The sequence below is a fragment of the Camellia sinensis genome, chromosome 5, assembly GCF_055761805.1.
Source record: "Camellia sinensis isolate YWXY chromosome 5, ASM5576180v1, whole genome shotgun sequence".
Lineage (NCBI taxonomy): Eukaryota > Viridiplantae > Streptophyta > Magnoliopsida > Ericales > Theaceae > Camellia > Camellia sinensis.
Genome location: NC_138965.1, coordinates 9,701,365 through 9,752,956, shown reverse-complemented (window position 1 = coordinate 9,752,956; position 51,592 = coordinate 9,701,365). Strand labels below are relative to the sequence as shown.

The window sequence follows — 51,592 nt, the reverse complement described above, 5'->3', positions numbered from 1 at the left end:
CACACTCTAGAGAGAGAGAAGGCCGGTTCTAGAGAGAGGAAGAGGAAGAATCATGTATTTTGGCTTAAAGTTTGCAAGTTTGGAAGCTACACTCAAGAATTAACTATAATTTGTGAAGATTGGAGCTCCTAGGTGAGTAGATTCATGAGTTTGAGGTTGTGAATTTGTGATCCCAAGTTAGATGGTAATCAAGAACATAAATTGAATTGGTTTTGATGAATTTGAGGTCTATATACACATGCATGTAAGAATTACCATGAATTTGTATGTTTGAGCATGAAATACATTATCCATGTTGAATTTTGATTGAAGTTCATGCTTTTGATCATCTCTTCAACATTTAATTGAGAATGGAAGTTATGTCTCACATGCATGTACAATTCATAGGAGTATGAGTTTTGAATACATGAATTTGTTATGTTGGAAGTATGTTTGGTGTAATTTGGGGCATGCATGTAATTAATTCATGAGATTTAAGCTTCATAATGCGATAAATTTGGTGTTGTATCATGTTAGTAAATGTATATGAGAACTATGGGTCATAAAATGCAAGATGCATTAGTTTGAATGCAAGTTTGAAGCTCAAAATAGTTGCTGGAAAACCCAGAATTTGGCATGTCCGCTCGAGCTGGGAAAACGCCGCTCAAGCGTAAAATGCGAGCTCCCAGAACTTTTGCAGACATTGATGTCCGCTCAAGCAGGGATATTCACGCTCGAGCGTGGAGCCATGTAGTGTGACTTTCAGCTCGAGCGCCCGAATTCACGCTCGAGCGTAAAAATAAGGCAACCAGTATTTTTGCAGACCAAAAAGGGTCAGCTCGAGCGGCCAAAGCCACGCTCGAGCGGGGAGCCTTGTCTCTGAAATTTTGAAAATATGCTTTGTGTTTCATTTTCCGTTTTCTTTCATTTCTGAGCACTCTAAGGCATGCATTGGGCATTGTGAATGGATTAAGAAGATATGAAAGAGGCCTAAGAAGAATATATGAATTTAGAACGGATTGAATTGCTCGTGACCCACTATGTTTATGAAATATGTAAGGTCAAGCACAAGGGCAAATCATCCAGCGGATCACTGTGAGTAATATCTTAGTAAAGATATTTTCAAGTATGTTACTTTCCAAATGCTACTTCTGTATAAGCTTCATGGATTTGTTGATTTGAAATATGAATGAGTATTCTATATGCCTAATTTTATATAAGGTCGTTTGCCATTTTTCGTTTGCCGTTGATATGTTTGATATGTTTGAATTGGGCCTAAGGCCGTTGGACATGAATGATTGGGCCAAAGGCCGTCGGATATGAATGATTGGGCCAAAGGCCGTCGGATATGAATGATTGGGCCAAAGGCCGTTGGATGTGAATGATTGGGCCAAAGGCCGTCGGATGTGAATGATTGGACCAGAGGCCGTCAGACATGAATGATTGGGCCAGAGGCCGTCGGATATGAATGATTGGGCCAGAGGCCGTCAGACATGAATGATTGGGCCAGAGGCCGTTAGACATGAATGTAAAGATGGGCTAAAGGCCGTTTGAATATGTCATTTGATATGTTCGAATACTGTGATGGGCCAAAGGCCGTTTGAATGAAAGGGATTATGATCATGAATATGAAATACGCATGGATATAAATATAAAGAGAATGGGCCCGATGCTGTTTGATACGCCTGATATGTTTGAATTGGGCCCGAGGCTATTTGATATGTTTGAATCGGACCAAAGGTCGTTTTGAATAAAGAGTTGGTTAGACCAAATGTTGTTTTGTATAGATGGACCCAAGATCGTTTGTTTTATATAAGAATTGGACCCGAGGTCGTTTACATATGGATATGATGTATTGGACCCGAGGTCGTTTGCATATGGATATGATGTGTTGGACCCGAGGTCGTTTTGTCTTGTTGAGATTTGTAAATCTGATGTGAATGAGAATAGTGGTTCAAATGTGTACATTATAAGTATAACTCATTTATGAGTGAATTTCATTCATTAACCTCTTTATTTTCATATTATTCACTGGGCGTTAGCTCACTCTTATTTATATGTATATAGGTGAGCAAAGGGACGTTGAACCCCAGCCTTAGTGGAATTTAAGAAAGGAACCCGAGTTTTGTGAAGTCAACCCAAGTGCCTCGTGCAAGAGGCTTTGTTCATGATCTTTTGTATTTCTTTTGCTACTTCTATTGGTCATAATAGACTGTTTATGTGTATAAGCTTTTGGTTTAGTTGACTATGTGTTTGAATGATCCTGGGTATGCAAGATGTTAACTACCGATATGTGGTGTGGGTTATTATAATTGCTATACGTGAAATGTTTTGGTATGCCATGTAAGCATAGCTCATTGGACAAAATTTTTAAGTTTGCTTCCACATCTGGCCCCATATTATTAATTATTAATTGATATCAGGTTTGAGGCCGTAGGTAATCTCATGATTACTGGCCGGTTATGACCTTAATCTATAAGGGCGGGTTCGGGTCATGACATTCCCTGCTCGAGCGGAGAAAGAAAAGTCTTAAAAGTTTTGCAGCGCTACAGTGGAATTACTAGGAGCTAACATTTCACGCTCAAGCGGGACTTTCCACGCTCGAGTGGACCTGCCTGTAATGTAACAAAATACTGAAAGCAACAATTCTATGCTCGAGCAACAGTTTCCCCGCTCGAGTGGACTTGGAAACAAAATGTCATAAAATCTCATCATCAAAGGTTGGCAATATTATGAATCGACCCCAAAAAATCTTAAAAAATTACAAAAAACATAAATAGTTATTAAAAAATGATAAAAAAAATTACATTTTCGTATAAACTTAGAATTAGTATTTTTATGCATTTAATTACAACACTTAGAGCTAAAAAAAAGATAGTTTAGATTATTTTTCTGAATTAAAAAGTGAGTTAGATAGAATTTTATTTTGACTATTATCTCGGGACAATCTATAATAAATTATAACTGAAGGATTGTTAGTATTAAAAATAAAAAATCAGTAGAAAAGGCAAGTGTAGATCATCAACGAAAACTTTTATAAGAGTTAATATTAAATTAGATCTACCGCAATTCACCGCAAACCCATAATAGAAATTGGTATCATAGCCCGGTTTCACGGCCTTGCCAAAAATGTTTTGCATGAGTATTAAATATAGTGAAGAAATAGGGTCTGATAACTTAAATAATAATACTTTTTTTACAAATAATAATAGAACAAAATAATATCTTAATTAGGCTATTAAAAGAAATTAACGAAAAACTTAAAACTAATCAATTAGAAATAATAAATGAAATTAGACATTTTGTATAAGATCCAAAAAAATAAGTAGTAATTTTTGAAGAAAAATAAAAAGAATTAGATCTATATCCCTATCTATATAGAGGAAATAATCCGAAGAAATTCTTTGAATTAGTTTCACCTACAAAATAAAAAGATAATCGTGTTAAGTAACTACATCTTAAAACAGTTAGAAGAAATTGTTGAAAAATAAAATGATAATAAAATAAAATACAAAATAATATTACAAATAGCTAAACAATTCGATATGATAGATGAAGAAACAAATAATGAGATAATAGAATTAGAAGAAGATATTTATAAACAAATAGGATTAATCAGCTTGGAAGAAATGGAATAATTCACCTTGAAGACTTGGAACACATGATGGAAAAAGCTAATGCAAAAAAAGAAAAAGAAAATAATATCCTGAAAAATTTCGAAGATAGAGAAAAAGAAAATACAATGCCTTAGAAGAAGAGACTAATAACGTTAATGATATTGATATGTCAGTAACAAAACAAGAAGAAAGTAGCTCGTCTGCCCCACCTAATCTAAATCATCCAGATTTTAAGAATTTTACCAGACAACAACTGAAAACGATACTAGAAATTATGACTATAGAAGAAGAATGGGACACTATAGTTATCTAAATAGATGATGTTTTGCTAGAGGAACATCTAATTATGCAGACTTTACCCCAAGGAAGGAAGTATTTTTAAGGGAGGTACCATTGAAAGCAATAAGTAATACATAGTATTTATTAGACATTAATTGTGCTACAAATACAAGTGAAGTAATAAAACAATGGATGGAAGTCATGCACCGTGTCTTAAATATCTATTAGTACACAAAATTTTCTAAATTATATTGAACATACTTTACGGGTATAGTAACAAGATGGAATGACAACCTGAAAGAAAATGACAGAAAAAAATTAACAACAGAAACTGCCTCGAAAGATATGTTAAACCTATTTGTAAAATATATGGAATAAGAATTCAAAGGAAAATAGAGAAAATTTTGTTGCAAAAGACATTTAGGGACCAACTTCTGTCATCGTGAGGATAGTCGCTAAAAGGTCGTTCCGAAAAGTCAAAAATAAGATTTATAATGACAAAATTTTGATAATGTCACTAATAAATACACTTTTAGGGACAAAATAATTTGGTCTTAAAAAGATAATAATTCATTACTAATGTTCAATTTCGTTGCTAAAAATATAATAACTACACTTTTCGTAACAAAAATATTTGATCCATAAAAATTAATTTTGTCCCTAAATTTTGGTCTCTAAAACCTTAATTTTTTGTAGTGAGAATGGGTAGAGCAAGAATGCATGAAAATGAAACAAAGAAGCAGAATGAAAAAAATAATATTTACATTGCTGACAAATATCTAATTCATGATGATGTGAGCATTCAAGAAGAAAAACACACAATAAGAAAAAGAAAACATTTTATAAAAGAAAAAAATTTAATAAATAAAGAGAAGAAAAATATAGAAGAAAATATTATTAAAAAAATCCTATTATTTCAACAAAAGAAGAAGATTTTTTTTTTTTAAAAAAAAAATTATTGTCTAGAAGGGAAAAAGACTTGTAAATGCTGGACATGTGGAGAAATAAGCCACTTTGCTAATCAATGCAAAAACAAGAAAAATAATAAAATAATAAAAGCCTTAGGAAGTTTAGATTATGTAGAATTAGAGGAAGAATAAGTTTTAGAATTGGCTTTAGAAAATAATAAAGGAATAATATAATTAATTGAAAAACAAATAGAAATAGAAGATGAAGATTATAGCAATACAAAGGAAGAGCTAAATTTGATGATGACAAAAGAAATAAGTATAGAAAATTTAAGAAGAGAACAATTTGTCATAGAAAATTCTCAAGAAAAAGAAATAGAAAAAGATTGGATATTACCAATAATATGAAAAGATGAAATATATCAAAAATCTAGGGCTGGGCAACAAACCCACCCGCCCGCACAAACCGCCCGACCCTACCCTACCCGCAGTGCTTTGGGCGGTTTCGATGTAGGTAGGCGGGCGGGTGCGGGTGAAGAAATTGGCAAAAGATCGGGTTCGGGTCGAACCCGACCCGCCCGCAACCCGCATCTTTTTTTTTTTTTTTTTTTTTTTTTTAAAGAAAGAAAGAATAACTAGTTATTATTATTATTTTTTGCATTTTGGATGGATGGAGATAACTAATTATTTTTATTTTTACATTTTGGATGAAAGTAAAATTTATTATATGGGCACTTATATACATTATCATGATCTAATGATATTTAAATTAGTGTTGCTAGTTTGACTTTTATTTATATATATATAAAAAAAAATCATTATATTCCATTAGTCTAGTAGACATAGTTAAATATGATATTTTGAATTGTCATTCTATTATCACATTATTGCATATTAAAAACTAAACAGTGAAGATTAATTCACTATTAAAATTAGTGTTACTAGTTTGACTTTTAAGGGTTTGTTTTTGCATATTTAAATTAGTGTTACTAGTTTGACTTTAAGGGTTTGTTTTTGCAAGCTAAAGAGGAAGATTAATTACTATCCTCAAGCATAGTTCCATATCATCTTATCTAACATGTTTGTATATCTTGTAAATTAATTTATAACTCTTCTAAAAAAAAAAAAAATGTTTAGAAAGTAACAAAAAATGTCAAATTTGCTTAAGTAAAAAAAAAAAAAAAAAAAAAAAAAAAAAAAAAAAACTAAACCGCAAACCGAACCGCACCCGCCCGCACAAACCGCGAACCGCATCGCGGGCGGTTGCGGGTCCATTTTTCCCCAACCGCATAAGTGCGGGTCGGGTCGGGTCGGGTTTGACCCGCACCCGGCCAAAACCGACCCGTGAGCAGCCCTACAAAAATCAATATTCAAATTAAAAAGCAAATATATGTGTGAAAGAATGGAAAGAGATATTGAAATTAAAGATTGTAAATACAATGTAAGATAAATAAATTTAATAAATTACAAAAATATATGAAAAAATAATAAATATAATAAGTATAAATATATGCATATAGGGAGTATACAAATACAAATTACAACGTTATTTGATAAAGGACAACATATATATGCATTTTTGTGAGATATTAGACAATGAAATTTTAGAAGATCCATAAATAATGGAATAAAAAATAATCTATGTGATAGACCGTTAGGTTTTAATTGTAGACCAGAACATTACATTAGGTTGAGAGATGGATTCATAAATAGATTCTTAATATTAAAAACAAAAACTGTAGGAATCGATATGCATGAGACAACCTATCTATTAAGGATATTTTGAAAAATAATATATAAGGTAGATAATACCATAGATCCTAAGATACAACATAAAATTATAGAAGTAGATAAATTTGAACCTACTAATTGTATATCAATAGATAGAATTACTCTAAAAAGAATAAATCCTAATGAGATTAAGTTAGATAATCGATAGATAGCAAGTTTCGATAACCCTAAAAATATTACAAAAAGAAAAAATATAATTAAAATCGATAATACCAAAAATATTAAAATAGAAACTCCTAGCACAATAGAAAATAATAATGAAGTAGATAATGTAAGCATATCATCAAGAAGACACTATATATATAATTATAGTATACAGTCCGGTAGGAGTTAAGCTAGTAAAAGAATAATAGGATATAAAATTACAAGTGTGCTAGTATATGAAGATGAGAAAAATCTTATGGCTTGGATAAAAGACGATGAAGAAAAGGCACAAAAGGAATACAACACATTTGTAAAAAAATACAGCAAAAAGAATGAAGAAAATAAAATGTCATTATCATATATTAATGTTAAGCTTGATTTGAGAATATACTATTTCAGTAATTTTTTGACTTTTTACGAAAAAATGTGCAAAAAAATAGAGACAGAGATGTGACAACTTATAGTGATTTTTTGATTTTTTTGGCTAAAATTTCAAGTTGTCAAATTGTATACCCATAAGAATACACATAGAAGGATTTAATACTTACGAACTATGTGCTTACATAGACAGTGGATGCTCGGTGTGTTTTGGGAAAATGAAACTCTTTCCCAAATATATGTAAAAAAAGCAAAATCTACCATTAATAGTTCGAATAACTAATAATAATACGATTATACATAATGACGCTATAGAAAATTTAGTTATAAAGTTTAAGTCCATCACCTTTACCATTCCTAAACTTTGGGCAACTGATCAACCATCACATGATGTAATTATAGGCAATAATTTGCAGAGATTATACAGCCCTTGTGCTCAAACGTTATACTCTGTTATATTTACAAATAATAATAAACCAATTGAAGTCTTAAAACTAAAGCAGCTGTTATCTATCACAACATTGACTTCGTTCGCAACAAGTGTAGTGAGGAGGTAATCTCTCTAACCGAGCGCGAAACTGCACGAAGTATTAAAGAAATTAGTATTCAGGAAGAAACTAAAAAAGATCAACACGAAAGATTTAAAAATTTATATAGCAAAGACCCCTTAAAATTTTGGCACAAAGATAAAAGTGTACGCCTTCCATCTCTAAATATTAGTCGCTTATTCCATTTTTCATTGTCCCTAAATATTAGTCATTTTTCAAAAAATCAAGGAATAAAATAATATGAATTCACTATTTTGCTCTTCTTTTAAATTCATTAATAACACAAAAAGTACAATTATGACAATTGATATTCCTAAAAAATGGTACCATCAAAGGGTAATTTTGAAAAATTAATATTTTTAAAATATAATAATACTATATAAAAAAGTTGGATTCTCCAAAAAAGACCATTATTTAAGGACGGTGGATTAGTTAAATTAGACCTAATCGGCCCTAATAAAATAATTAGAATAAAACAAATAGTATATACTTATAATGATATAGAAAAATTCAGAAAGGAAATAGAAGGTCTCAAAAGGAAATGTCTAATTAGAGATAGTAATAGTCCAAATAGTAGTCCAACCTTTATGGTTAGAAATCATGCTGACATTAAAAGAGGAAAAGTTAGAATGATAATGTAGACGTCCCCGAACGTCCCGGGAGGGAATCCCATTTTGTTCATTGGGCTTACTACAATTCGGATTCAATGTCACGATCTTGTATCTAATCTCGCAGAGTGCAATGCAAGACCGATGAATCATCAAAGAGTCCAAATCCGGCAAATCGTTTTAAAAAACTGATTTTTAGAAAGAAGTGCCAAACATGGACTGCTTTGCCAGATACAGAGTCGCCACCTAAATATTTTATTTTGGGGGAATTTAGGAAACCCTGACTCGTGCCTAAGGCCACGTGTCCGTTATCACCAAAGTTGCCTCGTCTCGGGAACTTGGGTACGATTAGGGAAGGTCACTTTGTGAGCACCCCCGCTCGCCCGATCAAAGATCGGTCTCTACTAACCATGATATCGAGTTTTGAAAACATTATGTGCTCTTATTCCGGTTATTAGGCTAGAATTACTATGTGATACGCACAGTATACAAGTATAGACTAGATTGCCCAAGTTGGAACAAAGCATCGCATATCCGTTTGTTTTTGAAACTGGTTTGAAATTTTACTACTCGCAAGTAGGCTAAAACACGGGTTTCGATGAATTATTTTAATTCAAGCAACCCAACCTTCACCCACAGGCATTCAGGTAGTTATATCACGTAAACAGATAGCCTCATGGCAAGCATGCTATCATGGCAACACTCACACTCATGCAAGATGCTAAAGCATAAAAAGCTTACCTAGTACTCCAAGCCAAAACAATAAAATAGTTAGGAATCATGCATGATCCTAGTTCATATTAAGATGGCTAATGCAACACATGTAAAATGCAACTAAAATAGGCTCGGTTATTCTAAGAATGGTATGTGAAATGTGGCAACTCGATACACGTATTCAAGTTGGAATTGAAACACAATGCAGTTAGCATGATGCGCCGAGCCCAGTGCATGCAAAACAGATGAATGATGCAAACATGCGAGCATAAGTATGCTAATTAAAACATGCCCTAAACTAACCATCATAAGCTAGTAAATAAAAGGGAGAAAGACGTGGGGTTGGAAGACATACATCACACGCACACACACTTATTACAACATTGCCCTCTCACAGAGGGTCTGAATAAATAATACAAAACAAATAAATAATTAACTACTCTAGGTAATTAAATATTACAAAACCCTAAATTAATTAACAAATTAGTTACATAGGGAGGTCGCTGCAGCCTCGCCTCGAAATGCTTGGATAATGTATGCTCGATTCGCCTCGCTCGGAAACCCGTTGCCATGCCTCTGTTGCCTCTACTTGCACTGTTCTGCACCTCTGATAATTGTGAAAATTCTTGGGATGCTTCTGAATTACTCCCTGATCATTGTGGGATATCACCGGCCAGGATACCGGACCACCGGTTATGGGAATATGGTCACCGACCAGAAGTTGGTCCATTGGCTGGACTTTTGTGGTCGGCCAGCACTAAAAGTTGACGACCGGCCATTTTTTCCTGCAGAATACTGGTTTTGTTGCAACAGAGGACAGACAGTGCATGGCAAAGAATTTACAAGACAATACATGCACGACCACCCTCCCTATCATGCTATGAACTCAAGGGGGTTTGGTTCTCGACCCTCGGGCCACCAATCACGCATTTCAATGCATGATGGCCAAAGGCGCCAAGTGTGCAATTTGAAATCAAATGAAATGCACAAAAACACATAAGGGCCCCAACCTCTATCATGATTGATTCAAGAGGCAAGGGATGCGCACATAATGCTATAAAACCTAAGCATGCAAGCAAACTAATGCAACATGAGCATGCAAGCAACAATGCTATACAAGGCAACTAGCATATAACAATATGCAAAGACAAGCATGCAAACAAGTATGTAACTTAACAAGTATGCAAGATGGATGAACATGCAACAACATGTCAATAGGCTAACATTTAATAACATGCAAAGGCAAGTATACTTAGACCAATGTAATACATGCATGATGAACTTAACAAAGCAACACAAGCACGCAATAGGCAATAGGCAATAGGCATACAACCTAGACATGTGAACATGTATAGCATGCAACAACATGCAAAATGAAACAAGCATGCAACAACATGGTGAGATGGACTTACACTAACATGGGTAGCTCTCAAGCATGCCAAAATCAGTGGCCAAATGGACTAAAATGATGGCTTGACATGCACCAAAATGAAGCTCATGCAATGACTCACAAATGGGGTATAAAGGCACAACTCTCAAACACATTGAAGCCATGATAAATATGAGAATATGGCACACCTATAAACTCTGAAATATCATATTCAATGATGCCAAAACACTAAAATGCCTCAAGCAACACATGCAAAGGACCCCAAAACTCAAAGGTAAGCAAGGCTATTACACTACAACCATGCATGGCAAGCACCAATCGGCCAAGAGGCCTAAAAACAGAGCTAAGACAGCCCAAAATATGAACAAAATATGTTTGGAGTGTGGCCAAAAGGTGCAAGAATAGGGGGCCAAAACAACATGCAATGTGAGCTAGTAAGCATGATTTACACTACAAGCCTATGAAGCATGTGAGAGGCCACCAAACCAGCCAAAAATAGAATCATGGCATGCCAAAATATGACCAAAAACCCACTGAAACATGGTCAATACATGCAAGAATGATGTGCTACTTTGATAAGCTATGAAATGGATTACTCCACACATGCAAGAGGCAAACAAAAGGGGACCAAACCAGCCATGGACAGAGGCTAGGCAGGTCCCAAAAGTCACCAAAAAGTGCCTGAAATAGGCCTCCAAATGATATAAACATATGCTCCTTTGATAGGCCAAATATGCTAGTAAACAAGACAACAAAGGAGAGGGGATGGCCCTCTCCTTCTTAGGACCTCAAAACACCATCCCCACCACTGAAATCCAGAGAATCCCTCTGGATTTCAGTGGTGAGAAGGCCAATACAAGGTGGTCCCGAAGCTCACAAAAAAGGCACAAAAATGAGGCCAAACAAGGCGTAAGAGGGGGTAAACAAATCCAAATACAAAAGTGATCTTAAACAAAGATTAAAAGCATGAAAAAACAGAACTTTTATCAGTTATACACTAAGCTCAAAACAGCATGCAAGATAGGCTAAAATCTTGTGCAAAAATGGGGAATAAAGAAGGAAAATGAGTTACCCTTGCAGCTCAGCAAAACCAACAAGTTCTTGGACCAAAAACCAGCTCTTTAATCTCTGAAAATACCCTCCAAGAACCTTAGATGAATGGTGGAGGTGTGTGGCTGTGAGGTGGTGTGCAAAGGGGCCAAGAATCTTACTCTTTTGAACCCACAATATGGAGATATAGAGAGAGATATATCTCTTGTACCTTAGACAAATTTTTCAACCTCTCTAAAGGAGAGGGAGACCCTCTCTTATGAAAAAACAAGAGGGTTCAAGCTTCTTGGAAAAGCTAGAGCAAAAGGGTCAAGCTTCTTGGAGGAGCTGGAGCAAAGGTTCAAGTTTCTTGGAGAAGCTACAGCAAAGGTTCAAGAGGTTCAAGCTTCCTCAAGAAGCTAAAATAAAGGTTCAAAAGGTTCAAGCTTCCTCAAGAAGCTAAAACAAAGGTTCAAACTTCCTCAAGAAGCTAAAACAAGGGTTCAAAAGGTTCAAGCTTCCTCAAGAACCTTAAAACAAGGGTGCAAATCCTCCATACACGTGTATGAAGGGCAGGGTCTGTGCTTACCAGCTGGCACAGCTGGTATGCATAATGCTTGAAAAAGGCAAAGAAAAGGTCTCGGCCAGAAAAAGTAGCTGATTGACCAAAACAATGGTCGGCCGACCAAAAACAGTGTCGATCGGCCAATACCTTTGGCCGGTAACAAGAAAACAGGGCCGGTGGCCTCAAGCCATGGCCGGTGAGGTGTGGGAATGGCCAACAAGCCATTCCCTGCCCTTAGAAGCAAAAACACAAGTGTTTGGTCCATAAGCAAGCACAAAACAAATAAGTTGAGAGATCTTGAGGCGAGGCGCGTAACCGAGACCTCCGAGAACTCAAAACGAACACGATCATAGATGATCAACGAGTGTTCAAACGATGACATCCAAGTCTTGAGGACGATAAAAAATGGGGTGTCTACAAATAATAGATTACAAAAAATTAAATGACAATACTAAAAGAGATGGTTATTTTATTCTAAATAAACAAGTTATTTTTAACAGAATACAGGGTGCCTCCTAATTCTTCAAAATAGACTATAAAAGTTGATACTAGTAAATAAAAATGGATAAATACAGTATCCCACTAACAGTCTTTAGTGCACCACAAGGACATTGTAAATGACTTGTAATGCCATTTGGGTGAAAAAAATGCATCTCAAAAATATTTCAAAGAAGAATAGATAACATCTTTAAAGAATTGAATAATATTTGTGTAGTATATATAGATGATATTTTAATTTTTTCTGGATACATAGAGCAACATAGATTAGATATATCAAAATAATAACAGAAAAATGTGAAGAACATGAAATAGTATTGCATGAAAAGAAATACGTGTATGCACAAAAGGAAATAGAATTTTTAGGACTTGAAATCAAAGTAGGATCAATAAAAATGCAATGTCACATTCTCGAAAAAAAATTAATAAATTTCTTGATGAAATCACGGATAGAAAATAATTAGAAATTTTTTTAGGATGTTTAACTTATACCTCAGATTTTATAAAAAACCTAGCCAAAATAAGAAAACATTTACAAAAGAAACTAAAAAAGAATAAGAGTTGGATTTGGAACTTAACCAACTCCACTTTATGTTGTGTTTAGTTGGAGAATTTGGGAAAGGATTTAGAAAAGAAAAGATAAAAAGTAGGTGAAATGTAAATTAAATGTACCTATATTTTACCTAGTTTCACACACCTTTTCTCCTTCCCTTTCCAGATTCCTTCCCAAATCCCTCCAACTAAACACAACGTTAATAAAATTCTTAAAAGAAAAATGTAAAGATTTACCTAGCCTAACTCTTCCTAGTGAAAAATGATGAGCTAGTACTAGAAACCGATACAAGTAACAATCACTGGAGTGCAGTGTTAAAAATAAAAGAAAATAACCAACTATGTAGGTAATGTAGTGGAAGTTTTAATAAAGCTGAATGTCATTATCCATGGAAAGAGAATTATTAGCCATAATAAAAGGAATAAATTTTTTAAAATATTTTTGGCGCCAAAATCGTTTTTAAAAACTATCCCTAAACCAAGTCTGGAAATCAAATACACAATCTTGACTACATCCGTGATTCAACCTGTATAGGACAATGAAACTATCAACCAACCAAAAAATAAAAATAAGAAACAAAAACCCTTAATGAACTTTGTTCCAATAGTAAACAGCAGAAATTTGAGAATCTTTTCATTTGAAGTTGTGTTGAAGTTAAATTTGGAGTTCCCACCACAAAGCAAAAGAGCCTGGGCTTATTGTGTTTACATTAAGAAATGGACTTTCTATTTACATAGTCAAAAGAAAATAAAGAAAAAGAGAAATGAAGAGAGAGCCACATGATATGTACTGAAATAAAATGGTCATTTTCAGATTTGGCACATAATCTCAATCTCAACTCAACTAGAGAGGTGGTGAAGATGATGACCGTGATGACACTGCTGAAGCCTTGCAGATTGGGCACCAATTCTTCAACTACAGCCACTGCGCTATACATACCATATGATACCCGTGCTTGCACTTCAACCTTCCCACCTCATCTCTGATGCCATACTCTTCCTGCAATAACATACAACATGTCTCATAAATCTCAATAATTAAATCCAGTGTTAACAAGACCCACAAATTAATAAAATAAAAAGAATCTCAGAGAGAGAGAGAGAGAGAGAGAGAGAGAGAGAGAGAAGAAAAAATTGAGTTTGCCTAAAGGATTCACGTAAATGGAACTTGATGATTCAAACTGAGTTTTGCTAGGACATTGCATTCGCTGTGTGATGACAAATAATGAATAGAGATAAGATTGTATTGCCTTATGAGAAGACTAGGCAAATAACACAACTTTCCTAACGGTTAATACGCTGAAATTGCAAAAGCTATTTGGGAAGATTGTGTTTGATTATGAGAACAGTAGCCAAATTACCCAACTTTTCTAACATTCGATACAATCCACTTGGACAAAATTATTTGGAAAGAAACTAGAACTTGCTGTGTTTACAGACCTGACACAAACACGAGCTAAACACAAACCTAATTGCAAATTCTAGTGAAAATTGCAGATAAATTAGGGACAGAATCAATTGAGAATGAGAAAGCATAGTAGTCTATATTCATAGGAACAAAACCTGACAAATACTTCATTTGATATCTTCATGCCCACTGCATCTCATGGCTCCTTCCTCACAGTACCCATCTTCTCTTCTAGAGCTAATAATTCCTGTTAAAAAATAAAACCATAAGCACAAAAATAAAACCATAAGCACAAAGACAACTTCAACAATTCCAAAAAGCATCAACTTAACAAACCTCATATGACATGTTATCAATGTCCAGTCTCATATCTCTATGTTGATCATAGAAACCAAGGCCACCAAGGAATAAATTTGTCTTAAGGGCAAGTAATTGCTGCAGGACAAGAAGCAGAGTTAATAAGCAAATGATCAATATTAGAAATTCACTCAGGCCTAGAACTATTTGGTAAAAACCATGTATTATTCTTTATAAAATTCCCCAAAACAAATTACAATAAGGAAACAAGAAAAACATTTCCAAACATATATTTTTTTCTTTCCATTATCTTCTCCTTTCTTTCCATTACCTTCTCCTGGGCATCCAAAGTTCAATGTTTCTAGTGGGCAATACAAAAACATAATTCATTACAGTCATCCAAAGTTAAAGTTGACAATCATCCAAAGTTTAAAAAAAGAAAAAATAATACAGTCATCCAAACAATAATACAGTCATCCAAAAAGAAGCAAAAAGTCATTAATTTCCTTGAGCCAAACCATGAACCATCTAAACCTGCATAACAAAAAAAATGAAATTATTTAATAAGGAAAACACTAAAAAGTCTTAAACTTAAAACAAATAAACATATGTTAACAACATTTAGCAAGGGGGAGGGGTATTTTACCATGATATTAAACTTCAATAAAATTAGGTTCCGGACTTGGGCTTGAACAAGAACTTGATTCTGAAACAACTACACATAAAGCATAACACAAGAAAAACATGTAAAGTGAAAATAATGAATTTTGAATAATACAAAATAAATGAAATTTAAAACAAAATAAATCATTGAATGTATTACCCGAATCATATTGTTGTTCAAATTCTTCAATATCATTCATTGCTTGTCGAAGGGATATTGGAATGTTACTTCGGAGCCAATTTTGTGCACAAACAAGAACCTCCACCATCTTTGGAGCAAGTGAACTCCGAAATGGATCAAGTATACGACCTCCTGTACTAAAAGCCGACTCAGAAGCAACAGTGGAAACAGGCATTGCCAACACATCTCGTGCTATGAGTGATAATACTCTATACTTTGTTGCATTAACCTTCCACCACTCCAAGATGTCAAATTGAGCATTCTTCCCACCTTTCTCAATATCACCCAAGTACTTGTCCAATTCCGACATACTCCCACTACTAGAAAATTACCCCTCCAAAAATGTGTTAAATTGAGAGTTAACAAGAGAATGTGGATCATTTTCATCTATCACCATATCTATTGTTTCATTTATATTGGAGGCATGCACATTTGTTGAATCAAGCGCGGCATAATGATCATACAATTTACTCAAACAATTTTTCACCTTATCCAACATTTCTTTCACTTTCACAACATCTCCACCAAAAATTGTTGAAAAACAAAATTGCAAGTATGTCATTTTTCTTCGAGGGTCAAGAACAACTGCAATGTACAAAAGGAGATTGATTTTATCCCCATTTTCCCAATACTTGTCAAACTTCTCTTTCATTTTTTTTGCCATTGAAGACAAAATAGGATCATTGTCTTTGATTAATTGTCCAATCATATTTTCAATGACAAAAATTTCAGTGTAGAATGTATTTGAAGTAACAAATAATGAGCCAGAAAACCTCTTTGTTGCATTATAAAACATTCTAAGAAATTTCAAAAACACCCTACAATTATCCCAATCCTCGGCGGTAGGCATCTCTCTCCTCTCACCCCCTTCATTATCCAAAAAGTAGTGTTTATAATTGTAGTCCTCCTCACCCATTCTTTGAAAAGCACTTTCAAATTTTTCTGCTGCCTCCAACATAAGATATGTAGAATTCCACCGTGTTGGCACATCTAGGCACAAGAGACTCTTACTCTCAATTTTCAAACTTTCCACATACTTCTTAAAAGAGTCAAGGTGGTTTGGAGAAGACCTCACATACCTCACTGCATGCCTCACATTCGCTATACAAGACTCGAGATCCTTCAATCCATCACTAACAATGAGATTCAGAATATGCGCACAACAACGCATATGCAAAAATTCATGGCCCAAGACAGTTCCCTTCCATAATTTTGTGGTTCGTTTCAAGAATCTAATGGTTAGATTATTGGAACTCGCATTATCAACAGTTAAGGTGAAAAGGCCATCAATGTCCCACTCTTTTAAGAGTGCCTTAATTTTTTTACCAAGTGTTTCTCCTTTGTGGTCTTCGACTTGACAAAAATTTATAATTCTCTTTTGTAACTTCCAATCATCATCAATGAAATGTGCAGTTAGACACATATAACACAAATTTTGTATGGAAGTCCATGTGTCTGTGGTAAAGCAAATTCTACGCCCCTTCACAATTTTCTTCAACCTCTCTCTTTCATTAGTGCATATATCTACAATGTCCCTAGCAACAGTATATCGAGATGGGATCTTGAACTTAGGTTGCATGACATTACAAAACCTCTTAAAACCAACCCCATCCACAAATCTAAAGGGCAATTCATCAATTACTATCATCTCGGCAAGATGCCTCCTAGCAACTTCTACGGAAAATGGCGTAACCACAACATCAACAACACCCTCACCATCACTGCCAACTTCTCTAGGTTGAAATCCCAATGTTTGTTGCCCATGAGTGTCCCTATATGGATACTTTGTACAATTTTTCAAATGACTTAACAAATTACTTGTTCCGTGACTCTTAGAGCCTGCCATATATTCTTTCTTACAATACTTGCGCATAGCCCTATCTTTCCCATCAATACCCTTAATCTTTTCAAAATGATCCCAAGCCTTTGATGTTGTTCTCCCACTACTACTAGTTTTGGCCAAGGGTGGTCTATGAGGGGGAGCATTAGATTGGGTAGAGGGGTCAATAGCAGATGATTCGGGCTCAACATTAGGACTCACAAAAAAAGTTTCTTCACTTGGAGGATCCATGACCAAAAGATTATCAAATAAACTGCCAACAACCAATAAAAAATCATTCAAAATATGCTTCTCAAATCCATGCTCTTTTTGAAAAACAACCATCAGACTCTTTGTCTATGTTTGAACATGTTAAATGGCATATGAAGATAAAAGAATGGACAGTGTTTAATGTTCACTGATTAATGAGATAAGTTTAAACTAAGTAAGATGAATCAGTAAGTTTAAAGTTTAAACTGACTAATGTTCACTAAGTAAGATTAGTTCATTGACTAATGTATTATGAATCAAAGTTTAATCTTTAAACAAATTTAGTTCACTGACTGAATTACAGAACAGAACTAATAATATATTATCATAATTTGATTCATAATAATAATAGATTAAAGTTTAATCTTTAAACAAACTAAGTAATATATGATCATAATTTGATTCATAATATAAAAACAAATTTAGTTCACTGACTAAATTACAAATTAAGGAACATATGTCATAGTACCATTAGTTTTCCAACGTATGTTCTCACATCACTTGTTAAATGGACTCCAGGAATGGACTCCATACTCATGTCATGTGTATTGGGTTTGGAATATCTGTTTGACCCAAGTACTTGGCATATCCATATTCTACAAGCCAATTCATTATGTATGTATGATAATGGAAGAAGAAAAAACTCAAATTTAATAACGGCTAATGCTTTAGCTTATATTCTAAGTTATAAGTTATAATATAAGTTATACTTGGCAAATCTATATTCTATAATGTTTTCTTGGCATATCCATATTTATAAGTTATAAGCCAACCATATTCTCCATCTAATGTTTTCTGGTCTCACATCACATGTGAAGATGAATGGCAAGTGAAGATGAATGACAGATTTGCTGCACATCATAATTATAAGTTATAAGCCAAACATATTTTATATGATATGTTTATAAATATGATTTGCAGCAATCATATTTGAGTTTATAAATATGTTTATAAATATGATGTGATATGTTTATAAGTTCTCCATCAAAATTTGAGTTTACATAAGCCATATCATATTTGTAAACAAACACATCATATTTATAGGTTATAAACCATATCCTCACATCATATTTATAAGTTATAAGCCAGACATTAGATGTGAGACCAAAAAACTCAAACTCAAATTATATTATAAGTTATACTTGGCATATCCATATTCTATAATTATTTTATAAGTCATACTTGGCATATCCATATTCTATAGATTTCAAGCTAAGCCATCATACATACATTAACAATGTTGCTTGTGCTTAGATGTTCTCTTTAGATTATTTTCCTGGGTACATATGCTTCCAGCTATTGGACTCATTTCTTTCTTTCAAAAAACAAGTAATGTTTTATTGATGGAAAAAACATTACAACAGGAAATAGGAAAGAAAAGGAAGCATGTTATGTTTTAGCAAGTGCATTTTGGTAAACACATTCCAGTAAGTATAATTGTTTGACATCCAAAGGAAATTAAATACTCCAAAATAATTCCAGATTGTGAACAACAGATTACAACAGATTCTGAATCAAAAAAAATAAACCAAACCTCTGTGGTTTTCTCTCTATATTCCTTTCTCTATGTGTAGAACCCTTAACAGTTAACACTGTGTGACTGTGTCAATCAATCTAACCATGTCTCTAGTTTTAGAACTAGAACAAAACAAAATAATAATAATAGATTAGACTCTAACAGATTACATTTAGAAGTTTAGAACAAAAAAAAAAACCAGTTAAGAAAAAGAAGAAGAAGGTGAGAGAGAGAGAGAGAGAGAGAGAGAGAGGTACCTCAGTTACAGCCAGTGAGTGTAGACTAGTAGACTGTAGATCGATCTAACTATCTATTTTGTTTTAAAATTGGAACAAAAAAAAAAAACAGATTAGACTCTCAGATCATCAGAAGAAGAGAAGAAGAGGAAAGCAAAAGAAGATGAGAAGAAGAGGAAAGCAGAGAGAGAGAGAGAGAGAGAGAGATACCTCAGTGACTGTGTAGATCGATCGCCGACGCCGTGTACGCCGTGTAGATCGATTGCTGACGCCGTGTATGTATAGATCGTCCGACGATGTGTAGGGTAGAGAGAGAGAGAGAGAGAGAGAGAGAGAATGAGAATGAAAATGTTGAAATTAGGGCAAAATGAGAGAGAGCTATGCATATCAGTCTATCAGAAACGAAAAAGGGGGGAAAATGAGGTATATATCAGCCAAAAAAAAAAAAACCATTATGGTCGGGTCGGGTCTGCCGACTAAAATGGCGGATCACCCGCCACCCGACCCGAACCCGGAAAAAATAATAATCTAGGCCCGCACCTGTCCGCCACATGGCACGCATCCATCCGTTGCTGGTCGGGTTGGGTCGGGTCGGGTCGAGTGTGGCGGGTCGGTGGATCCACTGCACAGCCCTAATAAACATACAAGAAAAGGTGTGTTTAAATACGAAAGTATTTGCAACGTCTTGCATCCCGTCGAAAAACAAACCTATTTGAGACGAGAAAAATTTATTGTCGCAAATAGAGGACAAATTGTGAGGGCAATTGTCCATCGCAAAAAAAACTCTTATTAAAATGACGTCATTTTATTTGTTAGATTTATCATTTGTGACGGTTGAAATATGCTGTCACAAAAAGTAATGAAAATTTTCTATATCCCGCTCTTTTAGCCCAAAATCCCTATTCGAGCTCGTTTTCCCCAAAATCCCTAAAACCTTTGAAGCAAAAATCCCAAGTGAGCAACGACGGTGGAATTTTGCTACGTTTGAGGCGTATTGACTGCGACGACGGTGGAATTTTGCTTCGAGCAGCGAGCAACGAGCGATGACGGCTAGCAGTAGTTAGTCTCAATTGCGCCTCTCTCACTCACTCCCTCTCTCTCTCTCTCTATCACATTCATTTCCATTGCATCAATCGTCCTCTCATTTTCCATTTTCCTTACAATTTTTCGCATTTTCCTAGTTTCATCTCCTCCATCAATTTCCTTTTCCATTTGAATCACATATTTTCTCAACCACCAAACACATACTTCATTCAGACTTATACACCCTTCTCTTTCTCTCTGTTCCGTTTCATTCCATTATTTTTTTTCATTTTTTTAATTTTCTTTTTGTGGATTTGTCAATATCATTGAAATTGTTTATGTACATCCGTAACCACATACAAAACCCCTTATCTTTCATATATACATTCAATTAACACCATTTGTTACAACAATATTCTTTTCTACATCGAGACTGCTCTTTTTTATTGAATTGAATTGAAGTGGGTTATATAAGATTTCCTACCTCATTTGTTCTCTAAATTGGCTTCTTATTTTCACTTTATTTCCCTGGTAAGTTATAGTCATGGGTGAGCTATTTTCCAGGTTCAGCAGACAAGACAGTGAAGTTTTGTGATTTGAAGACCTTGGAACTGATTGGATCTACTAGACCAGAGGAGGTATTGGGCTTGTGTGACCCTAAACTCATTGATAATTTACAATTGAATATCTGTGAAAGTTTATATTTTTTTAGTTACCTACTAAAGTCTTATAAAGCATTGATTTTTCATTTTCTTCAACTAGAAATTGCAGGGACAAGTAGTTGAGTTCACTACTAGTGGTCGAAGATGGAATTTTTTTTCCTTACAATTTTCTTGTTTCATTTTTTTTGTCTTCCAAGCTACAGGAGTACGATCAATTTCCTTTCACCCAAATGGTACTATTAGCACCTATGTTGAGCTATTCTAAACGTATTAGTTCTTTCTGAAATAAAATTGCATGTGCTTCTTAAAAAGTATTTTGTACCTCTAGACCAAATAAAATTGTGACAAAATTTTATGGGAGAGAAACTGTATAAAATTTCTGTGTGGCTTCAGCATTAAAATATTTTTCTTCATCTATTAGATATATTATACTTTTTAGTCATGTCAGAGATGCCAGAAGCGTAGGGTGATTTGATAATTTATGCTAAAGGACACAACACAAAAATATACTTTTGTTGGTGATCAACATGAAAGTGGAGAGAGACTGGGCCCTTTCCTCTCAATGTTGAAAATATAAAGATAGAGGCTTGGTCTCCAACAAGGATTTGAGCTCTCTGGTATGACAAAGTAGAAAAAGGTTATGATGTGTAGTTTGTGCATTATAACGTCTATTTATAGAGAGGAAGTCCTTTTCTTGTGATTAAACCTCATTGTCAAATGTTTGTTCCAAGATCCACAAGTTGTAACTGGTTCTCATGATACGATGATAAAGTTCTGGGATCTTAGATTTGGTAATCAATATTTTGGTTTTTGATTTTCGTGCTTTTGTTTGTGTGTTTCTTTTCTCCTTTTAAGTTTCTAATGATAGCAATTGATTTTTGTTTGGCAGGTAAAACGACGACAACCCTTACACACCATAAGAAATCTGTGCGAGCAATGGCTTTACATCCCAAAGAGTATGTATCTATAAATATAATTTGTTCCTTTGTAAGGTCCTTCAATTATGGTTGATGTAAAATGCTTCAATAATTATGTTTTTTGGTTTGACCTTAAAAATAATTTCTTGCTTTTATGCTCCAGGAATTATTTTGTGTGGAGGCCAAATAAAATATACTAGAAAGAGGCCAAGGTATTTGATCGACGTCAAGCCAAAGGCAATTCGGCCCTGACTAGGGGCTCATGAAGCCGAATATACGAATTGGCCATATAAGGAGCCGAATAGGAGCCAACACGCAACTGGAAGACTGACTAAGTAACTATGTGCGAGATCAAGAGTGGGCCCGACCCTTGGGCCCGGATATAATATAAAAAAAGTGGAATGTCAGCCAAAGGAGATATATGAGAATTTACAAGATAACTTGAGATACAAGTAAATTAGAGAGAATATTGACTTGTCCATCGAAGTGCTAATTCCGGTACCCCCGACCGGGGTGTTCATCCCTTTTTCAAGTAGCAATCAGAGGATCAAGGACGTCTATCTAGATACTAGAGTATTTCTAAACCACTTCTCCACAATTGGCACCGTTTGTGGGAATACTCAAGTGCGTCCATGGTAGGCGTGACAGATGATCCTTCAATAGTTGCTGACGATGTTACATCAAGAGATGGCATTACTTCAAGAAACATGCTTGGACCAGAGAATATCACTGCGTGACAGGCCTTGAATTTCTACCCAGTAGCTCAAACCTCACCTTCAACTTCTGTGCAGGAGACTGTGCAGACGATCATGGATCAAGCAAAATGAAACGAACAGCGTCTAGAAGATATGATGGTTGAGAATGAGCACTTGCATAAGGAATTAGCCTTGGAGTTAGCCAAATCCCAACAGGCCGTACGCCATGACCGGGGTCGATCCCCAAAAAATAAGAAGGATGATCAACAACGTCAACTTCGGAAACATGATAATGGCAGTGATTCCGACTCACCATCTCAGGAACCCAGAAAGAAGAGGTGATTCGATGTATCCAGCTCATCTGAAGGAAGTCCATATGTACGGCACAGGTGAGGGAAAAGAAATGATGATTCGAATGAAGATGACAAGCACGACCTTTTTGTACGACGCATTGCAAAGGCTATACTGCCTAAAAAGTTCAAAGCATCAACATTCACCCTATATGACGGAAAATTAGATCCCACTGACCACATTCACCATTATAAACAAGTGATGACGTTGCATGCTAATGATGAAGCCTTCATGTGTCGAATGTTTCCAAGTAGCCTGGGACCATTGACTGTCAGATGGTACTATAAACTGGAGCTGGCGTCAATAAGAAGCTTTCATCAACTCCAAAAATCCTTCGGGGCAAGATTCATTACCAACGAAGTTCAGCCAAAGCAAGCTGACTCTCTCTAGGCAATGCAAATTAAACTAGAAGAGACCCTCCGCGAGTATCCAGCGTGCTATTGAGCATGTTTCAACTTGGTAGATGATGGCTGTAATGATTCCATGGCCATTACCGCCTTTAAGATGGGATTACACCCTGATAGTCCTCTCCGTAGTTCGTTGACCAGACGGCCTCCCAAAATAGTCTGGGTGCTAATGAAGAAAGTTGAAGAATACTGTAAGGTGGAAGATGATGCCCTGCACGTCAAGGCCGGACAGAAAGTCGTTAAATTGGCTCCATCTAGTCTGGTTCAGCCGATAAGTGTCGTGCTATCAAGGAACCCCAAACCTCGGGCTCGGGCTAAACAAGACAACTGGAGTGATTCGCACCGTTCAAACGAACAATATCAAGTGGATAACAGGCGCACAAGACGTTCAGACAAGAAGTATATAGAATTAACGGAGTTGGTTAGTAAGATCCTACCCAAAGTCCAACATCTTTCATTCTTTAAGTGGCCGTCTAAGATGATGGAACCTCCTGATATAAGAAGAAGGGATAAGCGGTGCGAATATCACAAGGACCATGGCCACGATACTGACAGTTGTTATGCACTGAAGGACCACCTGGAGGAGTTGATATAAGACGGCCGGTTGATGCAGCATGCCTGAAAGAACAATCCATCGAACACGGTAACCCTACAGCCAGATTCACCTCCACTTGGTGTAATTCACATGATATACAGCCTACCGTCGTCATTTGAGGTACATACAATTCAGTTGCAACCTAGCCTACCCAAGCCAATCACGCCAGCCAAACGGCCCCACGAAACTGGCAGGATTAGCTTCAATGACACCAACCTAGATGGAGTAACTCTCCCCCATACTAATCCATTCATCGTTGAGCAATGCGTGAACAGATTCATAGTTGAGCGTGTTCTCATCGATTAGGGAAGCACCTCAGAAATAATGTATTACAAGACGTTTGTTAAACTCGGCTTCACTGATTCAGATCTATTACCGGCCGATTACCCATTGTTCGGCTTCAACGCCAACCCCAAGTATCCTTTGGGTAAGGTCACACTACCACTACAGGCAGGTATTAGATCAGTAGACGTGAAATTTCTGGTCATCAAACTCCCGTCACTATACAATCTGATCATGGGAAAGACTTGGTTGCATACTGTGCAAGCTGTACCGAGCACCTACCATCAACTACTCTGCTTTCCAATTGAGTATGGCATTGAGCAAATTCGGGGTTCTTAGAAATCGGCACATGCATGCAATCTTATCGCTGCTGCAAAGAGGCTAAAGGAACTGGAAGTGAACTTGATAGAAATACCGGATCGAGAGAGCCTCGAGGACATTGGGAAAATCCCCAGCGAAAAGGCAACTGAAGATCTTGATTAGATCGAAATCAATGGGAGTCCAGACAAATTCTTCATAATCGGCACTTCCCTGAATGAAGTTGATAGACACGAGCTGGTGTCCTTCTTACTCGGCAACCTTGACGTGTTTACGTGGACACCATAGGAGGTGTTGGGGGTGGATCCAGTCGTGGCCCAGCATCATTTAAACATCGATCTAAAAGTCAAACCAATCATTCAGAAAAATCGACGATCAGTCGCGGAACATGCATCAGCCATTGTTGACGACGTTGACAGATTGCTTGATACCGGGGCAATTCATGAAGTCACATATCCCACATGGCTATCCAATACCGTGGTTGTAAAGAAGAAAAATGGATCTTGGCGTGTTTATGTCGATTTCATGGACTTGAACAGGGCCTGTCAAAAGGATTGTTTTCATCTTCCCAGAATCGACCAACTTGTGGACGCAATGGCACATCATCAACGCATGAGCTTCTTGGATGCCTATAAAGGTTATCACTGAATTGCCATGCATCCAGAGAATCAAGAAAAGACCGCATTCCTCACCGCAAGGGGAACCTATTGCTACAAGTTCATGCTCTTTCGGATTGAAAAATACGAGAGCAACTTACCAGAGACTAGTTACCACTATATTCAAGGAACAACTCGACTGCACCATGGAAGTATACATCAATGACTTGGTGGTGAAATCCAAGGAAAAGTATGCCCATCTAGTGGATTTAGCAGAGACCTTCGGCATTCTTTGAAAGCACAATATGAAACTGAACGCCTTGAAATGTGCATTCGGTATCGGATCTGGCAAATTTCTTGGCTATATTGTCAACCATCGCAGAATAGAGGCCAACCAGAGGCAAATCACAGCAATTCTAGAACTCAGCTCGCCTTGATCAGTCAAAGAAGTTCAGAAGTTGATGGGAATGGCCGCCGCCCTCAATAGGTTTATCAACCGTTCCTCAGATCGCTGCCGACAATTCTTTCACACACTTCGGCAGGGTAAAACATTTGAATGGACCCCCGAGTGCCAAGCCACACTGGACGGCTTGAAAACTTATCTCTGATCAGTACCACTTTTGGAAACCCCATTGGCAGGTGGTCCGCTCATCTTGTATCTGGCGGTAGGTCAACGTCGTGCTACTAAAGGAAGAACTCGGGAAGTAGCGACCAATTTACAATGTAAGCAAGGCAATGGTTGATGTCGAAACACGATATCTACCATTGGAAAAGCTCAATCTTGCTCTCGTGTTGGCTATAAGAAAGTTGATGCACTATTTTTAAGCTCACACCATAGGGGTATTAACGGACTATCCTCTCCGGTCAGTGCTCCGTAGCGCCAAAGCATTAAGGCAAGTCTCGAAATGGGCTTTGTAACTCGGCTAGTATGATATCCAATTTTTGCCTAGAACTGCCATCAAGGGGCAAGTGCTTGGCGACTTTGTAGCTGATTTCGCGGGAAGTCATACCAATTTCAAGTCTAATCAAGTGCAACCTAAATCTGACTGGCAAATATATGTTGGAGACATTTGGGAGATGTACTAAGACAAATCATCCAACCAACATGGCAGCGGGGCAGGCATAGTAATCATGACCCCTGAAGGGGTAATAATTGAGCAGGCGGTCAAACTGGGCTTTGATGCATCAAATATTGAGGCCAAATACGAAGCATTGCTAACCGGCCTTCGTAACGCATTTCACCTTGGTGCGTGGCAGTTACTTGTATTCTGTGACTCGAAATTAGTTATTAATCAGTTGAAATGGGAGTGTGTAGCTAAAAATGATCGCATGGCAGCCTACATGAAAATGGCAAATTCTTTCCTCACAAAATTCGACCACCATGAGTTGAATCAGATAACCTAGGATCAAAACACGTATGTAGATGCCCTTGCTTGCCTAGCCTCCGCTATTAACTCAGAAATCAAACGAACAATCGAAGTAGGGTTCATCTTGGAGCCGAGCATCACCTCTTCTGAACCAGTTCAAATTAACATCATTGAACCAAGACCAAGTTGGATGGACCCTATCGCTGCATTTCCTTCCTTAAAACAGCTCTCAACAGACAAGAAAGAAGCCCACAAGCTGCCAAACAAAGCCCTGCGATACTATCTGGATCCGCAAGGAAAACCTTACAAAAAATCTCTCTCTAGGCCACACCTGGAATGTGTTCACCTAGATAAAGTTGAGGAACTCTTGGCCGAAATACATAAAGGTAGCTATGGTGCCCATTCTAGAGGACACTCATTGGCCCATCAAGCCGTAACGCAGAGGTATTATTGGCTGACCATGTGAACAGATGTTGAGAACTACGTAAAAAAGTGCGAACAATGCCAAAAGTTTTCCCCTTTAACTCATCTGTCTGCCGAAGAATTGAATTCCATTACTAGTCCTTGGCCGTTCACTCAATGGGGACTTGATATCGTCGGACCATTACCGCGGGCTTTACGAAACAAGCGATTCCTGATCGTCGCAACAGATTATTTTACAAAGTGGGTCGAAGCAAAGGCATTAACATATATTCGAGATATTGATGTTAAACATTTTGTATGGAAAAACATCATAACACGATTCGGCATACCGAGAGCATTTGTCTCCAACAATGGCACCCAATTCGATTATGGCGTCTACCGGGAGTTATGCGACACATATGGAATTATAGCTCGACTTTTTCGCGCCCCCTTTCGGAAGGTTGAAAGAAAGCCTTACAGTTCGGACTTCCACAGTTCTGAATCTAATCTCACAAATACAATGTGACATTGATAAATACCAAAGAGTTCAAATCCAGTAAATCTTTTGGAAAATCGATTTTGGGATCAAAATGCCAAAATTGGACTGCTTTGCCAGATACAGAGTCGCCACCTAAATATTTTATTTTTGAAGAAATTTAGGAAACCCATGACTCTTGTCAAAGGCCACATGTTCATCATCACCAAAGTTGCCTTGGCTCGGGAATTTAGGTACCTGGGGGGAAGGTTTGAGCACCCTCGCTCGCCGATCAAAGATCGGCCTCTACTAATCATGATATGATTTTTTATAAACATTATGTGCTCTTGCTCTAATTATTAGACTAGCTTTACTATGTGATGCGCACAAGCAAATATAGACTAAAATTGCAAGACTTGGAACAATTCAATTCATGTTTATTTTGCGAAAATAGTTTGAATTTGCCACTTCAAGTGGGCTTAAAATCTGTGAATTTGCCACCAAACATAGTGGGCTTAAAAATAATTTACCACTTAACAAAGTGGGCTTAAAATGCACATTCGTTGAATCGTTCCAATTCAAACAACAAGCCTTCATCCACAGGCATTTAAACAGTTTATCAAGTAAGCATTTAGCTTCATGGTAAGCATGCTAGTCATGGCAACACTCACACTCATGCAAGTATGCTAAAGCCTTAAAACTCACCTAATAGTCCAAGCCAAGAAGATATGAATTAAAAAAATATGCATGATTCTTAACTATACAAGATGTCTAATGCAACACATGCAATATGCAATTAATAGGCTCGGCTACAAATATGGCATATGAACTGATTCAAGACATGCGATCTAAGCACGTATTCAAATAAGTACTTAAACGAAAATGCAGTTTGAATGATGCGCCGAGCCTCGGTGCATGCAAGACAAGATGAATGTATGCAAGCATAACGTATGCTAATTGAAACATGACCCTAATCTAACCATCAAAAGCGATTAAGTAAAAGGAAAAAAGATGTGGGGTTAGAAGACATACACATTATTACATTTTGCTCTCACGAAGGAGAGTTCGAATGAATAAAGCTAACTAACTAATTAAGCTAAGCTAAGCTAATTAAGCTAATTATTACAAAACTCGAATGAATAATTAACTAACTAACTAAGCTAATTAAATATTACATCACCAACTAATTAGCTACAACTAATTAAGTAAATTAAATAATTACAAAATGATTGTAACTAATAATTAAACTAAGTAACAAAACTAAACATATTAGCTACTCTACCCCGGGAGAAGAAAGATATGCATGCTCATGCTCGGTTTCCGCTCGAAAAGACCTCTGTTTTGCTCTCGAAAGCCACTATTTGCAGAGTTGAACATTTCCAGAACCTTTCTGCTACACCTTACCAAAATTCTACTGAGGTTTACATCAGTGGCCAGCCGGTCATGGATGAATGCTGCTGACCATCTGCTGGCCATGAAGGTAGCCTGCTGGCCATCAATAGTGCACTGTCGGCCATGGATGGTGGCCTGCCGACTGTTGATGCACTGGATCACCATGCTGCAACAAAGTACAAACAGAGCAAAAAAAGGATTTTTCCAAGGATTGTTTGCACAATTCACATCTCATTTTCATGAATAAATCCCAATAGTTGTGAACTTAAGCCACCAACTACCAATCTAAGCAATTTCATTGCATGCTGGATTGTGATCCAAGGTGTGCAAGCTCAATGAATGCAAAACAAGACACACAATGTGACGACCCCACCACGTATAACGATTAACACTTAATTAATTAAGGAGATTTGAAATTTAATTGCCAATTATTCTAATTTAATCTGGGATTTACGAAAATTATGAAGATTGATTTATATATGGTTCTATTGAGGATTTATTTTGGAATTAGAAATTGAAAGCTTAAATGGCTCAAGAAAGTACAAATGGTGAATCGAATTATTTAAATTTTGAGTATCGGACCATATGGGAGTTTAATTAAATATTCGCTTCAGATTAATAAAATTGAGATTTGATTAATTGGGTCCAAATTAGAGTTAATTAAGTTATACGAATTAGGAATTAAGACTATTATGAATTAAATTTGTTTATGAGGTGTTCAATTGAATATGTAATTTATTGACGAAGATTTTGAAGTTTAAGCTGAAATTGAAGGCCTTAATGATTTAAGAAACCAAAATTGAGAACAAAAATAAGTTTTTTAATATTTGGAGCATTTGGGAGTTCAATTAAAAATCTGATTCAAATTGATAAATTTAAATATAGTTAATTGGGCTCTAATGGAAGTCAATTAGACTAATTAAATTATGTGGGATTGATGATTAGTTATGATTAATTTAATTATGTGTTAATCAAGATTTATTTGGATCAAGTGTTGCTTGATTAACTTAAGTTTAATCATAAATTGAATGGTCTAAAATTTGGAGGGTGTATATGGGTATGGGTGTGGGTGTGCAAAGAAGTCTAAGTGTGTGTATGAGTGATGTGCTGGAGGCTTAAGGGCTGTGCACGTGCTCTTGTGCAATGTCCTGGAGTGAACATGTGTTTGTAATGTGGTGATATTCTTTGAGGCAATAAATGTTTATGTAGTCAACCATTTGTTTTGCCTTGGCTGAGAGAGGGAGTAAAGAGAACATGAGTTCAAGAGAGGGAGAGAGCCGAGAGAGAGAGAGAGGAAGCCACTATTTTGTGTGCTGGTGCTAGAGTCAAGGAAGAAATTGGGAACAAAGAGGAAAGTAAAGAGTAACAAAGAGAGGCTCAAGGATTCATCTTTGAAGAACAATAAGTAACAATTTTTACCTTAATTCTTGTAAATAATTCCCCTAACCTCTAGAATCAAAATGAAATTGGGTTCAATTGCATATAAATTAAGAGGTATTAACAAGAAGATGAATAAAAATTGAGTTAAGTTTAAGATTAAGGAAATAAACTTGGAATTAATTAATTTGGGTTTGGTGATGTAGTCTTGCATGAAATTAAGCTTCACTGTTACATGCATGGACACATTCTACAGGTTTAATACTCTAAATAAACATGCATCATAAGAGTTCAAGTTTTGAGATTTTAATTCATGTTTAAAAGGTTTATGGGTTTGAAGTTGGGTTTCCTCTAATTAAAATTATTTAGTTTTGATTTTAATTTCATACATGCAAAGTTTCATAACTCCAATTTCATGAGTTAAAGGAAAATAGAAAGGAGTTAAGAATCAATTTCATGTGATTTAAAAGAAATCAGTAAAAAGGTGGAGGAATTGAATTAAATTCAAATTGTAGAAATTAAATTATAATTTTACTTGTACATGCATCATGAAATTTAAGAAGATTTGAAGAATTGATATCATATTTTGAAGAGAAGAAGGAAGAATGTTTATACAAATCAAGTTTATGGAAATTTGGAGTTAATCTTAAAATTAGATGAGGTTGTGATTTTATTATGAAAATTAGAAATTGGTTTAAATTTGAATTGTAATACATGCATGTAATCTAATTTAAATGGGTTATTCAATTTAAATATATTTGGGATCATCTATGATCCTAAGTTAAGTACTTGGTTCAAGATGGAGTTAATAAGTTTAAATTCTAAGAAATTGATTTTGCTATAAAGAAAATGAATTAAATTTAAGTTGGACAAATTTAGGAAATAAATTATAATTTATATTTGAGAGTCAAAAATTAGATTGATCTTGATTTAAATTTCTTACATGTAAATATTTTGAAAAAGTTTTATAGCTTTAATTTATGTTTTGTAGGACAAAGAATAAGAATGTTGGAATTATTATATTCATGAAATTATTGATTTTAATCTTAATGATCAAAGAGATTTTTGTATTAGGAATGGAAAATTAGTCATGGGTTCACCTTTATTAATAAAATTACATGTTTAAATTGGTTCATGCAAGAGTTCAAGTTTTGAAAATGTGTTTGGAAATTATTTTGTTGATTTTGAAAGCACAAGAAATTTGTTGGCCGCTCGAGCGGAAAAGTTATTGCTCGAGCGAACATTAAGGCCAACCAGTATTTCATAAAACTTTGCAGACCGCTCGAGCAACCAAAGGTCCGCTCGAGCGAAGACCCTATTTTCAGCATATTTTGAAAAATTGCATTTAAATCACAGTTTTATTCTCATCTCTTTCCAAAGCATTCTAGACATGTGTAGACGCGGACGAACGTCCCGGGAAAATCCCGTTTTGTTCATTGGGCTCACTACAGTTCGGACTCAATGCCACGATTCTTAATCTGATCTTGCAAAGTGCAATGCGAGATTGATAAATCACCAAAGAGTCCAAATCCGGCAAATCATCTTGAAAAACTGATTTTTAGAAAGAAGTGCCAAACATGGACTGCTTTGCCAAATACAAAGCTACCACCTAAATATTTTATTTTTGAAAAATTTAGGAAATCCTGACTCGTGCCTAAGGCCACGTGTTCATCATCACCAAAGTTGCCTCGGCTCGAGAACTTGGGTACGAGAGGGGAAGGTCATGCAATGAGCACCCCCCGCTCGCCCGATCAAAGATCGGCCACTACTAAACAGATATCTTGTTTTTTAAAATACATGTGTTCTTATTCCGGTTAATTAGCTAGAATTACTATGTGATGCGCACAACACACAAGTATAGACTAGATCGCCTAATTTGGAACAAAACATCGCATATCCGTTTGTTTGGAAATGGCTTGAAGTTTGCTACTCGCAAGTAGGCTAAAACACGAATTTCAATGAATCGTCCCAATTCAAGTAATCCAACCTTCACCAACAGGCATTCAGGCAGTTATATCACATAAGCAGTTAGCCTCATGGCAAGCATGCTATCATGGCAGTCACTCACACACATGCAAGGATGCTAAAGCATAAATACTTATCGAGTACTCTGAGCCAAAACCAAAGCTATGTTAGAAATCAATGCATGATCCTAGCTATGTCAAGAATGCCTAATGCAACACATACAAAATGCAACTAAGATAGGCTCGGCTACTCTAAAATGTCATGTGAAATGCAATTTGATAGATGTATTCAAACAAGAATTGAAATACAACGCAATTAGTATGGTGCGCCGAGCCCGGTGCATGCAAGACAGATGAATGAATACGAACATGCGAGCATAAGGATGTTAATTGAAACATGTCCTAAAACTAACCATCGTAAGCTAGTAAATAAAAGAGAGACGGAAATGGGTGTTAGAAGACATGCATCACACACACGCACACTTATTACAACAATTGTGCCCTCTCGACGGAGGGTCCGAATAAATAATACAGAACTAGCTAGCTAATCTAAGCTAATCTAATTAAACTAGTTATTACACGACGAAAAGAATAACAAGTTACAACTACTTATTACACAACACCAACTAAGTAAGCAATCTAAATGAGCATGCAAACTAAATAAATGTGGGCTGTCCCAGCTCTGCTTTGAATGACAAAGGATGCATGCATGCTTGAATTGCCTTGTTCGGAAATCCCTCGTGACGCCCTGACTTGCCTCTATTTGCAATTGACCTCAGAACACTGCACAAAGCTCCAGAAGGCTGAAACTCCATCCTAGGAATCTGTGGGAAGGCTGCCAAATCAGCTATTGGCCTTGGAGACCACCTGCCGACCACTTTTGTGGTGAAAAACCAGAAAAAGTGGTTGGCCAGCCACCAAATCTGGTCGGCCGACCAGTTTCTGCCCCTGGTTTCTGGTTTTCTACAACAGAAGGCAAAAGAGAGAGATGGCAAAGTATTCGCGACACATGTGTGTACGACCACTCTCCGCATCATTGCATAAGCTCAAGGGAGTATAGTCCTTGACCCTCGGGCCACCAATCACGCATCTCGATGCATGATGGCCGAGGAGTCGAATTGCACAACTCAATGTGAAATGAATGCACATACAAGTACCTAAAGCCAACAACTCCGTCATGGGTAGTCAAGAGTGTCGACGACCGGAATCGAGGCACGTTTCATCATTTCAACCATGAAACGTCCCTCGTTCCCCGTGTTTGGACTAACCCCTATTCCAAACACAATGCAACCAACAAGGCATGTACCAATGCAACTCTAGCATGCAATCTTAATGCAATGCAACTAAGTCATGCAAACATGCAAGGGATAACATACAAACATGCAACTAGCATACACAATGCTATGAACTAACAATGGCATACTCAATGCACATGACACTTAGCATACACAATGCACGTAGAAACTAACATACACAATGAGATGAACAAGGCATGCACAATGCAATGATCAATCATGCGACAACATGGCATACTCAATGCTATGAACTACAATGGCATACTCAATGCAAAATGAACTTAAACCAAAATGGATGGGCCTCAGCCACACCCAAATCAGTGGCCATAACACCAAGACTAAGGCACCAAAAGGCAAGACACACATGCACACATATTGGTCCACAAGCTAGGCAACAAGAACACAACCTTTAGGGGCACTCAAGGGGTGACAAAAGTGGGAGCATGGCAAGTCTATATGCTCTGAAATTACATGCAAAGTGAAGCCATATCATGCAAATAGCTCAAATAAAGCATGCCAAGAGACTTGAAATGCAAAGCTAGTCAAGGGCTTTACACTACAACCATACCAAGCAATGCTTAAATGACCTAAAGCACTCAAAACAAACCTAATGCAGGTCAAAACAGTGGCTGAAATGGACTGAAATGATAACATGCTAAGCAAGAAAAAGCATGCCCAAATGATGGCTCGCAAGCAAGGCACAAAGCTCAACTCTCAAATACAATTAAAGAGTGATAAACATGAGAGTATGGCAAAGATATAAGCTCTGAAATTCCATGCCAAATGATGCGAAGGTATGCAAACATCACAAATATAGCATGCTAGGGACCTCAAAACTCAAGACTAGCCAAAGCATATTTGCACTATAACTATACAAAACATGAGTGATATGACCATGGCAACCCAAAACAGTCATAAAACAGCCCAAAATATGAATAAAATCATGTTGGAGCATAGTCAAAATATGCTAGAACGATGAGCCAAAACATCATGCACACAAGACTAGTAAGCAAGATTTGTTCTACAAGTACATGGAGCATGCAAAGGACTACCAAATCAGTTAAAAATAGAGTCATGAAATGTCAAATGATGACCAAAAATCTACTAAAATGGAGCCAAAACATGCTAGCAAAACATGCTATTTTGATGAGCCACAAATGGGATTACACTACACATACAAGAAGCATGCACAAGATGACCAAATCAGCCATGGACAGAGTCAAGACAAGTCCTAAAAGTCACAAAAAGGGCCTGAACCAAACCTCAAAGTAAAGGACACATGCTCCTTTGATAGGCCAAAAACTCAAGCAAAAAAAACCAAAAGAGAGGGGGCCACCCCCCTTTGATTTGAGGCCTCAAAACCACATGCCTACCAAGGCCTAGAAAGGTCATGCAAAGGTTAGAACAAGAGCCAAAAGGGATGGCTCAAAACAAGGCCTAAGAGGGGGTGGACTTCCCCCAATGCAAAAATGACCTTAAACAAACATCACAAGGAATGAAAAACAAAAATTTTTCTAGTAAGAAGTTAAGCTCAAATCAACATGCAAATATGGCTAGGAGAGTAACCAAAAACAAAGCTTAAAGAGGAGAAAAAGGGGTTACCCTTGAAGCACTGCAAAACCAGTAGGTTTCCAACTTCAAATGGGCATAACTCCTTCATATGAGCTCCTTTTCAGGTCATTCTTGTGTCCAAATTGAAACCCCAGAAGTAAGCTTTCCAATGGTGACAGCCTTGAATCAAAATTCCAACTCTGCAAAAAGTTATGCCTATTTTTGTGAAGCCGCGTAGTTTTGGTCCTACCCAGATTCATGCCGAACTTCTCCCAAACTAGTTTTCTTCTCTTCTTTCCTCTTTTCTTCAACTCCAAACCCCTAAACAAAGTGTTTTAAAAGATTTTTCAAAGATTTCATCTCTCTTTCATTCATTTCGACATTGTCCTTGCTCTGTTTATCGAAAAGCACAGCATTTAACGAAATGCGAGCGTCAGAACATCGTAAGAACTTTATTTTCAAAACATTTTGAAAGAGAGGGTTTTAAGGTCTAAAATATTTTGATCAAGATTGTTTTGGGCCAAAAGGGGTATGAAGTTGGGATTTGACTCTCTCCTTGCCGAAGAAACTGAACCTTTGCTCTGCAAACCTTTCTCTACCAAGTAAACCATCAGTAGTGTCCAAGTCTTAAGGGCGGTCAAAAATGGGGTGTCTACAACATGATTTGTGACTCAATAAAGATTAATAAGCTAACAATCAATATTAATTAGTTGATTAAAAGAATAAGTTATTAACTTAGTAGCACTTGATTAAGAAACCAAGTAAGAAATTGGTTTATTAAGAAAAGAATGATTTAGTAATGAAAGGATATGTGAAATGAGAACCCGATTCATTTAAATAAGAAAGAATAAGCATAGTAGAACTCCGGAATGCTCAAACAAAAAAAGATAAGAAAAGTCAAATTTGATCAAGAAATTAATATGGTATTTTAATGTGTATATGTTATGTGCTTGTGTAGGTCACGCGCTATTGTCTGCCTGATTTGTCTGATCTGTCTAATCTGTCTGATCTGCTTCTACAGCTATCAGTGAGTAATAACTTAGTAAAGCTATATTCAACTTTACTTTTTTCTGTATGATGAATTAAGATCTGTTTTTTGAAATGATATGTTCTATACAATGATTGATTGTCTAATTTCTGACAATGTATTCGTGGCATCCTTAGCATCATGTGATATCTGTTAGCTGTTACATGGTATCGGAGGTTCCATTATGGAACTTATTATGTCTGTCATCTGTTACCCGTACCGGAGGCTCCATCATGGAGCTCAGCATGTTTATTCTCTGTTACCCGGATCTAAAGGTTCCTTTATGCAACTGGTTATTCATAACCACCATATGTTCTGTATCTGTTCTATTAGCGCTAATGGATGTACCACGTATGGTTAAGCATAAACTCTGATTTCTGTATATGATCTGAACAAGAATATGACTATGAATATGAATATGAATCTGTTTATGAATCTGAACTATGATTTCTAAATCTAGTATAGACATCATTTATTAAAACCCTTTACTCTGTTATTATTCACTGGGCTCTAGCTCACTGTATTATTTATGTATGTAGGTGATCAAGCACGTGACCAGGCTTAGAGGCGTCTGCCTAGAATCTATTTTTTGTCAGCCAACATATGTGCCTCCCATGGAGGTTCCGGATATGTCAAGCGGCTATGGCTATGTGATTTAAAGTTTAAGTTTCATTTTCTTGTTTGGTTAAACAAGTCTTATGTATTTTGTAAATGGGGCTAAGTCCCTTTTTGTCTAATCTGTATATATATAATGACATAAGGATGATGTGTATATATGTATATAAAAAAGTTTTAAATTTTTCTATTTCATATAAGTCTGCACAGCTCAATGGACATTGTATATTTGTTATTTGCTTCCGCTAGCCCCTAATATTATGTCAATTTGTCTCAGAGGCCTTCGGTAATCCCAGGATTACTGGTCGGTTACAATGCTAAACCCATAGGGGCGGATTTAGGTCGTGACACACAAGAAACATCACCCTATCATGCATGATCAAGGGCAATGGAAACCTAAGAAAGTTGAGACATTTCATCACTTTAAGTATAAAATGCTCCAACTTTCCTTGTGTCTAATTAACATCCGATTGAACACACAACACACAAGTTATTATCTTGCTCAATTTTAGTCCCAAGTTGTTAGTTACTCATTTTAATTTACCAACCATTCTTTATTCCAATTAACTTCAAAATGTGAGTTAGAGTCCTCTAATGGAAAGAAGGCTCAAAACACAAGTTGCTTTGGGTATGAAAGAAGTCTCATACCGTTGGTAATGAACCCCCAAAGGGATTAAACCATTAAGCATAAATCCTCAATTCCATACTTAGGCACACAAAGTACTTGAAGCAATTTTCAAAGCAAAAAGAAAAACCAAGAAATGGTGGAGGTTGCAGAGATGATTAGTGCTAAAATGAAGTGCAAAACAATACCAAAGCATGTAATTAACTCAAACAAGAGGTTCCTAATGGCCTAAAACACCAAGCTTGTAAGGACTATGTCTCGACCCAAACTCGCCCCTATGGGTTTAACACCGTAACCGGCCAGTAATCCGTGATTACCAAAGGCCTGCTTAACAGTAATAACAGTAATACAGAGTATAGGGGCTGGCGGAAGCCAAAACAATAAATGAAAGATGTCCAATGAGCTGTGACAATCTGTATGCAAAAAGACTTTTCATAACGCGTTCACATTCGGAACAAAAGCAGTATGTACATACATCATATACAGGCATTCAGGTTAGGGACCAAATCCCTACCATAACAGTACAGTACAAGTCTATACAGTATTACAAAACAAAGACAGAAGGGTGAACCGAGACACCGCAAACGAGCCTAAGCTTGAACACACTTGGAACCTCGCAGTGAGGCACGTTGGTTGGCTTGACAAAAAAGGAGTTTAACCCAACACTCCAAGCTCCGATCTGGTGCCTGGACACCTACATATATATATATAAACAGTGAGCTAAAGCCCAGTGAATAACAGTTGTGTAAAGAGGTTAAGAATGAATGTCCTTTCAGTCATCAAACAGTCATATCAGTCATTTAGAAACCATAACAGGTATATGTGGTACATCTAATAGCAAAACAGTACAGTAGGTCTTAACAGACCGAACAGTCAGTTGATAGCCATCATAACAGTAAACAGTAGTGGTTCTAACATGGGAACCGACAGAGATCTCTGTGACAGTAGCAGTAACAGTAAAGTAACAGTAAATTGCTAAGAATGCCACGAATACAGTTCACAAATAGGACAAACATTCATTCAGTAAGAAATATCATTTCAGAAAGCAGTACAGTTGATCATTCAGAAAATATTCATGATTGAACGTATTTCACGCTCAAGCGTTAATTTCCCAGAGCACTGGGCTAATAGCGGCTAGTGAGCGTCCTCGGATGCCAACCCTACACAGTTACAGAATGAACACACACTAAGTTACACATTTGGGAATCAATGACTTAGTCCCTATCTTGACTCGGTGTGGTTCTACATCAATATCCTCATTAAGATGCCTTAAACATGGCCTAGAAATGCCTAGGATGGAAAGACGATGCAAAGATGCACTGTAAAACACTTTTCAAAATTTGCTGAAACAGGGGTCCACGCTCGAGCGTGGCTTTCTACGCTCGAGCGGACATATAGATAAAGGATCTCCGCTCGAGCGTGACTTTCCTCGCTCGAGCGGACTGCAAACATAGGAAAAGGTACTGGATGCATGCAATTCACGCTCGATAGGTGCTCGACCTTCGCTCGAGCGTGAGACACAAGTCCATGCTTGAGCGTGCATTCCCTCGCTCGAACGGACTGTAAACATATGAAAAGTACTGGATACACGCATTTCACGCTCGAGCGTTAATTTCCCCACTCGAGCGTGGATCCAAAATCTGAAATTTCTAGATTTGTCTCCAAGCACAAAAATCAACATTTAAAGCATCAAATTCGATTCCTTTGGGCCAATTTTCGGGAAAACACTTTAAAACTCATAATATGACATGTTTTGAAGATCAATTTGCAAAATCAAAGCCCAAAGGTGAGTCAATTAAACACAATTTCAAATAAACTTCAAGAACATAAAGTGTATGTAACATGCATGTGTTCGATTGAAATCAAAGCTTCCAATACGTAATCAAATGAGTCAAAACTTCCAAAAACATGATGAATTCATGAACTATAATCAAGATATGGACATGCATGTAGCAATTTCCATGAAAACAACCTCAAAATGCTAGAACATGTACATGCATGCATGATTTAAGCTTCAATTCAACATTTTAAAACCAATTCTAGACTTAGACCACTAATGGCTCATGGACCATGCAAGATACAACTAGAATTCAAGTTCAAGAAGATGATTCTCCTACCTTAGGTCTTCAATTTTAAGTCTAGAAGCTCAAATATGCAATCCTCTCTTCAATCCTTCCAAGTTCAAGCAAGAATTCCTAGTTGAAACCAATTTCTCTCACTCTTCCTCTCACACGGTTTAGGCTCAAGAAAAGGGCTGAAGAAATGTTGTGTCTAAGTGTGTAGTTCAAGCCTCAAGATGTTAATAAAAGTGGCCCACTAGATGGCATTTTGGTAAATAATGCAACTAATGTAATTTAACATTATTTAATCTAATTTAATCATTCTAAATCACGTTTCAATTAAACATACCATAAAATCACATAAATTCTAATTAACATGAAACACTAATCAATTTCAGATTCGGCCGCCGATAAGGCCTTCAATCCACAGTTTGACACTTAAAACATGAACAAATCAATTAACAGTCAAACAGATAGGAATGTGTTTAAACTAATACACTCAATCAATCAGTTCAGAATGTCAGTCAAATCAGTTATTTAATCATGTTCAGTCACAGTTTAGCAGTAATCAGTGGTATTATCAGTAAACAGTGGTGAGGGTTGTCACAAACTATTACACTATAACCGTGCAAAACAAGACTCAACTGACCCAAACAGCCCAAAATAGAGCTAAAGCAGTTTAAAATAGAGGTAAAAACATGCTGGAACAAAACTACGAAAAGCTAGAAAATCATGCTAACACATGGAGTTAACTAGGCTAGCAAACAAAACGCAAGAAGGGAAGGCTCACCCCTCTAATTTTGGACTTCAAAACATGTTTTTTGCCATTGAAAATATTCTGAAATTCAGTGGTTAAAAGCCCTCCAAAAAAAGATGATATAGAGATAGGAAACACAAGTGAAGAAGCCTTACAAATAAGGTACAAAGAAGGGTGAACCACCCTTACCTTAAAATGGCTTCAAATCACAAATTTCAACACATTTTGACAAAGTTTTCATAGCTCAAAAACAGCCCAAAAATAGTATAAAAAAAAAAAAGGAAAACAAGCACACAAAGTAAGCTAACAAAACAACTATTATACCTCTTGAAGAGAAGAGTGATTCTAGGCAACAATTCAAGCCAAATGTAACTTTTAGAGCTCTAAGAGGGCCTCAAAGAACCTCAGCTCAAAGGTGAGCAAGTTTGGTTAAGGAAGTTAATGAAAGAGTGTAATGTAAGTAGGCAAAATTGTAGAGAAATGCAAGAGAGAGAGAGAGAGAGAGAGAGGGGAGAGAGAGAGAGAGAAAATTTTGAATTTTAAATTTTCCAACCTTAAAACATGAAAGAGGGACTCCCTATATATAGAAAACATGAAATCTATACAAGGAGATCCAACCCTTCGCGTGTGGACAGATACAGGCATCTGTGCAAACAGTTGGCACAACTGGCACAAAATATCTGCAAAAAATACTAGTGGCCGGCCGGCCATTAGTGATGGTCGACAAGGCACATCAATGGCTGGCAGACTAGAAGCTCTGGCTGGCAGCCTTCACAGATGACCGGCAGGCCACTAGAGACTGCAAGAGGGAAAGCCCAAGACATGGTCCAAAAATGAGACAAAATGGATACAGGGTTTGAAAGGCTCAAACCTGTGGCATTCTGCTAAGGACTTCGAGCACTTAGCGAGTAAACAGACTCATCATCGGATATACCTGCAAGAACGTCCAAGTCTTGAAAAGTCGTAAAAAATGGAGTGTCTACAAGTATCTGGCCCTACTTTTCCTCGCCGGCATACCCATAAAGCAACAATCAGGTTGAGGCCTCCAATAAAGTGATCCTAGACAGCATCAAGAAATGATTGAAAAAAGAAAAAGGCAGGTAGGTTGAAGAATTGCCCAGTGTGTTGTGGGCTCATCGCTCTACTCCAAGGCGATTTACTGGAGAAACGCCATTCGCTTTGTGCTTTGGGACACAAGTAATTATCCTTCTTGAATCTTCCTGCCCACACTGAAATCCAAGGTTTTTGATATGGGCCGTAATGACATGATGTTGGCCTTAGATCTGACTTTGATTGAAGAAGGCCGAGATCGTGCTCTTGTATGCATGGCGCGGTATCAGCAGCAGCTTGCCAAGTCATGTAACCAGCTCGTCCAGTTGCACTGTTATACACCTAGAGAACTGGTCCTCAAGAAAGTGTTGCCTGTTACTAAGAATTTGGCAGACGGTAAATTAGGCCCTAACTGGGACGGTCCTTATCAGATTGATTCAATTACCAGAACAGGGGTGTATCAGCTTTCAGACATGGCTGGCAAAAGTTTGCCACGCCCCTGGAATTCCACACATTTATGTAAATTTTAACATTAATCCAACTTGTACGGCATGCTAGTTTGTTTCTAATTTTTGTTGTTATGCTAACATGTACACATCTATGAATTCCGCAATGCATTGCCCTTTTTATCGCTGTCTCGTTAATAATGGTTGAATAATGAAAAAGCCTTCGAATTCTGAGTGCCCTTTATAAATATCTCATTTGGGCCAAATAAGCCTCCAAATTCAGAACGCCCTTCGTAGATATCACGATTGGCCAACACAAAGACTCCGAATTCAGAGCGCCCTTCGTGGATATCACGTTTAGGCCAAATAAGCCTCCGAATTCAGAGCACCTTTCGTGGATATCATGATTGGCCAACACAAAGACTCTAAATTCGAAGTGCCCTTCATGAATGTTCATGTTTGGGCCAAATAAGCCTCCGAATTCGAAGCGCCCTTCGTAGATATCACGTTTGGGATGAACAAGCCTCCGAATTCGGAGCACCCTTCGTAGATATCATGATTGGCCAACACAAAGACTCTGAATTCGGAGCGCCCTTCGTGGATATCATGACTGGCCAACACAAAGACTCTGAATTCGGAGCGCCCTTCATGAATGTTCATGTTTGGGCCGAATAAGCCTTTGAATTCGGAGCGCCCTTCGTGGATATCACGTTTGGGCTGAATAAGCCTCCGAATTCAGAGCACCCTTTGTGGATATCACGATTAGCCAACACAAAGACTCCGAATTCAGAGTGCCCCTCGCGGATATCACGACTAGCCAGCACAAAGACTCCGAATTCGGAGTGCCCTTCATGGATATCACGTTTGGGCCGAATAAGACTCTGAATTCAGAGCGCCCTTCGTGGATATCACGATTGGCTAACACAAAGACTCCGAATTTAGAGCGCCCTTTGTGAATGTTCACGTTTGGGCCGAATAAGCCTCTGAAATTTAAAGCGCCCTTCGTGGATATGATGATTGGCCAACACAAAGACTCCGAATTCAGAGCGCCCTTCATGAATGTTCCCGTTTGGACCGAATAAGCCTCTGAATTTGGAGTGCCCTTCATGGATATCACGACTGGCCAACACAAAGACTCCGAATTCAGAGCTCCCTTCATGGATATCACGATTGGCCAACACAAAGACTCCGAATTCGGAGTGCCTTTTGTGCATGTTCATGTTTGGGCCGAGTAAGGCTCCGAATTCGGAGCGCCCTTCGTGGATATAACAATTGGCCAACACAAAGACTCTAAATTTGGAACGCCCTTTGCATTTGGAAATACAGCAGCGTGGGCCAACAAATATGCAATTATCACACAAGTTGATACAAACATTAAACAAAGCAATGTAACAAATATTTATTTATTTCACCAAAGACGCACAAATTCTTGGCTTTCGACAAATTCAAAAGTACAATAACATGTTTCTTGATATCTAAGTCTTCTACGGCTCGGCACCCTCTTTGTCGTCCGTTTTTTCGACGTCATAAGCTTCGAAGGGAAACTTGTAATTCTGAAATAGTGGTGACGCCGAATCGATGCCCATGGCTCATAAATCCCTAATCCAACCGTGCTTGAAACCACGATTCTTGCATCGACAAACATCTTCTGCCAATTTTTCCTTAGCCTTTTCAATGCCGATTTTTCGGCCATCAAAAAAGCCTTCTTCATAGGCCTGAATTCTTATAGCCTCTTTAGCAAACATGTTTGTCGTTTCCCTGTTAGCCATAGCATGATCCAGTAGGCACTGGTTGACTCTATCCGTGACAACCGGGTGTGCGGCATATGGCGATTACGTCTCAGCCGCCTTAGCCTTTTAGGTCACTCTCAGCTTTTTCCATGCGGCACTCCAAATTCTGAATGTGCCCCTCCTTTTGCTCAAGCTCTCTTTTCTCCACACACAGGCGCATACTGACTTCATACATGCTGTAAAGTCCTCGGATCGACCCATGTATACTTTTCCTAAAAATCTCATAATCACCCCGGCCGACAAGTGACTGCTGTATCTCTGGTAGAAAATATTTTTCGGGTGAATTCTACCGCCACATTAGGATCACGGACTATTGAGTCCGTTTCGGTCATTGGCTTGTTCCTAATAAAGATCGAAAAGCTCAGCGAGCGCGGTGGTCTGCTCCGCTCACTTCGTGGAGCGACATGCCCACTTGCGATTTTGAGCACCTTCGTTGTTGTGCCCATCTTTGGGGGACCGCGCTACTTCACCTCTTCTAGGGGACCTACTTCGACGTCTGGGCTACCGACGTCTCTCTCTCCCCTCTACTGTCACGTTTCCTATTCTTTGAGCTTCACCCCTAGCAGCGCAATGTATTTCAGCGTCTAGCTCAGCCAAGCTCCTTCATTCTCCTTTACTATTGAAGAATAACCTCTGAGACATCTATGGCCCCGCTCACGACCCTAGTCGACACTCAAGATTTCTTTCGTCGTTTGTGCTAGATCAGTTCCACGACGCTCGGGACCTCTTAAATACTAGATACCTCGTTCATTAATTACGGATGCAGCATTTCCAATACGCCCCATAGCTAACCCCGCATCAGTAGTCGAGTTTGGAACGACATGTCCAAATGGGGCAAGGGCAAATATATAAATATACTCAGCATATGTTATTACCGAATCATGATACACTGCCCCACTTGGCCAGACGAGCTTAGCATTGGGCCGTATATTTCATTCGGAAGATTATGTTATAACCAAATCTTGCAAGCCGTATGTTATATTCGGCTCTAGAACGACATCCAAATGGGGCAAGGGCAAATATATGAACATACTTGGCATATTATGTTATTGCCGAATCACAACACACTGCCCCACTTGGCTAGACGAGCTTAGCACTGAGCCGTATATTTTATTCGGTAAATTATGTTATAGCCAAATGTTGCAAATCGTATGTTATATTCGGATTTAGAACGACATCCAAATGGGGCAAAGGCAAATATATGAATATACTTGGCATATTATGTTATCACTGATACATGATACACTGCCGCATTTGGCCGGACGAGCTTAGCACTGAGTCGTATATTTTATTCAGCAGATTATGTTATAGCCAAATATTGCAAGTCGTATGTTTTATTCGGCTTTAGGACGACATCCAAATAGGACAAAGACAAATATATGAATATACTCAGCATATTATGTTATCGCCGAATCATGATACACTACCCTACTTGGCCAGACGAGCTTAACATTGAGCCATATATTTAATTCGGCAGATTATGTTATAGCCCAATGTTACAAGCCGTATATTTTATTCGGCTCTAGGACGACGTCTAAATGGTTCCAAGGGCAGATATATGAATATATTCGACAAATTATGTTATAGATGAATCTCAATACACTGGCCCACTTGGCCAGACAAGCTTAGATTTAATGTCAAATTATTTTACATTGTCCTACTTAGCCATCAATTTAAATTAACAAATTCAGAAGAGAGACAAAAAGGTGATTTTCATTAATAAACTGAATACAAAAAACTGTCACTTTACACATGTAAACTGCCCTACGAATGAATTCTAAACAAAATGAGCAAAAACCTACAAACAAAATGAGCAAAAAACCTACAAAAACTACATACAAAAGATACATAAAGCAAAATTACACGAACACTATACATTCTTCGGGGTTAGACTCCAACGGCTCAATCTCTAGCTGCTCATATGGAATCGGCTACTCCAATGTCACGTTAGTGGCCACCAGGGCTTTAAGCCAGCCATGTTTGAAGCCTCGGTTTTCAAACTTCAATACCTCCTCCACATACTTCTCCATGGCCGCGTTCTCTCAGGCATCGAACACCTTGGAAATCTCTAAGTCAGCGATTTCTTTCGCCTTCTTCGATTCTTTCAAATTGGCCTCCAACTTCGCGATCGCCTCTTCAGCCAACATGAGCGCATCATCACTCATATTAGCCCTCTCTTCAATGGCCACCTTGAGTAGGTCGACGCGTCTGGCCTTTTCTTCCTCAACGTTGGCCCTCGCTCACTCCTCTTCCGCCTTTTTAGCCTCAAACTTGGCTTTAAGAGATGCCACTGCCAATTCGGCCAACGCCTCTTTAGCTTTAGCCTTTTCAGTTTCAGTCTCGACTTTAAGTAAGCCAATTTACTCGACGGCGTCATAGTGACGGCGACCGATTTCTACGATTCTGCCCGTCGCCTGAAACAAAACATGGGTAAGTTAATCGGCATACAAAAGAAACGAAGTATGAAGTTTGCCAATTACGTACTAATATCGCCAACTGAGCAGCTAATGCTATTAAAACCACGTCTGGTTCTGCACGGAATGCAGCCTTGTCCATCGACAAAGAAATCGATGAAGCTACGCTTAGGGCCACAACGGGGTCTTTCATAGCTGATGCATCGGCAGAAACCGGCGTATTCTTCATTCTAGGTTGGATGATAAATGGCACCGCCAAGTCTTGGGACTCTTCTATTCGAGGCCGTTTATCGGTTAATTCTTTATAAGAGTCGCCTTCAGTTTCCACGGGGCATTTCTTCCCCCCTTTTGGCAACTAAATCGCCCGGTTATTGTTCAATAACCGATTCAGCCACAATGGTTTCTTGTTCCATTTCCTCAACTAGAACAGGCTGTGGGGGTTCAAATCTAGCAGTTTCGACCCTCCTTCGGGTTGCCATTTTTTGGGCATTTTTCCTTCTCACCATCTGTGCGAGCGATTCCCCAGCCATGTTTTCAGGGTTTGTGCTGGGTAGGTCCCCTAGATCAGTGAAAATGTATTCTTCCAAAGATGTGTCAATTTGACCTAAGATGGATGGGAGGTCGAAGTCGACTTTTTCAAAAGCCAAATTAAGAGCCGCGCCAACTTCCTCCCCCAAACGACCCTCAGACCCGACCGAGTTGGACTGGCTCGACTACTCAACGACCTGATCGCCGACTTTACCGCCTGGGTCTGAATCTAAACCTTCAAGGCTGATGTCCCTAAGGCTCTTAAAGTTTGAGAAAATGAGTGCCATAAAATGTTGTTCACTCCTTGGAATTGGGATATGATCTGTGGCCAAAAATTCGAGTACGTTGGGTGATATCACAATAGCACGTGGGCGGCTTGCCCTTCTTTTAAAGGTTTGGACAGCCAAAGAATTTGAGCACGATCTTGACTTGTTCAAACATAGCATCGTCGGCCGAAGTGAGTGCTTTCTTCAAATCGTTACCTGCACAAACGAAACGATAAGTACATGGAATCGAAGCCGAATAAACGTATAAGAAATGTGCAAAGAAATAGGACTCTAGTTCGCCTTTTTGTCTAGGCACAGGATCCAGGCGATCTTCGCCTTCACCGAATTCCTAGTTGCGTCGGACAATGACCATGATGTTGTTAACAAGCTTACCAAAGCTGACAAGCATAGTCACCAAATGGTGATTAGTGTCCTTGGCCTTGAGAAAGTAGTGTCCCTGCCGACCAGAAGATTTCGCCAAGGCATAACAATGCCGAATAACAGGGATTCCTAGATTAATCCTAAGTCGGCAATTTAATTATACTATGCCCATTATGATTCGGTAAAAATTTATGTTTGGCTGTGAAGGGAGTAGACCCCAATAGCGAAGAACGACCCTAAAAAATGGATGAAAGGGGAAACGGATTCCGCCCTCAGCGATTAGCAAGAGGGGAAATATGATCGTACTTGTATAAGTTCTCTCCATGTCAACTACGCCGTCCGCTATGAGTGACAAATGGACATCATCTGGAATTGAGAAATAGCGTCAAAAGGTGGAAAGACGATTCGCAAAAAGGAGAGCTTTCAAATGTTTCACCATTCAAATCGAAATAGAAAATACGCTAACTAAAAATGAACAAGAAAATGGGAGCTGGAATGAGGAAGAAATGTAAAGAAAAGAATAACTTACAGGTTAAAGAGAGAAGGACAATGAGTAGCAGGCAGAAATCGCAGAGGTCGTGAAGAAGTGATATTGTGAGACAACCAAAAAGTCTTGCATAATCAAAAAATATTTAAAGGGACAACACGATTTCATATCGCATTAAATGAGCAATGTGTATGAAGGAGCAGAAAGTTATAATGATTTCTAAATCGTGTTCATTTTGACGCTTCGGTATTGGAAGAAGTGCGAGTGTCGTATTTTTTACTTTTCATACGTAAAATCAAACATGCTGACTAATTGGTATTAGTCAGATGTTCGGGGGGCAATTGTGGAGGCCAAATAAAATATACTAGAAAGGGGCCAAGGCATTTGATCGACGTTAGGCCAAAGACAATTCGGCCCTGACTAGGGGCTCATGAAGCCGAATATACGAATCGGCCATAAAAGGAGTCGAATAGGAGCCAACACGCAACTGGAAGGCCGACTAAGGAACTATGTGCGAGATCAAGAGTGGGCCCGACCCTTGGGCCCAGATGTAATATAAAAATGGAGGAATGTCAGCTAAAGGAGGTATGTGAGAATTTACAAGATAACTTAAGATAGAAGTAAATTACAGAGAATATTGACTTGTTCGTCGGAGTGTTAATTCCGACACTCCTGACTGAAGTGTTCATCCCTTTTTTCAGGTAGCAATCAGAGGATCAAGGACGTCGACTGAAGTGTTCATCCCTTTTTTCAGGTAGCAATCAGAGGATCAAGGACGTCTAACTAGATTCTGGAATATTTCCAAACCACTTCTCCACATTTTGCATCTATATCAGCTGACAACATAAAAAAATTCAACCTTCCAAAAGGGGAATTTATACACAACATGCTATGAGTATATTTTATTTTTTAAAAAAATATTTATACATATACATCATTCCAATGCTACTACAAGATGTACAGTTTGTTCTTCCCCATGAATATTTTGGCATTATTATCTTTTTTTTTTCCCCTTCTTTCTTTTTGTTGTTTTTATTCTCTTCATTATTATATTTTGGAAATGGGGAAATTGCTCCAATTCTATGAAGAGATTCAAAAATCTATTCTTCCAGCTAATAAAACTCCTTCACCTGATTGAATGATCTTTTTGCCACCTATACCAATCATCCCATACACCTCAATTCAATAGGAAGTTTAAACATTGAGTATACTGTGTGCTTCTCTCTCTTTCTGAACTTTAATTTATCATGTCCATTAATTTCAATACTCAAATATTTAACATTGGTATTGGTGGCCTTTGTTCATACAACTCTTAGCAGAAAACCATCATCAATGCAATGGCAGTCAATGAAGATGGTGTAATGGCTACAGGAGGAAAGAATCTAATAAGTTTCACATAATTTTGATTCAATTCAAGATAATGATGAGGGGTGCATATATTCTTTACAAAATGTATTATCGAAATCTCTTTCTTTTTCATGGGGGAATTGAAAAAAGAAATGGTTAGGCAAAATACTTGTGATTTTAAATGAATATTTTTGTTAGTCTTGTGTAACTTATCAAATAGCACTTGCACGAAAACATAGTAAAGACTCGACTCAAAATGATTTTCATGAAATTGCAATTACTTTCTCATTCTTACAGTGATTTGCAAATTGCCTTTCTTTCTTATTAAATTTGTGTTTGTTTTTAAAGGTGACAACGGAAGTTTATGGTTCTGGGACTGGAAGAGTGGTCATAATTTCCCGCAATCCCAAACAATTGTACAGCTTGGTATGTATCTTATGCACCTTAGATTCCATGACGTCCCGGACATCTTTCTTTATCGGCAGGAAAAGGGTGAACATTAATGTTCTTTGTTTTAGGGTCGTTGGATAGCGAAGCTGGTATCTATGCTTTCTCATATGATGTTACTGGTTCAAGGTCAGTCACTTGTGAAGTGGACAAGACCATAAAGATGTGGAAAGAGGATGAAAATGCCACCCCTGAAACTCATCCTTTCCACTTCAAGCCACCTAAAGATATCCGGAGGTTTTAATAGTCAGTCTCTCCAAACACTCTTTCACTGTATCTTCTTTTTCCTTTTTCAAATAGGCTTCATAAAAAAATCTTTAATAACATGTCATAGAAATTGTGTGAGGATTAATGAAAGGTTTGAAAAAGTAGAAATTAAGAACGGATTGTCAAAGATTTAACAAGGAGTGTCTACTAGTAGGCCATATAATGTGGGATGTGAAATTTAACGATAAATAGTTTGTTGAAAGTTGTGGTAGCTTTTAGTGCTTTCCTTAGAAACTTAAAATAGAAGTAACTTGTAGTTTTGTATCGAATGTGGGTTGTATTAATGAGGTTATCTATGCCCAAACTTCGTCGAATAGGAGTATTTTTTGTGTAGCAAGCAACATGTTTGCCTGCTCATTGGCAGGGTCTTTCATTCCATGGAATTGAAACTTTGGTTAGGGTCGATGGTACATGTGGCAATCGTTTGGACACATGACACCTTTGCTTCTAAGACATTACATTTTGAGCACTTCCCTGTAGTCATTGACCTAATTGTTGTTCTTTTTAGGGAGACATTATTAAAACCAGCCTTGAAGTTTGGTGTGATATCTGGTTTTTTATGTTAACAAATGGATGATGATGCAATTCTAGTCGAAATCTGAATTAATTAAATACTTTGTAATTCTTTTCATGGCAGGTTATGTTGGTTGATATATTCTTCTACTAACTACTATTCCCCCCCCCCCCCCCCCCCTTTTGGAGATTCAATTATTATATATTCCTCACCAATGAAAATTTAGATTTTGAAATGAGGTATATTTTCCGAATATGCTCTTATTTTTTTGCCCATAGAGCCTAAGTACTATATGATGAATGGCTGCAATAGTATATGGAAATTATTATTATTAATTTTTTGGTTCGATTAAAATAGTCTTGTCCCCCCCCCCCCCACCACCTGCATACTTCAATATTCGAAGTACGGCATAGAGAAATTATTGTATATATGTCCATAGGGCCATACTTTCACATGACCACATTGAATCCACCTTAAACGTAGGGAATTTAGCTCCTGAAAATTGTGGAGGCATTGCCTTAGAAGCACGGAAAAATCTTCTTATGAAAAAGAGGTCGATATAAGGTTATAGAAAAATTTGTGAGAAATTTATGTTTGTATAGCATTATTTTTAATTTGTGAAAAATCAGAGACATACTTGATCTTTATGTCTGTCAACTTGATTAACCAGTATCAGATTGGAAGCTAAACTGTTCAAAACTAACAACTCCCTCTCCACTCTGAATTAATGGTAGGTTAAAAGCCAATACTTGCCCTGTTGTCCAACATGAAGCTCCATTGGTCCAATAGTCCAAATTCAATTCATGCTAAATTTAAGCATCGTGGTTCATGCTGGGCTATTGTGAAAGTTGGGACTGGACTGATTCTTGTGTTATTTTAAAGGTGGGTTGGCAGTTGGCCTACATTCGTCTGATGTGCTTTCATAGGCATAAAACATGGTTAAATATGTTATTTTCAGGTTTTTTCTCAGGTAGGGATCGTATTTGATACCCAATAAATTATCTTCAGTTTCCTGTGCTGATATTGCTTCCAGCTGTATTCTCCATTTGCTGCTCTAACATGCTATTCCATGTATAGCTACAGAAGGAAATCCAGTTTCTTCAAAAAGATTTGGGTCCAATATCTCTTCTAAGGTTGTACACCCATCTGATTCCAAGGAAATGGAGAATCTACCAACCCAAAAGTTTGAAAAGAAATTATCTCCCCTGGCACCACCTAGTCAAGAAAACTGTAATGTTCTTGTTCCTCTACTGCAGTCAAGGATGGATCTAGGGGGGGGCGGGGGGGCAACCGCACCCCCAAAAATTTGAAAAATATCATATATTATACTAGAAATTTTAAAATAATTTAAAATTATAGGAGTTCGCACCCTCAAATTTTTTTTAGATACTTTCAAAATTATATAGAGTAGCCCCCCAATTTTTTAAACTATTTGGAATTTTTGTTTTTTTGAATTATTTAACATATATAATAATTTATTTTAAATTTCATGTATATGTATTTTTTAAATTA

At 37.4% G+C, this 51,592-nt stretch overlaps 2 protein-coding genes across 2 annotated transcripts; one reads left to right on the top strand and one right to left on the bottom strand.

Moving 5' to 3' along the window:
• Window positions 1–15,877: 15,877 nt before the first annotated feature.
• Window positions 15,878–17,713, bottom strand: LOC145790403 (zinc finger BED domain-containing protein RICESLEEPER 1-like). The gene has a single exon (XM_082868135.1). It carries the CDS (start codon window positions 17,711–17,713, stop codon window positions 15,878–15,880), a length of 1,836 nt encoding a protein of 611 aa, XP_082724261.1.
• Window positions 17,714–22,913: 5,200 nt separating this feature from the next.
• Window positions 22,914–24,040, top strand: LOC145790402 (uncharacterized). Its single transcript, XM_082868134.1, has 2 exons — window positions 22,914–23,076; window positions 23,502–24,040. The coding sequence occupies exons 1-2, from the start codon at window positions 22,914–22,916 to the stop codon at window positions 24,038–24,040; spliced, it is 702 nt and encodes a 233-aa protein (XP_082724260.1).
• The last annotated feature ends 27,552 nt before the right edge of the window (window positions 24,041–51,592 follow it).

Bases quoted from the DNA above. Each gene is read 5' to 3' on its own strand.
- LOC145790403 (XM_082868135.1), bottom strand. From the start codon at position 17,713: ATGGTTGTTTTTCAAAAAGAGCATGGATTTGAGAAGCATATTTTGAAT.
- LOC145790402 (XM_082868134.1), top strand. From the start codon at position 22,914: ATGACCGGGGTCGATCCCCAAAAAATAAGAAGGATGATCAACAACGTC. The intron at 23,077-23,501 runs GTGAGGGAAAAG...TCAACTTGGTAG, and splicing joins AGTCCATATGTACGGCACAG to ATGATGGCTGTAATGATTCC.